General features: G+C 42.8%; 1 protein-coding gene across 1 annotated transcript; it reads right to left on the bottom strand.

The window, feature by feature from the left end:
* Positions 1-25,733: 25,733 nt before the first annotated feature.
* On the bottom strand, positions 25,734-41,899 carry LOC308108407 (receptor-type tyrosine-protein phosphatase T-like). The gene is made up of 8 exons (XM_080461293.1): positions 41,770-41,899; positions 38,717-38,866; positions 38,391-38,564; positions 38,147-38,278; positions 37,493-37,618; positions 33,904-34,067; positions 26,934-27,069; positions 25,734-25,993 (listed from the first exon to the last, which is right to left on the bottom strand). The coding sequence occupies exons 1-8, from the start codon at positions 41,860-41,862 to the stop codon at positions 25,940-25,942; spliced, it is 1,029 nt and encodes a 342-aa protein (XP_080317419.1). The 5' UTR covers positions 41,863-41,899; the 3' UTR covers positions 25,734-25,939.
* Positions 41,900-72,089: the final 30,190 nt, after the last annotated feature.

The raw sequence follows: 72,089 nt of genomic DNA, 5'->3' as shown, positions 1-72,089 counted from the left end.
CACCAAATGTGTGAAAATGAGACTAATCGAGTTTCATTCATCCGCCGGAGCTGAAAGTTCCTGAAAACAGTAACATGAAGTGCAGTGAGGTCAGTTTCTCCCTCTTTGTCTTTCTTCCACCTGAAACCCTTCAAACCTTTTTTCTTTATCCTCTCATATCTCCTTGTCTTTCCTCCTCTCCTGCCCCCCCCATCGTTTCATCTGGCTGCTCTCTTCCTCTTGTCTCCACACCTGGTTCCTTATCTTTTATCTCCTCATGTCTTCTTCTGCCCTCCACACTTTTATTATTTTTCTTATCTCCACTCCTGCCTTTGTCCTCTCTTCATACTGTTTTTTTCTTTCTTCCTGCGGTCCGTCCTCTCCTCCTCCACCTTTCCCGGCTGTTTTTTTTTAGCAGCATGAACAAGGAATAATCTCCTTGGCATTTTGGTGAACTGATGCTTTGTGATGACCCGGCTGTGGCACCGTGTTCCTCCCCAGGCGAAGAGCTAAATTACAGCAACCTTCACATCGAGCAAAGAGCATTGGAGAGAAAATTGGCTCTCTTTGGGGAAAAAAAAAATTGCATCTCTATTTAGTGCTGCAATAACACTGCAAAAAAAAAAAAAAAAAAAAAAGCCCGATGGCTCTGTCCCGCTACTCCACCTCAACATAGTTTGATAAAAAGGGACTTTCTGACAAGCCCTTGTACATCTTTCTTCTTTCCCTCTCTTTTGGTCTTGATTTTGTATGAATGTCCTGCTGCATGTCCCCTCTTCTCCACTTCATGACCGTCTTCTAACATCCATTACCGTCTCTATATATTAACCAGTTATTTATCTTCATTTTCTTTCTGTAAGTCTCCATTTTTCTCTTTACTTGAGGAAAAGTTTGTTTTTCCAATTTAAACAATCATAGAAGTCCAGATATAAGAAGACAACTTTCTTTATTTCCAAGGCTCCTTTTGGGAAAAGGTTTTTTTTTCTCCTGTTTTCATGAAGACTTTCAAAAGATTTTTGAAAAATGGAGAAATTATTGTTTTTCTTAAATGTAGTAATACAACAAAGATCCACTCATGCATTGTGAATGCTTCTGCGTAAATGGTGCGAACTACTCTAACTTCCTCATGGTAAATCGTAATTGGTGTCTCTACCACAGTAAACAGGACTGTACACAGGTATATCTTTGTATATTATTATATACAGTAGGTGTGTGGGTGTGAACATGTATATTATAGAGCGATGCACTGACTGAATGTAGGCGCAAAAATACACATGTATGTATGTATGTATGTATGTATGTATGTATGTATGTATGTATGTATGTATGTATGTATGTATGTATGTATGTATGTATGTATGTATGTATGTATGCATGTACATAAATACATATATGGATGTCTGTCATTTATATTAGATGATATTACTGTGTATATTTACATCTATAGAACTATATATTTACAGTACAGAAGGATAATCATGAAATGTGAATATTGAATATTGGAGAAGGGGTAACATTAAATAAGTTGAACTTCTTCCTTCCCTTTTTCAGGCCTGCAAAGCAAGAAATATGACTCACGTATACATATCAGTAAATATTTTCTTGGAAGTAGAATAGTTATTTTCTGCAAGTATATTTTATAAAACACAAATTCCATTTTTTTAAATAGATTATCAACAAGGGGTTTATATATGTATGTGTAAGTACTTGAAAACCTTAAAGAGACTTTTTACTTTATTTATGGACTTTATGAATTTGTAGTTTCAGACATTTGTGTTGCTTCATTTTTAATGTGCTTGTTGCACTTTGAGCTTTTCTTTAATGAAAGGTGTGTTAGAAATAAAATGTATTATTATAATCAATATTGCTATATCTGTGTGCATATGTACTTGCATTCATGATTTGACATGTCTGGAATGAATATATATATATATATATATATATATATTACAGGTTAATGTCATGTCAAACACGTGGTCTGTGGACCAAAGCTGTCAGGAGGTCGGATCTGGTCCATGAGAGAACAGTGACAAAGACGTTTTTCAATATGAATAACAGTTATTTTTACTTATTTACGGAGGATCGTAGTGTTTTAGGTACGGTAATGTACGTGACACAACGCAGAGCCAAGCTGGACATCAATGAAAGCAGCATTAAAACCATCAGCATTAGTAAGAGCATAAAGTCAGTCCCCTTACAGATTTCTTTTATTGTAACAAAATTCACAAATGGAAAACATATTTTTGGGGACACCAATCACACACCCCCCCCCCCCCCCCCTGCCCCACCTCTCCCCCCATCCACCCCCCTAGGACATTTTTGAAAAGATATTTAAATGTGGATACGGTCACAATATTTGTTTGAAGTGAAACAAACGGAAACATCTTCAGTTATTTTTTCTGTGTTCCTTCCTTATCCTTCATTTTGTGTTTCCTCCTGTGTGTTCATGTCTTCTTTCTCTCCCCTTCTTGTCTTTTGTTTCATAACCTCTCTGCTCCCTGTTTTGGTATTCTCTTCAAACCTTCTCTTCATACCTGATCGGCATCTGGTTCCTTCGTCCATGTCTGTGACAAGGTCACACTGGGCTGTACGAGCTCTTCAGCTAAATCAAATTTGACACCCCGGTCTCCGGTCTCCGGTCTCCAGTGTCTTCAGCCTGCTCCTCACACAGACCATCACCTCCCCGGTTTGAATCTCCTGCTCCTCCCAGAGCCCAGGAACTGCAATCCAAAGCATTTGAGATAGATTTACAGTAAATGCCATCGGACAGCCTGTTAGTATGTCCAGCATCTGCAGCAAGTTTCTCCATGACATCACCAAGTTCAGACCAACACAGCATAACGTCCAGACTCTCCCTTCAGGTCTCCAATAACATGTAGGAAGGACTCTGGTCACAGATCATTTCAGTTTCAACATGGCTGACTTCCTGTTGAGTTTTTGGTATGTATGTATGAAAGAGACTTTTTTGCTTGTTGTTCGTAGTTGCAGGTGAAATATAAATTGGAAGCTGAATTTTTCAAAATATTTCAGGGTTACCCTAACCCTAACCCTAACCCTGAGCCAAGACCAATATATTTCAATACAAAGGCCAAGTTGTTTTAAAGTGTTGGTCTCTGAATGTTCTTGACATAATCTTGACTTGGAGAAAAAACTGTAATCTCTGTAAATTGCCACTTCACCACAATTTGATATAAAAATAATATAAAAGATTATTTTTTATGATCACAAGCACATTAGAGCTTTATTTCTGCCCTATGGAGAGGTAAAGCAGAGGCAATTATCTTTCAACCAATCACGTGTTGGCGCATGCTGTTGGTTGTCATTATGGAGCAATCAGAACATCCAGCAGGAGAGACGACGGCAGAAAAGCCTCTGTGCACCTTCTGCATCAACAATGAAGGAGTTACACAGATACAAGATTGAAAAAGTAAAGCAAATGTGAAGGACTGCCTATAAATGCATATATTCCATGTATTGCAGATTACAAACAAACAAATACACACACACACACACACACACACACACACACACACACACACACACACACACACACACACACACACACACACACACACACACACACACACAGAGTGAGGGCAGGCTGATCTGACTGGAGAGGGAATGATTCCACCATATACTCATCTCAGTCTCCATGATTATGGCCATTGGTAGAAATGGCAAATAATGGTGGCAATGTGCTGTGAAATGAACCCCATTAGGTGTGTGTGTGTGTGTGTGTGTGTGTGTGTGTGTGTGTGTGTGTGTGTGTGTGTGTGTGTGTGTGTGTGTGTATATACGCTTGTATGAATGAGATAGGGAAAGAGGCGGGGAGACGGGTGTTGCAGTGGTCTGAGTGAAAGAGAGGATGACAGACCACAGAGGTTAGAGAGAGAAACAAGAGATGAGTGAAGATGATGAACCCACTGAGACAGAACTGTGTGTGTGTGTGTGTGTGTGTGTGTGTGGTGTGTGTGTGTGTGTGTGTGTGTGTGTGTGTGTGTGTGTGTGTGTGTGTGTGTGTGTGTGTGTGTGTGTGTGTGTGTGTGTGTGTGCCAGAGTGAAACACACTGAGAGACAGAGAGAGGCAGCAAGCAGAGATATGATTGCTGGCAATCATCCTCTACAATTTGATCAGGTCATCAAAGTGTCAAGCTAAAACATTACAGACAGAACCTCACAGCCTCAGACGCTCCCGCCGGATTGTCTCTGCGCTTCACTGAACTGACTTACAGAAACTTTCCCCAGGACCGTCTTCAAGTTTACTGGGCATCACGATTAATCACAAAAGACAATCCTTGTGGCGTGATTTATTTTAATACTGAAAAGAATCATTTGCATTGAGATGAGAAGGCAGGCGGCTCGCTGTTCACATAAATACTGGTATTTGGGAGCATCTTTTCACAGACCAAATTAGACGGACATCCCTTCCCCCTTGTGATTCAAATGTGGAACAAATTCTTTTTGTGCTTTACAACCCAAATCTCACTTCAGATTCAGAATTTTCTTTACAGAACTCAAAACACCTGACATCATGGCGTACTGTGAAATAATTATCTGCTTGGCTCCGCCTTCAACATTCATTTTTAACAAGGACTACAATCACACAACACAGACGCTAATTACAAGAATGAAATGGTTGAAAATGAATATATGGTTCACTGTTCAACATACAGTGGAGACTGGATTATGTGTTACAGTGGCCCAACCAACACATCTGAGATAGAAAAAGCTTTTCCAGGGCCCGTTTACGTCATTTCAAGTGAAGATATAAAGGTTTTGATGCATTTCAGTTCATCCGTTTGCATGTCAGCTGTGCTTGGATCCACTGAAAACTCTGGAAACGCTGGGACTGATGAAAAACGCTCTGCTTCCATGTAAACAGGCAAACACACGACTTCCTGCAAACGCTTGCCACTTGTCTCCTTCTTGCTGCTACTGCACCAAGTGACTGGTAGTTCTGCACATGCCCAGTAGAGCCAATCAGACTGCTGTCATGACTCCCAGTCCATATTCTCCTGACACTTTATTTTGACAGTCACTGTCATAACAATCCCATGTAACTGTTGCTTTGCATACCTTCTGAGGACATTGCAGATACTTGATTTTTTCTTACCCATTCTGCTCCGTGGGGCGGCCTGGCTTGCTTGTCTCCCAGTCGGACGTTTGCAGGTTCGGTTCCCATGTCCACATGCCGAAGTGTCCTTGAGCAAGACACTGGACCCCAAAATTGCTCCCATTTGAGTGACAGCGCCTTGCGTGGCCGCAGCCTCCATTGGGATGTGAATGTGATTAATGGTGTAAAGCGCTTTGGACCTGCTCACACAGTTGAACAACACTATATAAGTCCATTTACCATTTCTACTTACCTATGTAGTATTACAGGCCAGATCTCTGAGAGGAGTAGCTATTGGCTGCAAGATGCTAAATGATAGCATAAAAACAACTTGCATGATTGATTGTTTTCATGAATTATAGAAACTCTCATGGACCAAACAGTCAGGGAAAGATTACCTTAAATCTGTTTGGATATACAAATAAACCTTCTTTGATTGATTCTTGGTTTAGAAATAGGTTATTATGGGGCAGCATGGCTTGATTGGTAGAGTGGTCGTCTCCCAATAAGAAAGTTGCAGGTTTGATTCCCATCTCTGCCTGCTTACATGCCAAAGTGTCCTTGGGCAAGACACTGAACCCCAAACTGCCTGAATGTAGCGTGAGAATGAGTGGTTGGTGGTGGTCACTTCCATCAGTCTGCCCCAGAGCAGCTGTAGCTACGTGCATAGTTTAGCACCATCCGGTCTGGTTGTAAAGCATCTTTGAGTGTCCTGTAAGCAGTATATAAAACCCCTGCATTATTATTATTAGGAGTTTCTAAAACACCTTGATGACTTAATGCTTTGTCTTGTAATGGCGTGCTATGGACAGGCAGTGGTGTGGTGGAGGAAACTATCTGTGTGTGATGACATGGGTACGAGGAAGAGTCCCATCATCCCCCGCTGCCCTCTGATCACCACAAACTGCAGCACGATCCGTGCTTTCATGTCACATTCTCCAAAACGCCAGAAAAGTCTCACACTGAACCAGAAAAAGTTGCTCTTTTTTTAAAAAAAAAAAAAAACTGTTTCTTGAAGGATTTATAAAAGTTACCTATAAAAACCTTATAATTTCAAGACTCCCGTCAATTTGTCTTTGTCCCAGTGAGGGAAACGAGTCACCACGATGTGTCTTGATGGTTCTTGATGTCTTGAAGTGAGATAAACCATTAGAAATCCTTCAGGAAATTCAGCAATTAAGTATATAAATAAATGCATGAGAAAATCAGCCATGTGTTGCTTCTTTAAAGGAGACATATCATGCTTTTAAATCCTTCCTTTTTACATATAAATCATACAGTTGTGGTCTATATAAAGCGGAACTGCAATGCTTGGGTCTGAATTCCTCATTATTAGAGCTCCACAGGCCCCTTTTCTACCCCTTTTCTGATGTGCTTCTGAGAGCAACTCGTTTTGGGGCGGTCTCTTCAAATGCAAATGAGACACTTCATACCCCGCCTCCTCTCCAGGTTGCAGAGGTGACACTCGGTTCAACTCCACCCTGTTCGGCCATCTTTGTAGTTTGATAGAACAGATACAATTATCTAGCGGCGCAGAAACTTTATATTCACACATTATTTACAAAATGTCAACAAGGGAAGATTTGTCCATCCAGCCATACATGTTGGAGCCAGAGTCGGACCCGGCGGAGCGAGATGAAAATGACGATGATGCACCTTCAGAACAACGTCTTCATATGGATGTAACGCAATGGTGTGTTACTATATTTACACTAACTTCTCCATCCATGCCCACTACTACAATACTGCCTGTATTACAACGACTATTTAACACAGAAGTTACATTATAATCTAAAACGAGCACACAGCGCTAACATATGAAGACGGTGCAACTGCTAATGCTAACAAAACAATGACAGGGACGTCTTATCATCACACTTTTTAGCGTTATATACAGCTTACCGAAGTGCTCTGTTCGTCGTCTCCATAGATAGAAGGAACTGACCGCTCAATCAGACCAAGTCTTTCGGCAAATCCTTCTTTATACTGGCGGAGGTTGCTGAAGCAGTCGTCCTTAAAGTGCTTCGCGCACACAAAAATGACCTTACCCACAGATGTGGGTACATTTCTGTGAAAAATAAAACTCAACCAGGCACTTCGAAAAGGTTCTGATGCTGGGAGACGGTGTAACGAAGCTTGTGGGTTACTACATCCAACAACCGAACATTTCTACTTATCCTCTCGTAACTTCGGCATCCTTGAGGTTGGACTACAAAATCGCAGCGAGAAACAAAAATGGCAGATTGCTCGAAGTGTTGGGCCTGGAGTCGATGTCCTAATTTGGCAGTTCCGCTGCGAATACTGTGACGTAATAGTTCAAAAAACGTAATAGAGAATAGAAAAATCGAAACGGATCGCAAAATATGACCAAAACAGAATATAAAGATATCAACGGAGCACCTGAAGAGACTACTTTGAACTTTTCTGTACTTCTAAACACTCTAAATATACAACAACATGCATTTAAGGGCTAAAAAAGTGGATTTAGCATGATATGTCCCCTTTAAAACTTTAGACAGAGAGCTCTCTGAACGTTGTTTATTTCTGTCTCTGTGCAAAATAAAGACTTCGTCTCTGAGGACACCGATAAACACTCAGTGCCATTTTCCATGCAAGCAAATTAACCTTTAAGGCCCGTTACTACCATAATAGAGGTACAGAAATGTTATATATTACTGTACGTTATTAGACAAATAATTTTTTTAACTCTTTGTATTTTTTTTTTTATTATTTTGAGATTTGTCTCTACAGGTCAAATGAAATATACAAAAAGGTACTGGAATAGGGATTGTGGATTCTCTAAACTTTAAACTGTTATGAAAGCAGGACTGTTGGTTCTCAAGCATTGAGGCTGAAACTCTTGAAATTGAAATGAACACAAAACTCGCATCACATAATCATTTTTGGTTGAATGTCAGGTACCTGCTATTTTTGAAATTCAATTCAATTGTATTTGTATAGTTCTAAATACAACACAGTCATTTCAAGGTACCTTTACAGAGAAAAACTAACAAATCTACATGAGGAAGTAAAGGAGATGGTAGAAAGGAAAAAAAAAACCTTTGAACAGAAATAAAGCTGCAGAACCAGACTCAGCGGTTTTCTGCTCTTCTGGTTGGTGTTACAGGATAAAAGAGATAAAAGGACGGACTGATGAGATGGATTTAATTTAATTTAATGATGCAATACTTACTTCCTTGCTGTATAAAGTCTTACATTAAATTTTCATTAATGTGTTTTTTGGTGGGTTTTTTTTACTAAAACTTTGATTTGTACTGACATTAGTTTACCCTTTACTTATTTGAAACCGTTTTATTGGATTAAATTTTTTATATGACCCATCCCATATCCCTTCCATCCCATCCCCCATCTGTCGGTTGAATACATCCCCCGTGGGCAAATCGTGAATCTTAATCCTGCAAAGTGTCACGAAAACATGCTTAGACTGGAAAATAAGGAAAAGCATCCGCACACAAATGATCAAATTCTCAGTGTTTGTTAAACTTAAAACCACGTTGAAAAAGAAAAGAGCCGCAACAATATAAATGAACCACACAGTCACCGTCTCACACGCAGGCCCACATATGAAAACACAATGTTATTGCAAACTTTCTGCAGGGTGTTATATCGGCTGTAAAATAATCATCTCATTTAAAAACAGTATCAATATTGCATAATCCCTGACCCAGAAGGTATAACCTTTGGTGTAGGTGTGCAGCGGTGAAGATATGAGCCAATGTGTCGGTGGAAAAATGGGCTCTGCTTTACCATTCCTAGGAATTCGGAGGAATATGCAGGTGAAATGTGGGTAAAAGCATCTCCAGGAATACAATGAATGCAATAAAGTGTTTGGAAGGGTTCAGAAGATAGTCGAGGAATGAAGGAGACGAGGTAAAAATGGATCTTTCCAACAAACGGACGAATGCTGGGATTCATTTTTAGAAAAGTTGTACTCTGATATTTCTGCAGCACTGAAACAGAAGACATAAATGCATGGACCCATGTTCACATGAATACAGGTATTCACACACACACACACACACACACACACACACACACACACACACACACACACACACACACACACACACACACACACACACACACACACACACACACGCCCATATACATACTCACATGCCATTTCCTGGGCTGCTGCAGGCATGTATGGATGTTTAGTGGGGATTACTCATCTTGGTCCTGAGAGTGACTGATCTACACACGAGCAATCTGCATACATGTTTGTATGAACAAAAGCTTTTTCAGGATCTGAGACTGGACCTGTTTTTTTTTACATACGTCCCTGAAGGCATCACACTGTGAAATTCAGTCTGCGGCACGTACACATTTCAGCTGAGGTGGACCAACTAAAAAGAAAACAAGAAAAAGAAACAACAGCTTTTGATAAAAGCCAGAAGGTCATTACAGAGTGTTATGTGACTGGATGAATGCTTCCTCCAGTTCCTTTATAGGTTAATGTGTTTCCATCACTGGTCAAGTGTGGTGACGGAAACTGTATGGGAACATGTGCAGGGCTTGTTTGTTTGTTTGTTTGTTTGTTTTCAACCATTGAACAACTCAAAGGCAAAAGCTCTGAAAAACAACTTTACCTAACACATCAACAACTGTGACACTGAAATCACAGCATGAATAAGTCCTATAAAGGACTGTCACAGCTCCTGGTATATTAGTTTTGGTGCCGTTTAAGTTCTGCTGAGTGTAAAAGAAATAACATAACATATTCATTCATTCCATCTATTCATCCCTCCATCTTCTATTCTGCTTCATCCAGTTCAGGGTTGCAGGGCGCTGGAGCCGATCCAGCTCACCGACGGCAACCGTAGGGTTTCTTTTCATGTTTACTTCAACTAAGAAAAGCTTCTGTAAAATATTGGAGTTTCAATGTTTTCTCACAAATATTAGATCGAGAAATATGATTCAACGATAGATTAACAACAAATTAACTAAATAACCATCAGAACGGCGCTACGTGGATAAAAGTATTGGGCTGGTGGTGTGTTCGTGTTCATGATCTGATGAAAGTTCATTTAAAGTGTCAGATTTATCTCATCTGTGGCAGCATTCTGCTCATGCTGGTAAAAAGACCAAGTGAAAACTCAACTGCTCAATCCAGCAGAAAGAGATGCAGCTCAAACCTTTACAACTGTTGAACAGATTGACCGATAAAGTTTGCAGGAGTGATTGTTCTTCATCTTCAATGCTTCTGACTTAAAACTGGACGTGACATTAGGTGGACCATTCCAGACCCTGAGGTACTCCGTACTGGTTTTTTAATTAATCCAAAAGTTAAGACAAAGAGAGCGTTGATCTCTAGTTTCAACTTCTCTATGGCTCTTCATTTACTAAAGTCCAATGTTCTCTCAGTAGAAACCACTGCTGGCGTTTGGAGACTGCAGGCTCTGGATCAGCTCTTCCCTGGTGCGGTGGAGCGTCCAGACGTTGGTCTCTTCTTTTTCTTTCCTTCTTTTCTTATGTACGGATGACAGGATGTTTTTTGTTTTTTAACATGTTAAAACACCTTCCACAGAATTTTGTTGTCTGAAAAGTTCTAAATAAATTAAGATTGATTGATCGTCTCAGTGCAAAGCGTCAGATAATATTCTGTTGGAAGATAAAGCACCATATTAATCCTATTACTTAATTCAGTGTTCATGTGATTCAGTCCAATCCATCGATCGCAGGGGCGTCAAACACATTCCAGTTCAGGATCCACAAACAGTCCAGTTCCATCTTGAATGGGTTAGACCAATGAAATAGTAATATTTTGGAGTTTTTATTTGTTGCGGTGCAGAGTATAGTATATGTGATGGAAATGTAAATTTATATAAAACCAAACAATGACTACCATAAATGACCCTAAACTCAATATAGAGCCAATTATATTCAAACCTTCTGACGCAAAATACAGTGAAGTGTGAAAAAAACCTAAAGCTTATCCTTAGCTGTTGCATTCTGGGAGTTTTCACACCTTGCTAAGCTTTGAAGCTGGTTTGATATCAACCAGGTAACTAAGCTTTCATGGCAGCGTCACGATATCTCAGCTCGGGTCTCAGTGTCGTGTTGTGTCATTACTCTTAAAGAGATTTGTTCACATCAATACGAGGGTATTTCTTTGTGCCAAGCTCATGTGCATGTTGTTCTGTCACCCTGATTGGACATATAGTGTAGATTTCATTGTCTGTATCGCCGTGTTAGACAAGAGAAAGGTTGGTGACTGGTCTAGAGCCTTGAAGTTGTATTTTGTACTCAGTTTGCACTGTGCATTGGTTTCCATAGGGGATTCTGCTCACTTCCATAATCCAGACTTCTTCAGTTTAGATTAATTCCCAATGTCCGATTGTGGTATTATGCTTTATTTCCTTCCTGGTGGAAACCGTAGGCCCTTAGTGAAGACGATCACTATTTCCTCTACTTGAACACGAGTGATTTTTAGTGGCAGAGTCTGTTTACAAATGGAATTTTATCCTATTCGCTCACCCCTGGAACAGTTATTCCACTTCCCCCTGCTCTGCCAGTCAAAGCTTGCTTTCTTCACAGCTGTGCGTCGGGCCGGTTTGTGGGGTTACTGTGTAATTGCCTCTCCATGTCTGACAGTCATTTGAAGAGAGGAGCTTGTTACTCTGGAACTGCTCATTGTTCCCCCCCTTCTTGTTTTCCTTCTTTCTTCATGTCTTTGTCTCCGGCAGGCCTTTCTGCGAGGCAAACCGCTGTGATTTCTGATGTTGTCAAATAGTAAATTGGCCATACTGTTTGCTCTGTCATTGTTCTCTCTTTCTTTGCCTCACAGTGTCTATTTACATCCTAACAGTTTATCACCGTATTGTCTGAGGGAGATTAGTTTGCATGTCTCAACACGTCCCTTCATTTTACTTTATCTGTTGATCCTCCGACCAGCCTATCAATCTATTATCAATCATTAATCTAATTCCTAAATTACTTGTATTTGATTACCATTAAAATTTAACTGATTAAACAGACTTTTCTTGTTCAGATTTATGTGTAATATTAAAGGAGCAGGTGTGTGTGTGTGTGTGTGTGTGTGTGTGTGTGTGTGTGTGTGTGTGTGTGTGTGTGTGTGTGTGCGTGTGTGTGTGTAGGTGTGTGTGTTGCTTATCGTCCACAGTCCCAAAAAATGCATTGAAGTTGAGGTCTGAGTGTGTGTGGTTGTTTTCATGGGTTGTCTCCCACCGTGTCACTAACTGAGATCAGACACGGACCAACGTCACCTCAAGATCGACGACAAGCTAAATGGATCCGAACGCATCAGAGACATTTCCCCTGACGAGGCATTTCATTTTTTGTTTTGCAGTTGTAGGAATTAAAGGCTGTTTATCGTTATGGAGATTGTTGGCTGTTAGGCTTGTTATATGGACATAAACGTGAAATATGATTGCGCAGACAGCGATTATGTGAAGTCATTGGGGGTGGAGATTACCTCAGGACATCACAGTTAACATTAGCGTTACCTGTGTCAGGAGCCACCTGCCTGACTGGCGCTTTTTTATTATTGTTCAACTCGTAGATCTCCATTAAACATGCAGGCAATAACAGCAAAGTGTGTGAGAGATGCTCATTTTCTTTATTTTCTCCGTCTCTATCATCTCTGATTCATCCTCATCACATCGAGTTTGAAGATTTGGAAACAAAAGCCGAGCCTGAGTTTAACTTGTCTGATACAGAATTCCTTCTAAAGTGAAATCTGCGCCGAGCGTCACTCTTTCCCAGCTGCGTTTGAGACGAGTCAACGTCACATCGTGTGGTGTTCTCCGAACCGTTTGAGGAGACAAAACGTTAACAGGCCCTCTGATGTTTGCCTCCCTTTGCTGTGAGCTCACACTGTGTGTGTTTTTTTTACCCTTTTTGTGTGCATGTGTGCATTGTGGTGATCTGAAAATGATAAATGAAAGGCTGACATGGAGGAACTTCAGTTCTCCCAGAATCAAACTATTATTTCCATATTGACAAAAATCATAGTTTATATAATTAAATTGTAATCGCCCCTCAATTGACTTGAAAAGATAAATAAACTCAAACTGAGCAAGCAACTGTATTCACAACATGATTACACGTTTTCAAAAAGATGCTTTTAGAAAGTAGAAGGTACTTTTGCAAAAACGCATCACGTGGTAAGACAGTGTAGCTCAGTAACATGTAAACCCTCTTTACCCTCTTTGGGTCAATTGTGAGCCGAATACAGTCATTTATGATGAATTGTGTCAAAATAAATGACACAATTATACTGATTTCAAGCTATTGAAATGCCAACAACGCTTCATTGTGTGGGTTTATTTCATTTCTGTGAACGCCCTCTCACATCTTATTGTTTTTGACTGACACACTTTGGCTTCGATCCCTTAATTTAATGTGATTATCACCATCACATCTTGAATATTCACTTATCTGTGACTCATAAATAAATATGTTTTAATGGTTTATTAAAACATATTTAAACCCCTTGAACTGCTACCTTATCGTGGTGGGGGAGTTTGAGTACCCGAATGATCCTAGGAGCTACGTTGTCGGGGGGCTTGACCCCAGTAGGGTCTCCCAAGGCAAACTGGTCCTAGGTGACGAGTCAGACCAAAAGCAGTTCAACAAGTTCAACAAGCCCCCTATGAAAAAACTACAAAAGAGGAAAGTGACGTCGCTCGGCGAGGCACAGCCTGGGCCTCACCCTGGAGCCAGGCCTGGGGTTGGGGCCCGCATGCGAGCGCCTGGTGGCCGGGCCTTTGCCCGCGGGCCCATGCCGGGCCCAGCCCGAAGGGATGACGGGGGTCCCTCCTCTTCCTCCTGTGAGCCCACCACCCACAGAGGCAACCGTAGGGGTTGGGTGCTATGTGGATTGGGTGGCAGTCGACGGCAGGGGCCTCGATGACCCGATCCCCGGATACGGAACCTAGCTTTTGGGACATGGAATGTAACCTCGCTGGGGGGAAAGGAGCCTGAGCTTGTGCGGGAGGTAGAGAGATACCGTCTAGATATAGTCGGGCTCACCTCCACCCACAGCTTGGACTCTGGAACCCAGCTCCTTGACAGGGGCTGGACACTCCACTTCTCTGGAGTTGCCCGTGGTGAGAGGCGGCGGGCTGGCGTGGGCTTGCTTATTGCCCCACAGCTCAGCCGCCATGTGTTGGAGTTCACTCCGGTGAACGAGAGGGTCGCCTTCGGGTAGGGGACAGGTCTCTGACTGCAGTACAGAGTACCCGACCTTCTTGGAGTCCCTGGGAGGGGTGCTGGATAGTGCTCCAACTGGGGACTCCGTTGTTCTATTGGGGGACTTCAATGCCCACGTGGGCTACGACAGTGAGACTTGGAAAGGGGTGATTGGGAGGAACGGCTTCCCTCATCTGAACCCGAGCGGTGTTCTGTTATTGGACTTCTGTGCTAGTCACAGTTTGGCCATAACGAACACCATGTTTGAGAACAGGGGTGTCCATAAGTGCACTTGGTACCAGGACACTCTAGGCTGGAGGTCGATGATAGACTTTGTGGTCGTGTCATCTGATCTCCGGCCATGTGTCTTGGACACTCGGGTGAAGAGAGGGGCAGAGCTGTCAACTGATCACCACCTGGTGGTGAGTTGGATGCGCTGGACGGGGAGAAAGCCGGACAGACTCGGCAGGCCCAAATATGTCACGAGGGTCTGTTGGGAACGCCTGGCCGAGCCCTCTGTCCGCGCAGTCTTCAACTCCCGCCTCCGGGAGAGCTTCTCACGGATTCCGGGGGAGGTTGGAGACATTGAGTCCGAGTGGACCATGTTCTCCACCTCCATTGTTGAAGCTGCTACTCGGAGCTGTTGTCGCAGGGTCTCTGGTGCCTGTCGTGGCGGCAACCCCCGAACCCGGTGGTGGACACCGGAAGTAAGGGATGTCGTCAAGCTGAAGAAGGAGTCCTATCGGGCGCTGTTAGCTCATAGGACTCCTGAGGCATCTGACGGGTACTGGCAGGCCAGGCGGGCCGCAGCCCGAGCCGTGGTGGAGGCAAAAACTCGGGCCTAGGAGGAGTTCGGGGAGGCCATGGAGGAGGACTATCGGTCGGCCCCGAGGAAATTCTGGCAAACCGTCCGGCGCCTCAGGAGGGGGAAGCAGTTTTCCACCAACACCGTATACAGTGGAGGCGGGGAGCTGTTGACCTCAACTGGAGATGTCGTCGGGCGGTGGAAGGAATACTTCGAGGACCTCCTCAATCCCACCATCACGTCTTCCGCTGAGGAAGCAGAGGCTGGGTTCTCAGAGGTGGACTCGTCCGTTACCCAAGCTGAAGTCACCGAGGTAGTTGCTAAGCTCCTCGGTGGCAAGGCACCGGGAGTGGATGAGATTCGCCCTGAGTTCCTTAAGTCTCTGGATGTGCAGGGACTGTCGTGGCTGACACGTCTCTGCAACATTGCGTGGCGGTCGGGGACAGTGCCTCTGGAGTGGCAGACCGGGGTGGTGGTCCCTCTTTTTAAGAAGGGGGATCGGAGGGTGTGTTCCAACTACAGGGGGATCACACTCCTCAGCCTCCCTGGGAAAGTTTATTCCAGGGTACTGGAGAGGAGGATCCGGCCGTTAGTTGAACCTCGGATCCAAGAGGACCAATGCTGTTTTTGTCCAGGTCGCGGAACACTGGACCAGCTCTATACTCTCCACCGGGTGCTCGAGGGTTCATGGGAGGTCGCCCAATCAGTCCACATGTGTTTTGTGGACCTGGAGAAGGCGTTCGACCGTGTCCCTCGGGATGTCCTGTGGGGGGTGCTCCGGGAGTATTGAGTCCGGGACCCTTTGCTAACGGCTGTCCGTTCCCTGTACGCCCGGAGCAGGAGTTTGGTTCGCATTGCCGGCAGTAAGTCGGACCTGTTCCCAGTGCACGTTGGCCTCCGGCAGGGCTGTCCTTTGTCACCGGTTCTGTTCATAACTTTTATGGACAGAATTTCTAGGCACAGCCAGGGACCGGAGGGGGTCCGGTTTGGGGACCACAGGATCTCGTCTCTGCTTTTTGCAGACGATGTGGTCCTGGTGGCTTCATCAAACCTGGACCTTCAGCGTGCACTAACGCGGTTCGCAGCCGAGTGTGACGCAACTGGGATGAGGATCAGCACCTCTAAATCCGAGGCCATGGTTCTCGACCGGAAAAAGGTGGCTTGCCCCCTTCAGGTCGGTGGAGAGCCCTTGTCCCAAGCGGAGGAGTTCAAGTATCTCGGGGTCTTGTTCACGAGTGGGGGGAAGATGGAGCGTTAGATCGACAGGCGGATCGGTGCAGCATCTGCAGTTATGCGGTCGCTGTATCGGTCCGTCGTGGTGAAGAAGGAGCATGAGCTCCATTTCCAGACATTATTAAAATATGTTTTCTGCATCTCTTCTTCTTTTAACCGACTGGTCATTTTCAAAACCACTCCATGGTGATCGCTAGTACACAAATCTGAATTGGATCTGATTTCAGCAGATTGTTCTCATGTAAACAGACTTTAAACACGTGCAAAACCTAATTTTGTGCATGTTTGTGCTCAATATCACTCATGGTGTTGATCACCAAAATGCACACAAATGGAAAATGCAATCTATTTGCATCAGTGTGCAATTGAACAAGTAATTTAGCACAAACTATGTGATTGTATTGATGTTATATTTTGACCTCTGTTGCATTGGATTATTTCTTCTGCTTATTTATTACAGAAATTCACAATAGTATGTTTTATTTTGTATGCTATGTCTTTTACTATGTGCAGGATGATTCATTTAATATAGTTATCCATCAATAAGTACATCACTCAGTTTCTCAGTTTGTAATACAAATACTTCTTTTGTCTATAATGTAATTGTGTGAACTTTCATTCTCTTTTGTTTGATAATAACCTCTAAGTCCAACAACACCCCTACAACTTTCCCTAATGGAGTTTCTTAAAACGAAAGCTCCAAAGTAAAAATGTAAAAGTCAGAATTATTCATTATTGATTTGGTTGGAGTGAATTTTATAAAAATCCAGTCTTTAGTTTGCATACTGTAGCAGCTGAGGTCAAACTGACAGAGCATATTGCAGTTTATCATATCCAGACTGTATTTAAGTGTCAATATGGCATTGTTTTATTTGACCACTTTTGAACTCTAAAAAACTTTGAACTATGGGCACTTGATGTTTCTTCTTCTTCTTCTTATATTTCAGACTAGTCCTCATCAGATTCAAGTGTCCATGATGTGAGTAAATTTCATACACACTTTCTTGTTTTCATGTCTTATGGGGACCAATTATTTTCTACAGACTTACAATAGCCTTACCTGTCACTGATCTTTGCACTTATCCTAATTCTACCCACAACCTGATGGTAAAACACGTCTTCACATCAACATTTTTGGATTTCCTTGATGGTGACCTTTATTTTTGTTACCATATTTTAAACAAGTCCCCATAATGTCATTGAATAATCGTCTGTAGGTCTTTACAATGTAAGCAAAACACACTCACCCACACACGAAATCTTCCTAAGCCACAATTACCATAGCAGGATTCTCCCATCGGCTAATATGCTCCGTTAAGCTCGGCAAGTCTAAGTAAGCACTCTGAAATTAGTGTTGGAGTCAGTTGCACACATTTAAAGCACACAAAGGCTTCGCTTTCAGTTTTTCTGACACTGAACAAGTCTGGCTGCATGTGCCGTGTGATACTGAGCTCCTTAATGGGAGTCAATGAACTCTGCCCAGAGCCTGTCGAGGAGCTCCGTTCCTCCGACAGTTCGCCTGAATAATAATCATCACTGCTGTCAGCCTTTAACAATGCAGATAAGTACAGAGTGGAGACAATTTGGCTGATGTTGGTGAAACTAATGGTATAGCTCCCATTCAACACATCAGCACTTTCATTGCAGCTCAATTCGTACGTCAATGTGTTTACATTCTTTGACTAACTATTTCTCCACCTTCACATCAGTCAAGCTCCTTTTTGGATTGAAAGTCGCAAAGATCAGCGGAATAGTTTGTGGTTCTATACAAATGTAAGGAATGTAAATGTTGGCGCAGACACGATGCTTCTTGATAATATTCAATTCAATTCAATTCAATTCAAGTTTATTTGTAAAGCGCTAAATCACATCAACAAACATCTCAAAGCGCTCTTACAATGATAGAGTACAACAGAACCCAACTAAACCTTTCCAAAGCAAGCAGATGTTTGCTAATATTACTAATTACTAATATTAGTAATTACATGCTGCATACTGCACGCCACATTGACTTTCAACCGGTCATGATTAACACTGCTACATCTGGCATCAAGGCCTTAGTACCCCAGCATTCTGCCCCTCTCTAAAACATTAAATTAGATTTAAACATATATCATCACAGATCAACACCTCTAATCATTCTGGTTTAATCCCAAAAAGCAGATTTTGCTCTATATTCCTCATTAACGTCACATTTTTCTCTCTTCGACTTCCTCTCCTGCAGTCGGTTGTCTTTTGCTCTCCTCCTGACGCCCCTCTCCTCCTCCTCGGTTGCCCCTCTCTATCTGTCCTCACCTCGCCTCCCCCTCTTTTTTTACCGCCTTTGGTGATTTTTGACACTCGTCAGCAGAAAGTCTGGCTCTACTTTAACTTCATTACATCCAATTAGGAGCCTTGTCGTTCAGTGGAGTGCCATGCGGTGCTGAGCTGGAGGCCCCAGCAGCCTTTTTTCTTTTTTTTTTAAGCTTCAGTTCAACAAAAAAATCATTTTATTCATCACCTTTTTTTAATTGCCTAATTTTCCCTCAAATGAATGTCGTATTGTTCTGGTAAATAGGCTGATTTGCTTTGTGAATTTGATAGTGAATAGTTCTACGAAGGCTTGCCTGAATGATGAAATCATATATTTGCTCTTCATTTAGAGCCGATTCTGGTTTTAAAAGCTGGTATTATACATATCTTTCTGTTCATTTCATTTCATGTCATTTCATTTATTTTCCACAATTTCACACACACAACCAGGGATTTTAACTTGTACATGAATTATGCAAAATCATAAAAAAAATGAACACGTTTAAGGGCAATTTGTTAGAGTTGAACCACATTTAATTTTGTGTTCCATCTCTGCTGTAACTGCTTCCAAAAGCTACTTAAAATTTTCTCCAGAACAAAAAAAACCCAAATTCAATTATCTGTGAAAAAACTAAATTTCAGAAGTTTTTAAACTCCACACAGGTAATTTATTTACAGTATGAAAAAGTCTTGGTTCCAATATGGATCCCTGTGGGACTCCACAGGTAATGTCCAGAGAAACTTGTCGGTTCTGTATATAACCTTTTAGCCAGTCCAATGCCAAGTTTATCCATATTATTAAGTTGTACGTCATGATTTATGGTGTCAAATGCTTTTTTGAAAAATGTGTAAATACACCAAGTGCATATTTCCAATATCTTTGAGAAGTGTGGGAGTAGAGATCCGTAGTTGATGAATTGTTTGTACAGTGGAATAACTTTGGCTATTTACATTTTACATGAACATGAATCTGTTTGAAGAGACGTGCAGATAAACGTTACTCTTCTATCAATTACTTTGTCAGTCTATTGAATCAATCTCATCACAGTCTGTTGTTCATACAATATCCATGATTTAATTTTCATCAACTGATTTTAAAGATGATTTGATTCCAGTTCCTGTCTCTCCCACTCCTTAGAAAGTAAAACTGAGTAAATATCAAGTTTTGACTTCCTGGTTGCCCAGATTAACCTGCTTTCCTGTTTTCAGTATTTCTTTAGTATATTTTCTAACAGGTCAGGAATGAGCTTCAGGAATAACTGTTCAATTTAGCTCCTGAAAAGTAGCGTCTTTCAGCAGAAACAGCTTTTCTAATTATTGTATCGCAAAGCTGCAGTGGCAAATTTCCAAAGTGGTTCCTTCTTTGTTTGGCTGTATCGCTGCGATCCTCCATACGTCTTCATTTTGTCTTCCATCCCACAGAAAGCGGCGCTGATGGATTGCACCCGGGGTCACGCATGACTTAGCATCTTGTTAGCTTCCCCCGCTGGCGGAGAGTCGGGAACAGCGGCGGCGTTTTCACAGACACGGAGAAGGTAAATGAGTCGACTGTTTCTGCTGAGGTCACAGCCTCTTTTCAAGGTGACTATTTTTACACCTTCAGCAGGAACACAGTGAGCTTCAGGTGCATCGCCATGGGAGAGCGCAGTCGTACCGGGACCATTACTGACGTTCTCTCAGTATGATGTGGAGGAACATCAAGGGAAATCCTCCAACACAGGTTGAAAGAACATTCTGTCTGGGCATTCATTGAGGTCCATGCAATTTTAATTCTCAAACGTCTTAACGATTAAGCAACAAAAATGTATAAAGTCTTTGATCAGTTTTCAAAAAACATACACAGATTGTCCCTGCTTCCTCCCATTGACATAACTTCAGCTAACACCAAGTTTATAGAGCATCTTCCTCCTCTAACATCATATTATAGAGCATCTTCCTCGTCTAACATCCAGTTTATAGAACATCCATCCATCCATCCATCTTCTCCCTCTTATCCGTTTCCGGGTGGTGGGGGTGTCAGTCTGAGCGCCGTCACCCAGATCACATTGCACCGATTAAGAACCTTCCTGCAGGTGGTGAAAAGGTGGAATTATAGAGCATCTTCTTCCTCTAACATCCATATTATAGAGCATTTTCCTCCTCTAAAACCAGATTACAGAGCGTCTTCCTCCACCAACATCCAGATTGTAGAGCATTTTCTTCCCTGATCATCCAGATTATAGAGCATGTTCCCCCCCAACATCATATTATAGAGCATCTGTCTCCTCTAACATCAAATATAGAGCATCTTCCTCCAAGTCCTGACTTGAATGATTGAATCAGTCCCAACAGTCACTTTGTCATTTCTCAAATAGCATCTTTATTTTAGATAATTCACAAAGTTACTCCTCTACTTTTTAAAAAGAGGTAACTCTTAAGTGGTACATGTCCATTCACTTGTAAACTTCAATGGAAATTATGTCATTACTTTTCAGAACCTTTAAAGTTTCAAAAGCTTGTTGGTTTTTTATTTTTTATTTCTGACGTTAAAACCAGAAGAGTTAGATGTTAAAGTGCTCCTCAAGGCCCAAACACTCCTGAAACCATCCCAGAAGAAAATCTTTTGCAGAGCAGACTGTGAAATACATGTTTAATGGAATGTGTCATTGATCGCAGCGGCTGCAGGAAGAACCATTTAAGCATGTTAAATCCCTGAAGGGAAAATTCAGTGGCAGCGACACGGAGACGGACGGATAAAATCCAAAGAATCTGCAAATGCGACACATGAAAATGCATGGGATCTGATGGGGACACCAAATAACCTTGTTACAAGTTCTTAGGGAAAATAATATATTAATAACCTTGTTAGAGTGGGAGAAAATATATTACGGTCCCACCATGACCCCCCCGATAATGACATTTCAGTGAGAGCAAATGAAATGGGCCAATTTTCAAACTCATTACAAGTCGGCTCTGAAAAAGAAGAAGAAAAAAGAGGAATCGGGAAGCAGGAGAGTAAAGAACACGAGACAAATGAGACTCATTGACTCTGGCTGTGGATCTGTTTTGTGTGTGTGTGTGTGTGTGTGTGTGTGTGTGTGTGTGTGCGTGTGTGTGTGTTTGTGTGTGTGTGTGTTTTATCTGTGAACTCAGGTGTGTGCATGCACACTGGGTGTGCAGACTGACGTGTGATGTGTGTGTATGCTTTGAGCGTACCTTTTTCTGACTCTGTGTGTGTGTGTGTGTGTGTGTGTGTGTGTGTGTGTGTGTGTGTGTGTGTGTGTGTGTGTGTGTGTGTGTGTGTGTGTGTGTGTGTGTTAGCCTGCATCAACTCAGCCCAAAGCCGAGCTGACAGACAGCTTCCCTCCGAGGAGCCCCTTAGTGTTTCTGATTGATCGTCATAATGCCGAGGTACCGGCCCTGTCCTTGGTGCCTATGCTAATCGCAGCCTCATGCATATTTATGAGCTCCTTGGGAATCAACCGGCTAAATAAAGGATGAGGCCGCTGGCTCGGAGCGGCGTTCATCACCGACTGTGATTGATTAGAAAAAGAAAAGAAAAGCGAGCAGCTTTTAAAAACTTGTTTTTTCTTCTTGGGTTTGGGGATCATGGTGTCGCTGACTCACCGTGGAAGAAAAACACTGCATTTTAGTTAAATAATGATCTTAAATTGTTCACCATCTTGTTTTTCTTTAGTTTTTTGGTGTAGTGGTTTGCACTTGCACCTCGCAGTCAGATTATTCCCTGTTCGACTGCTGAGTTTGCACATTCTTCCTGTATATGTGTGAATTTTGTACAAATTTTAACTTTTTATTCTTTTTGTTTTTGCTGCAAATTTTACTGTAACAAATCCGTAATATAAAACGTGTAAGTATGTTGTTGTTTTTTAATAAAGGTAAATTAATATTCTATGCATAAAATGAATAAATACATGTAAAAGTCGGTACGTCAATTAATAGATGGTTCAAAATCAATAGATAATTAGTACATAAATAAGTTGGTTGATCGATAATTAGATGAATAGACAAGTAGTTTAATACATAAATTAGTTGATGAGTTGCTACACTAATAGATAGATAAGTCCATTCCTAAATTGATTAACAGAATCTGAAAATGATGGACTCTTTTAAAAAATGATGGCAAGGTTACTGTAAGGCCTCCTAATAACTTGTGTGTCGCATATCTTTTCATTGCCAATAATTACTATTTAATGCCACCAATTTATATTTCCTAGCCACAAACTTCTTTTTCATGGCCTCAAATTAATGTTTGATAGGGACAAATTACTACTTTATGCCATAAATTCCAACTTTGTAGGCACAAAGTAATACTTTGGCTTCAAATTAGTATTTCATAGCCACAAATCAATCTGTCATGGCCACAGTTTAAAGCTGTATTTCAGATGTCATGCACTAATCATGAATCACTGAGGAACAAAGAAAAGAAAACTGGCTCTGATTCAACATTTTGGTCCCTTTATTTTATGTTAACCACATTTCAAACAACTAAACAACCAATGGCAATGGCATCACCGGATCTAAACAGCACTTTGCTAGACAAATAATCATCAGAAGAATAATTATACAAATAAAAATGTACAAATTCAAGACAAAAAAATTTCTCAAAAAACAACAAAAACAACCAAAAATTATATCATGAAGGGTCATAAACAAAGCCAGTAAAATAAAGCTTTAGTAGAAATAAAAAAAAAAAAAAAACATAAAAAGATTTCTGGCATTCAAATTGTCTTCAATACAGCACTGTCACTGTCTTTGTGTTGATAGGTCCATTTAGGAGCCCGACGCGACTCCAGCAAAATAATCCAAAATCAAATGTAAGCACAGACTGCAACAACATTTCACCACAAGTATGTCGGTTCCCCCGTCAGCATGGCAACAGAACAAATACAGACAAACAAAAGCTCTCGAACCTGACATGAACTCAAAAACAAAACTCAAACTTGGCTTCAAGCAACAATACAGAACAATTTTAGTGTAAAAAAAAAACATAACAAAAAACCTAAATAATCATCCGTTAGCTACCCGATCAGTTGTAATACAACACTGTACCAGAAGGTGGTACAGTGAGTAACTTCCACTCTTGCAGCAGCCGGTAAAAAATAAAACAAATCAAAATCAAAATCTAAAAGGAAAATATGACGATATAAAAGGAACCTGCCTGAACTGAGGGACAGTGACTCACTGTTGCCATCAATAGGACACAAATGGTATTACACATATCGTACCTTAAAAAAGTTAACCACAGGAAGGCTAACAAGTTAGCTTTGCTTCTGATCTCAGTGAATCACCCCAATAAAGGAAATGTGTCAATACTGTGAAGACGTGGGGGCTGACGAAGAGTGGAAGGCAACGGCCACCTGAACATTTCTCGTCAAGTGAATTTAAAGGTGGAGTGTCAGCCATGTGGAGCGTCTTTCATCGCTGGCTGAAACCTTTTCCTGTTGGATCGGGAGGAAAGATTCAGGGATTCAATTTTAAACCAAAATAAGCTCAGAATAAAGCAAATTTAAAGGAAGATGAAGTCAATCTGTTGTCATTCTGAAGACAGAACTGAGAACACACGTCTGTCTCCTGGATTCTGAAGTTTTTGCTATTTCGTTAAATACTCTAGAGAAAACGGGTCTTCCAAAGTTTTTAATTGATATTTGCTTTGGGAAGGAAAGTTATTGTACAAAGTCCTGTTGTTTTTCACAGAAGTGATCAGAAAATGGCCATTTTTCCACACAGGGTCAAACTCAAATTTAGGAAAGTCCACATTTTCCCCTGGCTGCAGGTAAGGAAGAGTGTCCTGATTACAATTAATCACACTTTGTGCAGTTTGAAGACAAAATAAATCCACAAAAAACAAACTTGTTTTCTTGTCATTATTGTGAAGCTTTAACTCAAACTTGATCTGCTTTGTTCTGGACGGTGGAAAAACCCCGTAAATGTCCAAAAATAAACTGTCTTCACTCTCACACAGCTTCTCTTCTTTTTCTATGACAAAACCATTCCTGGTAATGCGTCTGGTGTGATGTTTGTTTGTTTGACTGTGGTTGTTTTATTTACATCGAGGGTGGATGCACATTGTAAGATTTTAACAACTGATCATTGAAATACAACAAAACTGTCTTTCATCACGCGGCCGGCAGAAGGAGAGAATAAGAACAAAAAGCTTTCGCTGTGTTCTCATTCTTCACTCGTAGTTTTGTTTACGACAACTGTTTTGAAAAAATTGCTCGTCAAAGGAGAAGAAAATATTTTTTTAGGAGCCAGTTCCAAATTTGAGGCCCCGTTGACACAACATTTCACGTGAAAAGACATCGTCTTTCTGTTTTCGTTTTAGGAAAAGTTTAAAAACGATGTAGTGAGCGCGTTGGGCCACTAGTTGGTGTTGTTGTTTGTTTTTGTAGTGAAACCACACACAGGCAGCAGAGAAATATCTGCTCTGGACAGACAACCAAGTTGGATTGTTATTATGGTGACTGTCAAAATAAAAGTACCAAGTCCCAGGAGAATATGGAGTCATGACATCCCGGAGGCCGCCATGTTTGTTATTGTCGCAGCAGAAGAACGACTTCGGTTCGGCCTTCGACACGGAGTCGGGAGCATTTTGAAAAAGCCGCGTGATTCCGAGCGGCGCCGTCGTGTAAACGGACAAACAAAACATAAACGTTTTTATGCATTTTCACTCAGAAGCGTTGCCGTGGAAACGGGTTCCCCGGGTATCATTAACCTTTACGAGAGGCACAAACTTCAAGACAATTGAAACGGAAAACAATCTTCCAGCGTGCATCCGACCTTCAGAGGGAGACGACATTCAAGGCGTAGAATATATCTAAAAAGGAAATACTGTACAATAGTCACATCACAGCCCGGCAGAGGACGGAGCGGGGGGGTGGGGGTGGCGGGTGGGTGTTGGGGGGGGGTTGGGGGCGCTTCTTTTAAACATCTGCTTTTTTTTTTTTTTCACATATCAGTTTTTTCTTTTTTCTTTGTACAAGCATGTAAAGTCCTCAGTCTTGCTGAAACACACACACACACACACACACACACACACACACACACACACACACACACACACACACACACACACACACACACACACACACACAAAACCAGTGTTGCTCTTATTTTTAGCCTTGTTTCTGTACAGGTTGTGTGTGTGTGTGTTGTCATACACACTCAGATATGCATGCCCGCTCTTACTCACACACACACAAACACACACAGACGTTCACAGGTAGGATCTAGGACCACACAGATCCAGTCCGAGCGGTGTGTGTGTGCGTGTGTGTGTGTGTGTGTCTCGGCGTTGAGAACGACAGGCAGCATCGTCGTCGTCGACGGAGGTTTCGATGCGATCAGAAGGAGCTGAGCGCCTCCAGAGCCACTTCGTAGCAGAATTTATATTGTTCCTGTGAGGGAGGGAAGCAAAACGCCGAGTCAGAGACAAAATCTTTCATTTTGAAGTGAATATCTGCTCATACACACAAATAAAACATGGAAACAGAAAGCTGTCTGTTTAAACAACAACGGCGCTCGAGCCACTGGAAACGCAAGTTTTTGCAAACGGCTCCCAAGGTGGAACTTTTCATAAACCCTCCGTCTCTGTTGTCGTGGAAACGGGCCACAATTTACTTTAATGCGCCACTGCCTCCGAGGGATATCAATAATTTCTACAAACTTCCAGCTCTTTTCACGGCCTCTTGTTTTATTCTGTGGCAAAGCACACAGGTACGTGCGCCAGGAGTTTTTAATTTCATCGCGTTTTCAGGAGCGACTGAGCTCCGTTCAGAGGAAACAAGTCGCGGTGCCAGGAACCGTTGGGCCACATCTGTATGTGAGGAAAACAACTCTTTACAATCACCACTGAATCATCACTCAAGCTGTAAATATGGAAAGTCGCTGATCACGTGTTTGTGTGTGTGTGTGTGTGTGTGTGTGTGTGTGTGTGTGTGTGTGTGTGTGTGAGAGAGCAGGTGCGACGCAGTCCGAGGGTGTGAGTGAGTAAATCGATATGTTCGTAACGCAGGAGATGAGAAACGCGTTGAGGCAGCTGCTACCTGAGGATCTGTGTGTGTCGCCACGAAGTGTGTGTCTGCTCAGTGTGTGTCTGCTCAGTGTGTGTCTGCTCAGTGTGTGTCTGCTCAGTGTGTGTCTGCTCAGTGTGTGTCTGCTCAGTGTTTCACAGTGATGTCGCTACCTGACCGACCTAGTTAGCATCGATATGAGCTAACGGCTATCATGCTAGCGATGCTAACTCGGTTTCGCAAACAAAAGTGGCGTTGGTGAAGGTCTGCGCTCTACCGAGTGTAGCTCTAGTTTTTAACGTGCGGTATGGCTGTAGATGCTCACCATGGTCTCCACCATGTTCGTCTTGTTGTTCCTCAGAGTTTTGACGGTGTGGAAAACGTCCACGATGTTCTGCTGCTGGATCATCTCGTTGATGCTGCAGATGGCGCAGAACGTTCCAGAACGTCCTCCACCAGTACTGTGGGGGTGGGGGTGGGGGTGGGGTGGGGGTGGGGGGGGATGGGGGGATTAGCAAACGTCATCATCATTAAGAGACAAAATGTTTAAACAGTCACACTCACTGAGCTCCACTAATGAATTCACGACGTTTGGCCACGTTCGCTCAACTTCCACCAAGACTTTCTACGATGAGTACTTTGTACACAGACAAAAGGCCAACAGGGCGGACATATTTGTGTGTATATCAGCTGTGTGTACTGGCTGCGTGCCCCGCTCAGCGGTCAGCGCTCTGGCAGGCAGCAGTCGGACCACCCAGCATGAAAACAGCTCCAGACTTTCCCACCTCGCCTGGTTCCAGCTCAGTTCCTTCGGCATTCACACTGAATAAAACATCCAGGTGCTGAGAGGTGGACTGGCAGCCGTCACAGGAATCTACCTGCTCTGCATCTACAATGCCAGGACTGCCTCGGCTACACAGGACGGCTCGGAGAACGGGAGACGGACTTTCTCATTTTTGAGAGCACGACTAATCAAATAAACAATGTTTACTAAATTAGTTTGGACTCAAACACGAGAGTAGCCATTATTCACTTAATGAGTTTGAGCTTTTATTTTTGTGGGTTTTTTCTTTAGACTTTCCAGGGTCAGAACCTAATTCCCAGGTAAGAAAGAGAAAATGAGAGCAGATACATTTTACATCAATGCTGTCAGATACATTTGAGGGCTAAAATGCATTAATACTGCGAACCTAATTACTGGAGAACAACCAGCAGCAAAACTGAGACGGGCCGAGACTGGAGTGGTGGTGAGGGTCAGAGCAGCTGAATAACTTTTTACACTTGATACAGGAATAATTTATTCATCAACTGTAACAAGAATGAAAGCTGCAGACATTTAATCAGCAGCGGTTTTCTTACATCTACAACCGACTTTAAAGTCGCAGCAGGGTTACGAGGTTCTGCTGTTATGGTAGATTTTAGGTACATCTAAATATGCATGGATACAAATGTTATTTAATTGCACAACTGTTTTATGTAATTCTTTAGCAGTAATGTGACCATGTTGGGTCGTTTCAGTGAATACTAAACAGAAGCTCAGTACGTTTCTCTCCGGCGTGGTTGAGCTTTCAGAGTTCTATGTCAGTAATTCACTGCCATAACACCAGGGGGCGCAATCACATGAAACGCATCAGTGGAGTGTTTACTTCCTGCTAGGAGATGGCGTGTTGTGGCACAGTTATTGAAGCATTTTGTGTGTATAGGAAACAAAACTGAAACGGTTGCATTGTATATGGAACTGGAAAGGTAGAATAGTGGAAATGATGTAGTAGATTGGACCAATCACAGCTTTTAGGTTTGATTGATTTCGATGTGACAAGTTACCAGAAACTGGCCTCAAGTCATGTTCTTGTCAGCTCATGACTCGTATCTGTTATTGCAGGACTGTGGCTCTCAGTTTTCTCGATGTTGTAAGCCGTTACATATTTAGAACTGTGTCACGTTCAGAACGCAGTTCATAAGTTTTTAGATCCTTAATTTCAATTTTCAATAACAACAAGGGGCGGATATTTTTTAATTGATATTTTTAATTTCTGAGTGGACCAACGAGTAGTGTGGAAGTCCAGAACACCTAACCCGAGACCAAGACCTAGACGAAACCAAATGACCAAGACCAAAGCATCCCGAGACACGATCCAGACTTTAAGAGGCTGAAAACGACCAGGAACCTGAAAATGTGGCTTAGAGACCAAGTCCACGTGAGACAAAACTCTCTTTATTCTCCCTGTCGTTCTTAAAAAGTTTCCCGTCCACACGACACCATGAAAATGACTTAAAATGATGTAGTACATATTCCAGGCCTATAGGTGGTGCTGTCATGCCGCCACAGAAACACATGAACATGTTTTTTTTTCATATTTCGAGAAATCCAGTATCTGGTCTTATTAAAGCGACTAGCAGCTTCTGCAGCTCCACCAGGAGCAGGCAGTCCGCCATGTTGGTCTTGTTCAGTGACATCACAGAGGGTCACGGGGTTCTGGGTCGAGAGGCGGGGCCATGACATCATTGTGTTCATCTAATGTCCACCCGTTAAAGCAGAGGCAGCGTTTTCTAATGTCTCCACTGTGGAACCCGTTTAAAAGAAAAAAAAAAGGTTTTCAGGCTCCTAAAACGCTGCGGCGCGTCGATGATGGAACAAAAACGATGGTTACATGAAACAGTGTTGTCCTGTGGGCGGGGCCTAAGACTACAACACGACCAACTAGTGTCCTATCAACATGACCTAAAACTCTAAGCACACGTGTGACATGGATTTTATAAACTTGATTGAGTTCACAAAATTTTACTGAATAAACGAAGGAAACCATGAATCGAGCAAAGAGAGAGAGAAATCTCGATGCGGGAGCAGACGGAGAATGTGAAAACTCTGATGGCGTGAGGATTATTGGAGGCTTTGGACCCGTTGTACTGTACAACCTAAGTGCTCCAGCTTCCATCAAAGATCGTCTCTTGTCTGAAAACTTCACGCTGACTTTAAGAAGTGAAGAAAGAGTGTTTCTTTACGGGTGTAGTAATTGCATCTGGAGGAAGGAGGCGCCGTTATGATCTCATGCAGCTTTTAATTAAATGTCCGGACGGGGCCGAGCGCGACTGTCTGAGGTCGTCTCCAATCAGCCACAAAATCAACGCCTGCACTTTATGCCTGACGCCTAATTTCAGCCCATCACGACTTTGCCCTCATTTCTGTCGGTTAACGTTTACATCAGTTTGAACTCAGTTACGTATAATGAAGAAAACTAGCAGCTAATGTTGCTTCATGAGGCAAGAAAACGGTTTCAGGAGTTTGCAAAACTTTTGCGACACACAGAGATCGACCACAGTTTGAAGGTCTTATTAAACTTTGACACGTTTGTGGATCATTATAAAATTGAAAAGCTGGTAAGGACAAATAATGTTCCACTTTTATCTGATGATTATCCATTTGCATGACATTCCACCCATATAGTGTAACGTGGAACTATGTAAAGTAAAGTTTCTTTGTTGATTTTGATTAAAATAGTTGCACATTCTTGAAATCTTGTTTAATTAGATAACTGTACGGGTTCGTGTGTTGGCTCTGTTGAGCTTCAGTTTTTGTTGCGCTCGATCAAAATCCTCCATCGCTGTATCTCCTGGTAAAACAGGTTGATGTGTTAACTGCTCCTCACTGCTTCCCAGAAGGTTTTTTTTTATTTTCCCCCTCTGTGATTCTGAAGAAAATGAGACGTGTGCTCAGCATTAAACACCCGTCAGCGTCCGAACCAGCAGAACAAGCGAGGAGCAGAAAAAGAATAATCCATTTTCAGCAGCTCCTGATTGAGCCATCATGTTTCTCCTTATCACTGCTATTACAGAGCGTGTGAAATCAATAGCTGGGCTTGATTAGCCGGTGCGGCTGTCTTTAGCCAGAAGCAGAACACGCTCACATCCCCGTCACTCACAGCGGAAAAGTTCAAGAATTCAGTCCTCAAAAAGATGTGCTGCATTTGTTCCCACACAAATTCATTTCACTGTTCAGCAGCATTTCTTTCTATAAAGAACTCAATTTAAAGTGGCAGATAGCATGTCGCTACGATAACCGACAGAATGAATCTCGAGGGGATCAGATGATGGGATATGTATCTCTCAGTATGTGTATTCCCATAAAGCACCGGCTTTAAAACATTGATTTTTATAGGTATCTTGAGATTGATTAATATGGCTATATTATTTTACAGACGACCTGATTCTGGGTCAGGGTTTCGTACGTAGCAGAGCTGCTCCCTTGCTGCAATCTACTGAAAGTCATCCCTCCATCCAACCTTTTGTCGGATGGTACAGGTTTGCAATAAGCGAAGCCCGACCTACGTTTTTTGAGACCCTGGTGGAGTACCAGGGGCCCGAGAATTGAGCAGCCATGTTATTTTATAGGTGAGTGTTTACAGTCAAACATATGGCCACTTGTTATGTTAGAAAAGTCCCAAAACAACAGCTGATTCAGGAAGTTGCATAATGTTAGTTTACAAATCCACATTCTCATCCACATATCCTGATTTAGCTGAAAAGCCAGTGAGATGGTGAAACTGCTGCAGAAATTGAAGAAGGTTCAGATTGCGTTTGTGCAAATAAGCATTAAAAGTGAGCGTTTACATGATTTTCTCTTTTTATTTGCACTAAAATCCAAGTGAAATCTTGGACATGTCATGTATAGGCTACAGTTTGGGCCGGGCAACTCAGGCCCCAACGTGTCACGTAAAAATGCCTCGTTTCAGAAATGTTTTGAAAACCAAGTTAAGTTACATGCTGAAAATGATGTAGTAACAAGTTGGATTGTTATTTTGTTGACTGTCAGAATAAAACTACCATGTTGGATTGTTATTACGGTACCTGTCTAAATAAAAGCACCAGGAGAATATGAACTGGGAGTCATGACACCACGGAGGAAACTTTGTTCTGATGGTCTCTACTGAGCATGTGCAGAAGAACTATGTATTACGGCTGCAGTGACCATACACAGTAGCAGCGTTTCAAAAAAGTTGCGATTCCCCCCGTTACCATGGAGACGGTGTCTGAACCAAAACACAATAAAAGTTTTGCGTTGTTACTTAAAAACGTTGTTATTGGAACGTGGCCCAAGTGAAACCTCGGCGTTGTCGTTATCTGTCGTTATCTGTCGTCTACAGCGTTTCCCCCCCTCTGAACTAAAACGACTCCGACACGCCTGGTTTGGGCTCAGTCGCTAAGTAAATTAAAAAAATAAAAAAGGCCTAATGAGACCAACCATGTTGTGATCGGGTGGTTGACAAAATATTGATTGACAGATGTGGTTCATGTTACTTCTATAAACATTAAATGACTCTTTCCACATGTAACCGACAATCAATCAAACACAGACACAGAAAACACTGAAAACGCTCCAGATAGAAAAGAAAAATCAATGGCTTTGTGATTGGTCCAATGAGCTGTGACCGAAGAAGCTGATTGGACGAGCGGCGGCGATGCGCTTCGGGCTGCATGTTCCACTGTGAGCCAACTCCCCTCTAATCTCTCCGCTATAGATTTTACAGCTTGTTTCCCTTCCTCATTATCGGCTTCATTTGTTCAGCTCAGATAAGAATGATACGGAACATCGTCGTATTTGTCTGCAAACACACACGACAGCATGAAAACGGCGTTAATTAGACGAAGGCTGTTTCCTCAACTTGATCTGGAGTCGCACGTGTTAGTGAATGAAAACACCATAACCTGGAAATTATGTTCCCATTGGTTTTGATGCAAGAAAAAACAACTCTCCATTAGATTTAATGTTTTTTCCCCAAGCTTGAAAAATAAGTGCAATTTCAACATGATCCCGTTTCGAATGACGTCTGAGTGGAATTTTGACTTTTTGATTCTGCTGCTTTCAGCGACTCGACCTTGAGCTTCAGGAGGTTCTCCACATCTGAAATCTTCACCGCCTCAGACTATTATGGGACAAAAAACAAACCCTGTTGCTTATCAATAAACAAGCTTTCTGCAGCCTTCAGCATGCACGTTTTCACAAGTCAGTGCGGATTCGAAGCTGACGCTCCTTCAGAAGCAGCCACTTTCCACTGATTGGGTCTCGGCGTTGTATTATCTTTGCTCTTATTAAAAACAGTGCGCTCCCCGGTGGACAAATTAGGAAGAGCAGTTACTTTTTTTTTTTTTTACATTTATTGTCACGGCAGTTTGGATCCTCCGGTACGCCGGTTTCATCCTGCGGGTCGTGTGTTTGAGACCAATGCTTTATATAAACATATATAAACAGTGGTGCCACTTAAGGCCAACATTGGGCCGTCATCGGCGGCTCTTTTTCTTTTTTTTACATGTTTTTTTAAGGAATATAATGTAGAGCAATGTAAAAGTGAAAGCAATTGAGGCAAATCTATATTAAGAAATAACTGGAAATACACACTGATGCAAAATCAGGGGTCTCAAACTCCTTTTAGTTCATTGGCCACAAACTGCCCAATTTCACCTTGAGGGGGCTGGACTGGAAAAGTAATGCCATAAGAACCTATAAATTTAAACTTTATAGTATTTCTTTGTTATGACGCAGAAAACATGTTTTGTAAAAGTCTATATTTTTCCAAATCGGTACAATTAGTACCAATAATTATGAACATGAGGCCAATTGTAATGATGAAAAACGTAATGAAATGCCAAGAAAATATCTATAACTGTTGCATTTTGCAGACTTGTGAATGCATGTTTTTGCGAACTCCCCCAGACTGTACGGCTTCCAGGCAAGTTTGATAGCAACAAGCCAGAGTGGAGCCTCTTGCGGGCCGGTTTTGACCTACGAGCCTTATGTTTGACAACGCCTGTGCCTGGTATTGTACCGTACCATTTAAAACAACAACAAAAACCATCACAATCGTAACTCTGAACCTGTTAATCCATCTACTGGGAGAAAACTGGAGTGATGCTGCACAGCCAGCATAAAAAAGATTAGACAATATACAGTAAGAAACAATATTTATACAATAATTAGGTTTGGATGTTAAGATAGTATTAAAGAGAAAAGTATTGTAAAGAATAAATCATCTAACTGATAAATTGTGGTTAGTTTTTCGGTTACATGCTTGATTTTTATTAATTGAACTTTTTTTTTAACAATCCTGTCAACATTTTGGAAAATGATTGAACTTTCCTACATGATGTTCATTTAGTTTTGACTGTCTGGTACATGATGAATGTTGGCAGTTACAGTTGATGAGTCAGAGAAGTGAAACAAGCCGATTAAACTGTGTGTTTGTTGAGAAAGTGTAAGTTTGCAGGTGTGCGATTCCAGTTGCTCAGGATTGAACACTTACAGGCAGTGTACCACAGTCCTCCCGTCGCCTCCGTCGTACTGCTCCTGCCACTTGGCCAGCCTCCGCACCAACTGCAGGATGGAGCGCTTGGAGAGAGGCGTGTCCCTGTAGGCCGGCCAGCCGATGAACTGGAAGTGCTGCACCAAACGGTAACCGTCCTGTGGCTGCGGGGAGACGGAGGGCGATTAGGACGATTCTCTCAAACATTAACATCATCAGTTGAAATTATATCTTGAGAAAAGATGCAAACGGAGCTGATCTATTGGAGAAAAAAGACATAAAATGGTAAATGATGTCATTAAAATGGTCTTCAGTTTAGGTCTGTTTACATTGGAATGAGTTAAAAGTGAAAATGCATCACGTTTGCTGCGTTTTGGGAATTATTTCGCAAAGAAAATGTACTTTTTCACCTGAAATGGATAAACAGGGATTAAATTTGTCTTTATGCTGTTCCACATTCACCAATCAGCCTCCACTGGCAGCACTGTGGGGTTTGGTGTCTTCCCTGAAGATGAACACACCGAGACGGACAGACGAACGTCAGGATTGAAAGACGACCCGCTCTCACCGAGCCTCGGTCGCCCCACAAACAGCTCTGCACTGAAAACGCCTGGAGCTGTGAAACGAGCTGGAAGAGGGACGATTCTGGACAAACCCCGATAATAAATAGCGAGTTGTTTTGGAAAGAAGCTGCCAGTCACTTCAGTGCCGTGCTGCTGTAGGGGATTCGTCTCATTCAGTGATAATATACTTGTGCGAAACTGATACATAAAGCATTTTTAATGTGTTAGCAGGGGCTTTTATGCTCCAATTAGTTCTTGTTTGGAACAAATGCCTTTAAAAGAAAATAGGATTGGACTCAACAAAGACGACGGCTCGCAATGTTTTAATTCAATTTCATGGCGCGCTTTCAGTCGTCTGGCCTGAGGGGGTTGGCATCCACCATATGAAATACCAGAAAGCCGCCATCAGTGTCAGACTGATTTACAGCCACACACAGTGACGCACCCTGACATCTGCACACACACACACACACACACACACACACACACACACACACACACACACACACACACACACACACACACACACCACACAATAAAGGCTTCTCCTCTAAGTACACCTGCACCTCTTCACTTCATTCTTATAAAATCAGCTCTCATTTAAAACTTTCTCCACGACTCGCTCTACCTCCCCTCATGGCTATTGTTTTGTGCTTCCCTTATTTATATATTTCCATTTCTCTCTCTAACACCCCCCCCCCCCCCCCCCCCCCCCCCGTTTCCCTCCTCATTTGATGGCTTAGTGGTTGGTGGTACAGACTCAGCGAGGTTGGAGCTGCTCTCACAGTGTGAGATGTGCTGCTATTGCGATGATATGAGCCATTTCACACTAGACCGGTGATGTGTTGGAGAGGAGGACACACACACACACACACACACACACACACACACACACACACACACACACACACACACACACACACACACACACACACACACACACACACACACAATGTAGAGAGTGGGGTAGTGAGGAGTTCACTAAGCGCTATAGGAGCATTCAGACGATGGGGCACCACGAGAGTCGTACCGTCATGGATGAGCAAGAAAATGAGATGAGGAGTGAGTAACTAGAGGAGGCAAGAGGGGAGGAGAGGAAGGGGAATCTAGAGGGGTGATGAGGGGATGAAGGAGGGGGCAGAAAGGGAAGGTAGAGAGGAGATGAGGGGATGAAGGAGGGGGCAGAAAGGGAAGGTAGAGAGGAGATGAGGGGATGAAGGAGGGAGACAGAAAGGGAAGGTAGAGAGGAGATGAGGGGATGAAGGAGGGAGACAGAAAGGGAAGGTAGAGAGGAGATGAGGGGATGAAGGAGGGGACAGAAAGGGAAGGTGAGGGACCTGTTTATACGGCAACGTTTTCAAGTGAAAAGGTAAAACTGCCTCTGCGGTTGTGGGTGTCCCGTTTACACGGCAATGGCGGTCGTTACCACTGAAAACACAACTTTACGAAAACGGCTCCTTAGATGGAACTTTTCGAAAACGTTCAGGCTCTGTCGTTAAACGGGACGCTGCTACTGTGTACTCCCACCATGGCCGGAAAATGCAGCTTCTTGAAAATGCTCCGACTCTGTCAAACAGACCAATTTTTGGAAAATGTGCTGAATCGGTCGCCATGGAAACGGGCGAAAACTCAACTTTTCTGAAACGCTGCTACTGCGCGTGCTCACCTCGGCCAAAGTAAACAAATGTTCTGCACATGCTCAGTGGCTGGCCAATCAGAACATTGTTTCCTCCGTCGTGTCATGACGACTTGAAACGTTGCGTAAACAAGAGAAAGAAACTTCTGCTTGTACTTCCTAAACGGTCCTCATGGGGTCGTCAGCAAACTATCAGAGCAGTATCTCAAGATGATTCTGTCATCTTTGAGTGAATCGCATCGTTTGTTGTGATAATTTGTTAGATAAAATTGAAAAACCTTCTTTATTTCTCTATAAAGAAGTCAATAAATTCAGCAGGTCACTGCGGCCACATGAATTTTTAAACAACCTCACAAACAGCACTCGTCACCTCGGCTGTAAATTTTACCTCATGACATTCTCATTATGAACAGATTACCAAGAAAACACACTTCTCTGAGCGCCGTCGCCTGTGGCTAAACGGGAGAGCATCGACACACAGTCTCCCGCTGATTTCTTCTGCTTGAGGTGAATGAAGTCTTAAGTAATGGTGGTAATTTCACAAAGTTTTCAGAAAAAGAGATTAAATACAGAGAAGTGAGGTCAAGATGAATTATATCAAAAACAAAGTGCAGGCTGTGTTATAGTTGCAGTCATGAGAAACTTCATGGAAATGTCAATTTGTCTGTCCACTGAGCACCCAGTGGGTAAAGGTAGAATAAATCACATGTTTGTACTGCAATAACAGCTATAAAACTGTAATATATACAATTTATTACAGCCAGAAATTTTTCTTATAAAAGTGAAAAGGAAATAAACAAATCGTGCACTAAACACAAACAGAACAAACTCTGGTAGTATATTTATCTTTATGATACTAAAATAATAGTCTAATAAATTCAAATGTCACTGGAGTCTCTGTGTAACAAAACATATCTTCACTTATCAACACATTTCTTAAACTAGAGCAGGAATCACACACTTTAAGATTTAAGTTGGTAAGTTTGTTGTTGAATTATGTGAAAGTTCACTTTAAACAAACGTCATCAGAACATAATGACCCATCGAGGAACAATGGTTCTGGTCCGATATCCTGTAAAGGACATTTTTAAAATTAATTTAATCTTACTTTTAAGACTGCTATCTATCTATCTATCTATCTATCTATCTATCTATCTATCTATCTATCTATCTATCTATCTATCTATCTATCTATCTATCTATCTATCTATCTATCTATCTATCCATCCATCCATCCATCCATCCATCCATCCATCCATCCATCCATCCATCCATCCATCCATCCATCCATCCATCCAGGCTGTAATTCCTCCAGAGCGGTTCAAGGTCCAGCAGGAGTCGCAGCAGATCTGCACACTGATCTAAAAGCCGAGGAGGAAAGGTTAAGTACCCGGGCCATGTTGCAGATCCTGAAGATTCGGTTGATGATGTCTTCATCGATGTCGGCGGATATGAACTCCACTTGGATGGGACCGTAGCAACACGAGCTCTTCTCTGGCCAGTACTGCATACATAACTGCTGGGAAACATGGAGGGACTCGGCATGAGACTCGACAACAATAATAACCAGCAGACACTTTCTGAACTGCGCCTGTCAGACCATCAAACAGAAAAGTCTTTATTCACCTCCTCTCATCCGGCTCTCACAGTCAAACTCTGATGATTCAGCAGAACAGATTTCATCAAGTTTACGTCCAGAGAGACTGAATTAGTCTCCGTTCACACTGCAGGTCTTCATGCTCAATTCAGATTTTTTGCTGGGATACGATATTTTTTGCCTGATCGTTCATGTTACATTTTAGAGACGACCTCTATCAGAGTGCCGTGTGAACCTGATCGGACCCGACCGTTTGTGAGTCCGGCCTCCGGAGTCACCTAACTCTCAGTCCATGCTTCTTGCTCTCTGCACCCGTGTGTGTGGTTTCCACTTAAAAACAACCAACAGCATCCCCTAGTGGCCCAACATCCTAACTACATGGTTTTCACCTGTTTGACACAGCAGCGTTAGAATGCGAATAAAGAAGAGGTGTCGACGCTGCCGTACCTGCGCTGCGTCCATCTCGTTGAGCATCACGATGGAGGAGCAGTTGTAGTCGAACACCAGCCTCCAGAAGTCGCCCATCGTGTTTGGCAAAGGATGCTGGGTAACGATGAAGGCCGCTGGCTGTTTGTGGCTCTGAAGTGTTTGAAACGGACCAAAATCAAACCAGAACCAGAAAAAAGAAACAACCAACAATAAATAGGAACTAATTTCTCCACATTTCTTCCGATCACGGATTCGAACTCACGTCCATTAACGCTGCGTTGATGTAGTTAGAGCTCTCTCCGTCCACAGATATGAGGAAAGGCAGGCATCGATCTGCCGATAGCACGTCCATACTGCGGTTCTTGTCGTGGTTCCTGGGTAGCAAACCCACGCTGCAGTCCTCTGGACGGACTCTAGGGGTCACTATGTTCAGAGTCTAAACCAAACAAAGAAATTATGAGGTCAAATCTTCTGACGGCTGATTGTGTGTGTGTGTGTGTGTGTGTGTGTGTGTGTGTGTGTGTGTGTGTGTGTGTGTGTGTGTGTGTGTGTGTGTGTGTGTGTGTGTGTGTGTGTGTGTGTGCTGACCTGAAACTCGTCTTTGATCTGGCTGGAGTTGGTCTGCGGGTCCAGTCTGCTGATGTTGTAGTAAATGGCTCTGAACTCACACACTGGTATGGCTGTGTTCCCACATAGACACGCTTCCAAGATGGCGTCGTGAACGAACACGTACTGCTCCTGGAACAACAATCACACCATTCCTGGAGTCAGTAGAGTGAGAATCCTCCGGCCTGGATGTAGAAACAGCTTTTCACCACATCGTTCCAGTTTTGTAAAGTAGCACAGAATGAAGACATTGGAGCTCAGACGTAACTCCAGGTTGTTCATGCCTGCTGCGGCGCACAAATCTGCTGCAGAATGATGCAAGAACTCATTTCTACACTTCTTATGGAATTCACCAGCCGACATGTCAAACATAATGATCGTCGGCCCAGAAAAGGCTCCAATCAGCCAAACCACCAAGCAAATGGTCAAAATGTCAAATTAAACATGCTTAAAAAAAACAAAACATGTTTTTAACAAAGAGTAAGAGCAGCAACCCGAGGTGAGATATCATGACGCTGCCATGAAAGAAGGAGCCATGAAAGACCTGGTTGCTACCAAACAAGCCTGGAGGCCGCGCTGTCAAGGTGTAAAAACACCCAGAATGCAACAGTGGCAGGGAATTATTAGACATTTCACTGTATTTTGCACCAGAAAGTATCATTAAAATGACCTTTATGTTGAAATTGTACTAATCTTTGGTAGAAATAGTTAGATTTTCCAAAAATATCTACATTTTCATCACCAGAAAAGACTTTTATTGAACTATTTTACTGGTCCACTCAGGAAGAAACTGGTCTGAATGCGGTCCTTAAACTAAAGTGAGTTTGACACCCCGTGATTTAAAGCAACAACTATAATAAAGCACTTCATATCTGAACCCTTTATAAAGAATGTGTGTCAAGTAAAAACAGAATCTCTGATGTGTTGTTAAGATTCAAGGCATTAAAATCAGTATGAAGATACATGACATGTCAATTATATAATCCTATCGCTTGCAAAATAACACAAATGACATATATTGAACTCACAATGAGCTTGAGTTCATACATTACTGACAAAAGACACTAGATATAACTTACTAGCCTCATTTTTATAAAATAGATATCAGTTCAAGCAGATTTTTATATTTTTAAGATAAACGCATCAGTCATGTGGACACTTCCTCTTCAAAACACTCAGTAATCATCACAGTGTTTCCACTAGGCTCCATGCTTTTCCTTTAAGTTATTCTAAAGCAGTGTTTGGTCACTCTCCCAGCATCACCTGGCTGCACCTTTAACCGTCGGTCCTGCCGTTGTTCCACTTTTAGCAGCAGTGAGTTCAGTTTGTATTTCTGTCTCTCTTGTTTCGGCTCACGCTGCTGTTTGTCTGCTGCCACTCGCTTTTTCAATTTGCTCCTCATTTTATCTCCTTGTCTCGTTCTGTTCTCCTCTCTCTCTCTCTCTCTCTCTCTCTCTCTCTCTCTCTCCACTGAATGTTAATTCTCGCCCTTGGAGCAGCGAGGAGTGTTTAAAAGCATCAGTGGAATGACCTCTTCTGGCCGATACCTACTCCTGTGTCACACACACACACACACACACACACACACACACACACACACACACACACACACACACACACACACACACACACACACACACACACACACACACACACACACACACACACACACACACACACACACACACACACACACACACACACACACACACACACACACACACACACACTTCTTTCCCCCGTGCCTTTTAAAAGATTAATTGCTTTGTGTTGTGCGGAGCAGGATTATAATAGCGTCAAGCGGCTCCAACACTGACACAAATTGCTCCCACACATTTTCCAACGGCAGGGCAGGATGCATTTAGCTTGGTTTCAAGTGTGTATTTGAGGACACACACACTCTCACACGCACACACTCACACACACTCTCACACGCACACACACACACACACACACACACACACACACACACACACAAAACGAGGCTTCACACCGCCGCTGTCTCATGAAAACAATCAATGTGACGCCCTGGGTAAGTTTTCCGAACCCCCGTTCAAAAAGTCAATCTCGGGCTCTGAGCCGGAGATGTCAGTGTGGAAATGAGGCTGTTTCTCTTTATTCCTGGAGAAGTTGACTTTTTGGATATTTCTTTTTCATCAGTAGCACAAATGGGATGCAGAGGCGGGATGGATTAGGTCGGCTTAAGGTGGCTTAGAGAAGAAATGAACACTCCTCTTCTGATACGAGACACACTGCGCCGGAAGACAGCGGCTCTTTAAAAGTGATTGATACGACAAAATTAGAACAAATCACGACACTGTGTGAAGGATACTGAGCAACTCTGGGCTCAGAATGTGACTTTTCAGGAAATAGATGTGTGTTTTGAAGCCGTGTGTATCTCTGGCAGTCGATCACGTCCAGACTGAGAACAGTAAATCTGTCTGCATTTCAATGTGTGTTTGTTTGATTTAGAGTTTGTGTGCATAGTCTATATGTGTGTTTTTTAGTACTGGTGTCATCTATTATTCAGGGAAAGTTAAATATTAATAGTCTGAATAGAATGGATGATGGATGACTGGAAGAAGCATCGTCTCACTTTTATAATATCCTCCTCTGGATTCACATTCGATTGCAAACAAAAAGTCTATTGACAGTCTGTTTATGCCTTCCCTGGCAAACAAATAGACTTATCGGAGTATTTGTGGCTGAATTAAAGATGTAGACAGTGTCGATATTGGTGAATTTATACTTGAAAACTTGAAGTTTAATCCAAGATCAAAACCAAAAACATGTCTTTTCCAAAGAATTACATTTTCCTAATGAATATTCATCGATGTGTTGAAGGTGGATGTTCTGATACCACATTTCCAAAGTACAAGTACTAACCTTCAGCTTCTTGCCGATATCGAGTACCGATACAAGTACTTGTGAAATGCCATTCGGTCTACTCCGTGGCCTTTTCCGTGTACGAGCACTCGGACCAGACACTGGATACTGCTGTGAGTATGGGTACATCCTGAGATTAAAACGCTCACCTCAGTCTGAACCATGTTGACCCTTTGTGACCTCAGCTCCCGGATGCAGTTGAAAATGTCCACCACTCCTTCGTTCTCCGCCATGTCCAACATGATGTCCACTGCGATGAAGCAGCCTGTCCTGCCGGCACCGGCGCTGCAGGAAACAAAAACCATAAAATCAGAACTGTGAGGATCTACTGTATTTATTAGGAATGCCGGGCATGAGTACTCGTACTCATAAAGCTGCCACCGATACCACGACACCAATACCACGACACCAATACCACTTTATGGCAGGGCGCGGTTTACGGCACTTCACTGCAAGGCGTGGGCGGCCATTGAGGAGCGCCCAGTCGTCTTTTTCAAAAATTGATCGTCCAAATGACAGTTGGAGACTCGCTGCCTAAAGGCCTCTTCATCCTCCATAAGAACAAGACGAAAGTTCGGCAGTGCGGGGTCCTGTCGAACAAAATGACGTCATTTCCTTCTTCCAGCTCCTTCTGGCCGAACAAATTAGTTTGGGCTGTGCCAACCGCCCTGGCCGAACTATGTAGGAGCCACACTGCCGAAACTTCTGCACTGCCGTGTGCTGCGCATGCGTGTTCTAGTTCGCTCATGACTATCGATAATATTTTAATCATATTTAGTTTGTAACAGCGCTACTGTACGAGCGCCGCAGCTCGTTAAAATGTCGGAGTGCAGGCTGACGTGATGCACCTGAACGCATCACGAACAGCTGTCAGCTCCTGGAGTTAAAACTGGACTAACATCGCGCTCGGACAAAAACTTTTTTATAACTGAAAAAGTTCAGAGAAATGTATTTCTGAAAGCACTGGAGGCCAGAAGAAAACTGTGCAGTTGAAAAGTTTAAACGCCGCTTCACAGACTTGTGCCTGCTGCGAGGGGGCGTGGCCTGCTGCGAGGGGGCGTGGCCTGCGAATTCGGCAGCTTCTTATCGGAGTATGACCAGTCCTGCCGAAAAAGCATTTTTTTTCTGCTGCTGGCTGACTTCATTGCCGAATTTTCTTCTTGTTCTTATGGGTTCAAAAGGGAGGATGCAGGGGCCTTTAGACTGCAGTGAAATTGCGCTGCTGCTACTTTAACTGGCTTTAGCAGCCAAAACACTGCCTGAGTTTGTTCTGGTCCACCGAGCGCAAAAGAACTACTTTGGAATGTCAGCACATCACAATGTAGGAATGTTGTTCAAATAACATCTGTGGAAAAAAATAAACATGTGTATTGGTCTAAGGAATCAGTATCCATGAGTACTCCAATATCAGTGAGTACTCAAATGCAAGTACTCATAAGCCATCATGTAGCACCGCCTAGCGACGCGACGTGACGCGACGAGCGGACTCGGTAGCGCATCGGTTGCGGCCGTAGTGTCAGCTCTCTCGTTCTGTCCTGACTACCCCAATGGAAGGGTGACGGAAAAGCCTCCACCTTTGGGGCGGTTATTTCCGGAAAATCCACTCCATTCCTGCACTGTGCGGTGGAAACGTGGCTATATACGACTCCTTTTGGAAAAACAGTGGTAGTGGTGCATCCCTCGTATTTATATCACTAAAAACTCTAGGAATTATATGACTTTTGTCATTCATTTAACCTGAAGCTATGAGGAAATGATGATTCAATATCGACGCATGGAGCAGGTAGAGAATATACATGGAGTTGGTATATAATGAAAACATGAGGATAACCAATCAATGTAGTTAAATATAATGTCTTGACTTATTGACTTCTTGAACTAAAAATGACGCTCTTAAAATCTAAATCTTCTCTAATTTTGCATTCTTATCTCCAGCCCTGCCGGCTTTCACACCAAATTAGGGATGAGAAATAAAAAGGGTGTGTATATAAAGCGATTTAAAAAAAGAGAGAGAACAGATCCGCAAAATGTGAAGCAGCAACTTCCATCACTGCACGACAGAGTGAGTCATATTTGCGTGACCGATAATGATTACTCAGGAATCAAATGAGCCGCCGAAGCTATTTTGTGATCAGGATAATCAGCAAATAGTGACTAATGACTGTTAATGAGGACGTAAAGTCAGTGTGTGTTCAGAGATTCACTCTGAATCCAGCAGGTTTGGTGATTATGTGACAGAAAAACCTGGAGGACTTTAGTGAGGCTGGAAATACACCAGGAGTCGAGTTTGTCTCCGTCACTTTCTGTCTCTCACACACACACACACACACACACACACACACACACACACACACACACACACACACACACACACACACACACACACACACACACAGAGACTTTAATACCCCGTGTCAGGTGTTAAGGCGACACATCCTGAACAGCGAAGCCTGGAGGGAAGACGAGATGGATGGGGAGGCAAACAACAGATGGATGGATGGACCGAATAACCGAGGGAGAGAGGGAGGGGGAGGAGGAAGAGGAGGGGGGAATGGCGGGAAGAGGTTAGCGACTGGCGCTGATGGAAGCAGTCGACACAAGGGAGAGATCAAGGGAGGGAGAGGAGGCATGGATGGTGGGATGGAGGGATGGAGAGAGGGAATGGAGAGGATGAGGCATGGAGGGATGACAGGAAGGGAGGGGGGAGGTCTATCTTTCACTTTGCAATCCCTCTGACAGTTTGCAGAGACAGTTTGCAGACGAGTGTGTGAGAGAGAGAGAGAGAGAGAGAGAGAGAGAGAGAGAGCGAGAGAGAGGTGGAAAAGAGGAAGGTAAGAGGAGAAAAGAGGGAAGATAAAAAAGAGAAAGAGTAGGAAAAAAGAAGGGAGCGCCTCAGCAGATTACCTGTCAACCCCTGTGATTAATGTTGAGACCAGAATACCGCTGTGTGTGTGTGTGTGTGTGTGTGTGTGTGTGTGTGTGTGTGTGTGTGTGTGTGTGTGTGTGTGTGTGTGTGTGTGTGTAGCGTCAGAGTGGCCCCCGGAAATTGGAAGTGACTGCCATAACTTCCTGTCCGTCCACACACTTTTACCGTCTGTTTATTTGCCTGGTTTCTGTTTTCTCATCCTCTGTTCGTCATTAAATCTCTTTTGAGGGACAAATTAAGTGTCGTGTTTTGTGAAATTTCCATGTTTACTGAACTCATTCAGTCGAACGCCTTTGGCCTTTCCTGTGGTGCCGGAGGAGAAGGAGAGCCGCCACGCAACCACAATATTTGGTAAAATAATTCAATGAAATTTGTTGTGATAAAAGGCTGTTTTTTGGTCATTTTACAAATTTTTAAATCAACGTGAGGTGGTCTTCTGTACAAATGTGACAAGTTTCCACATCAAGTGTCCTTCTGTATTTCCTTATTTCCTAACTTAAAGCTCATCTTTATAACACTTTTATTGGTTTATCAGAGAACATTTTAATTTATCTTCTGTTTAACTCTAATAAATGCTACATATAAACAGGTTTACAGTGTTTGGATTGTAAAACGCACTGAGGTGAGTCCTTCAGTCATGGATCATTACCGCAGTCACTGGGAAACATTTTACAAAATCGGTTTCACTGTTTGCTTGATGATCCCAAACTCCTGTTTGCTGAATCGATGAACTGAAGACCCTGTTGACACGACACAACGAAACTGTCGTACCGTTTCAGGTTTCCATTCACACCACAACGGTGCTCAAAACTCTCAAAACTGCAAATTTCAAAAACACTTGAGTGGGAAAACGCAACTTTTCTGAAAAGATGCCACTGCTCATGCTCACCACGGCCATAGTAACGAGTAGTTCTGCACATGCTCAGTAGAGACAATCAGAACAATGTTTTCTCTGTAGTGTCATGACTCCCAGTCCACATTCTCCTGGACTTGGTAGTTTTATTTTGACAGTCACCATAATAACAATCCAACTTGGTGGTCTAATGTTTAGAGCTCATTGTTCTCTGCTGCATGAGTGTGTGTGTGTGTGTGTGTGTGTGTGTGGCTTCAGTACTAAAACTAACAACAGCACCCACTAGTGGCCCAACATGCACACTACATTGTTTTTAGGGTTTCTGCTCTTTCTGTGTAAAGGGACATTGTTTTCAAAATGTTACTCTGTAAAAGCCATTTTTTCTATCGTTGCTCACTTGGCGAGATTATCTTTGCGTCATAATGCAGACAGAATGTTCCTGCTCAACAAGCCCATATCTTCACCATTCTTTAATTCTAATTCTTTTCTATTATGCAAAATGATCTTTCTTTTTTTTTCTTTTCTTTTTGTCGGAGTGATTTTCACCCAAAATTCTCTTTCTACTGGTTCTCCAGCAGTACTAGTCGTCCCCATACCTGGAATGACGTCCCAGAAGTGAAGACAGTCTGTCCTCTCTGTCCCTGGCTTGTTTCAGGTTTTAAAAAGTGTGTTGCTCCAAGCAGCCAATCAGAAATCAAACCCTATATAGTGTCATCGGGGGTTTAGCCAATCCCAATCAAGGTAGGCCCTCCCTTTGACTCCTCCCACAATTAGGCAGCTCTGCTCTGGCACATGGCACCACGAGAGGAAGTACCATCCCCAAGATGGGCATGTGTGGGCGGAGCCAGTCCAGCTCACACAGACACAGCAGATTCTGAATGCAGCTCCTATGATCCAATATTCAAATGGAGGAAGATCAAGGAGGAGCTGGATTTGGGGCAATAATTTTAAGAAAAGTTCATTCACCAGACCACTGCAGACTCTGACTCTCCACTCAGTAAATCTTAAATTAGTTATTTGGATAGAAAACGGCAGAATCTTTTTGGATGTTTTTTCACGGAGCTCTGATGACGATTGCAGGATTTCCATTCCCTCTGTGGTTGAACCATTGTAAGGCGTTGTCTTAAGGTGGACCACCAAATGGAATACATTAATTCTAAATGCTGGTGCCAGCATGAGGAACCTCAACTGAACCCTTTTTTTTTTTTTTTTCGTAGCTTGTGAAAACGTCGACCTTTCAAAGATCATGCCTGCTGACAACTTGGCCCCAGAGTTGAACTGTAACATCCCATCAAGACGAGAACACGGAGGTTAAAGATATCGTCGCCGGGGGGGATTCTCACACTGTTTCTTCATACCTTTCATTTTTTGTAGTGGTGAAGGTGGGCTGGGATTTGAGTGTGAGGTTCGTTTTCTTCCCACTCTTTAAAGGTTAACGCCATCAATCTCATTTATGGATAAAATGGAGTGGCGTTTCTGTATGTGTGCGTGATCATACGTCCACTGGGAGCTGCGCTATTGTCTCATCTCGCAATGAAAAATGGAACAAAAGGAGGCAGAGAGAATTGTGGGAAAGTCTGATGGTGAGGCAAAAGGTGTTTGTAGGTCAAAGATAAAATGTTCTTCTTCGCCGAGGACGTGATGGAAGTTCAATAAACCACATAGAATTAAATAACTGTAGACGGACCTGTTAGGATATAGTTAAGGTTCTACTACAAGGCGAGCTTTAGCTTTAGCAGTGTGTGTCATGAGTTATTTCTGAAAATGTTTTAAAACAAATGGTAAAGACCAAAAATGAATTATGATCATTATCCGACACAAAAAATACGTTCGAAAAGGGTTTTTTTCTGCTAAGGTTTAGTCCATAGTATTTGCTTATTGTCACATCATTTCTGTATTACTTAAGGGTTTCCAATATTTTCCTCGTGATGACCCGCCCTCCTCTGCCTCTGATTGGCTCGTCAGTCCTCATGCTGCACGGTCAACAAGGACATCAACCAATCAAATCAGTGAATGAAGGAACTACTAGTGTATTAGCGTGGGGCGGGGCATAGCTTCATCAATCTCTGGAAAAAACTAGACCCTGTCCAGACGACAACGTCGTTCCTTTGGTGTGTGAATGTGTGTGTGAATGTGACTCACAATGTAAAGCGCTTTGGGACTGCTCACGCAGCTGAAACATCCTCTATCAGTGAAGTTCTTTTACCATCCATTAAGTCCTTTCATGCAATTGCATTGTTTTTGTCTGATCATCAACACGGCGTTATAAGAGTCTGAAAATATATATATCTTTTAAACGGGTTCCAGAGTGGAGAAATTTGACGTGTGGACGGACAAGATGCACATTTGCTGAAAACGACCCGATAACCCCGCCTCCGTCTCCGTGACATCACTGAACACCAACAACATGGTGGACTACCTGCTCCAGGTGGCGCTGCAGAAGCTGCTGATGCTCGTGGCTTTAATAAAGACACATGCTGGATTTGACACTTTTTCCCTTTTTGGTGTATTTCTGTGGCAACGTTTCAGCGCCACCATTGGGCTTGATGTAAGAACCTCATCTTTTTGAGTCAATATCATGGTGTGTGGATGGTTAAGTTGTTAAGAACGACTGGGAGATTAAATGTCGTTTTGGCCCTCGTCAATTTGGTTTGAAGATATTGCTGAGTGGTGCATCATGGGGGATTTGTATACGCCATGTAGCCACATATACCCTGAACTACACCACTGGTGCTGCCCACTACCCAGCATGCCATTGTCTTCCCGTCGTATAGAAGCAAAATGATTGTTTGTCCACTTCTTTCATGCTTAACAGCCTATTGAGGGTCTTTATCTAAAGCTCTTTCAAGCGACATCAAGAGGCTTCACATCTGGCTGCATCATCAGTGTAAAAGCCTTTTCGAGGTTCTTCCTACCTGCAGTGCGCCACGATAGGCCCGGCGTCGGGAGCGTTGAGGAACTTGACCTGTCGTATGAAGCCCAGCAGCCCCGTGGCATAGCAGGGGACGCCGTGGTCAGGCCAGCTGGTGAAGTGAAACTGGCGCAGTTCACGGATCTCATGATGGCCCTTCTGAAAAACATGCAGAGTGAGAAGCCATTATGTGCAGTTCAATATTTTACAATGGCAATCTTGAGAAAAAGATTCCGTCTCTTGATGAAAAGTGGGGGCAATTCAGTGTCCCGGCGGCGACAAATGCATGAATCTTACGAAGCCTTTCATGGTCCTTTCGGGGGAAGACTCACAAAAAGACATATCGTGGTTCGAGACTTTAATTTACAGCAGGGAATCTCAGGAACGTACAGGACTTGATGCCTCTTTGGCCTCAGATAGAAAATAAATCAATCTTGTGGATGTCAAGATGGCACTCTGGGCCACTTCTGGGAATGAGAGGCAAGAAGACTTATTGTGGCTCATTTGCCTAATTTACAGGAGAGATTTGAGGAAACTGAAGGCCCTTTTGGCTCCACGAAAAAAAAAAAATAGATTAATTCATTTCACAAATCTCATGATGGCCCTTCAGGGAAAGACTTACATGGAGGAAAAGCTAAGGTTCAGTTCGGCTGTCCAATTTACAATGAAATTTTCGATATTTAACAGGGAGACAACTGTGTCTCCCTGTAAGAGGTACTTAAAGGTGACATCAGCAAATGGCTCTTTTCGACTCAAGTAGGAGAAAATGAAAAATGCATTTTAAACAAACAATTCACTTAACAGAGGAAATTGAATTTTTAGGACGAGAGAGGACAGAGGTAGTGAATAAATAAAGCAGGTCAGCACACCACTTTGTCTTCGTTCAAAGAAATGCAGCCGGGAGCATGACAATGGAGATGACAGGAAACTCAAATGGATATACACACACACACATATATATATATATATATATATATATATATATATATTGGTGAATACTTTCCTAACACAACACACTGCCTCTCTGAGACTAATGCAGCTAAATGTGCAGTGATTCAAGTGAGTCGACCAAGAAATGAGGCACTCAGAATCTTGGTAGATGGTTGATTTGATAGGTCACAGCTTTTAAGTAATTTTAGTTTTTTTAGACGAGATGCACAGATACCACTACTGAAAGGACAAGTACTAACCTTTAGCTACTTGCAGGTACCAAGTACCAATACTATTTTAATGCCATTAAGCTTAATTCATACCCCAAACGCAAAGGATATGCTAAGACTATGGGTTGCGGTGAACCGGCTCTGCGTCGACGCGACGTCACCAACAGTCCTGAAGGCTTCAGTATACCACTACATCTACAGTACGCATAGTGTGATGCTTGGAGAGGTTTGTGCTTATATTGTAGTTATAATGGCGACACCATGGACTTCTACAGTTCAACCTTCAAACACAGACTAGATTGTGTATCACCTTTGAATCTATCAACATTGGACAGCTGAAAATTGAAGATATCTTTAAAAAAAGGAGCAGAATTACTCACTTGTTTCCCATTTTTGACAATTCTGCAGCCAGAAAGTCAAAATAAATCTATTCGATATTAACATAAAACAGTTCAATTCCACCAGCTGGACAACCCTGACGTGTTAGGGTAGTATTTAAATAACTTCACCAGTGTATATTCCTCATTAAAGTACAATAAGTGCACATGGCAGATCAACGGATCTCCTGCCTCCAGTTTTTCTTCTTTGAATTGCGACCTGCATCTCTTGACATCCCCTCGTGGGAGATTGAAATTGAACAACTTTCTGAGCTTTTTTTTCTTCAGCTTGCAAAGTTTTCTCCACAGCTAAACGCTCCTCTTTAAATAATTCAAACCAATCACCTCCATCATCGCGTTCCGACCAAATGAGGCTAAAACGTTGAGGTTGGGCTCGGAATGAGAAGAAGGAAAGTTTTGTTGTGTCAGACGCTCGGCCTCCGGACACACAAGGTTGTCGGGCATTGTGTTTTATTTGACTCAGTGCTTGATGATAACCTGAGAGGCAGGGATAACATGGTGGTGGGGGGTCATCCTCCGAGACCGAGAGGGACGGAGCAGAGGTCAAGGAAAAAGAACGAGAGAGGCATGGAGAGGGAAAGTGATGGTGGAGGCAAGGACAGACGTGACAAAGGGAAAAGGAGGAAGGAGAAAGCTGAGATATGTACAGAGAGTGAAGAGAGGAATGAAGCCCAGAAAGAAAAAAACACAAGGTGATTTGATAACTCGACTTCCCATTGATTTGCTCTCCTGTGATGTTGAAATTACTTCTCCAAATCGATACGGTGGCAGTCCAACACTGCTACAGCCTCAAATCCACAGAAGGTGGGTTAAAAAGAAAAACAAGGACATTAAGATTTTGGGAATGGCTGACGAGGATGTAGTATTCCCCCCATGGGAAATAAAGAAAATAATACCCGACGGACTTCTGTTACTAAGGCAACGTTTACATGGAAACGCTTCGTTTTTAGCATTTCGGTTTCAGAAAAATGTTGCGTTTACGTTCTGAAAACAATGTCCGTTTCCACGGCAATGTCAGGACGGTGTAGTGAGCATGCCAGGCCACAAGATGGCACTGTAGGTAGTTTTAGTTATGAATCACACACACACATGCAGCAGAGAACAATGAGCTCTAAACATGAACACTGGGAGACGACAGACTTTCTCGTGGACGGACCACCAAGTTGGATTGTTATTACAGTGACTGTCAAAATAAAACTACCAAGTTGGATTATTATTACGTGACCGTCAAAATAAAACTACCAAGTCCAGGAGAATCTGGACTGGGAGTCATGACATCACGATTGTCTCTACTGAGCATGTGCTGAAAAAAACTATTAGCAACTGTACTACGGTGGTTCTGTTTCCTCCGTCTTCACACACAGATGAAGCAAGAGCGTTTTTAAAAAGTTCTATTTTCAGTGGTTCCGAGCACCGTTGTCATGTCAGCAGACACCGAGAATGCCACAAAAGTTCTGCGTTTTGAAATCATTGCCGTGTAAATGGACACTCAAACTGCTGATCTTTCAACTGTTTCCTACTTGGATCTTTGACATGTGACCAGAAAACACAGTTTACATTCCGTGTATCGAACAGTCAGTCTCCTTCAGTAGCTTGTAGAGATGTGCCTTTGCCTGTCAGAGTCAATTCGATCTGCTTCGTGGTGATCATCCTCTGGGGACTCTGGAGGCCGTGACCATTACAAGAGGGAGGATCTTCCTTCAGGTCACACCGACACAGACGCACAGCTTGTCTTTCAGTTACAAGCTAAAAATATTCACACCTACTGGTACTGTTTGGATTTTTTGGACCACAAGTTCACCCTGACATTGTTCGGGAGGATTTTTTATTTGTTTATTTTTACTCAGGTGGCGGTATCGTGAGTCCTAATGCTGCACTGGTGGTGTGACGGACACGTATCCAGGAAGCATCCAACTGTTTTGACTGAACTTGATGGCTCAAAAAGTTCAATATCACGAAGAGAGCATCAATACAGCAATACGAGACTATTTTTCATATTTCTGGGCAATTTTCATTGGAAGTGCAGTCTTATATTGACCGCGGTGGTTTGAATTCCCACTTGTCCTCCCTTTTGAACACACTGCTGTTTTCAGCCTAAGCACCTGCTACCCAGCCAACCATTCATCTGTGAATGTGTGTATGTATTAATCTAACCAGTACAAACCTTGATTAAATCCTCATTACAAAAGTCCAGCTCTGATTGAACATTTGTTCTCTTTCACAGGCTACAAAAGCCACACAATGGTGATAAAGATCGCCGTATGAAGAAAGGTTCAATGGAACTGAAATAAAGCACATTAGGGTCAAGAACATTGTGGTCTTTGGCAAAATATCAACTTTCTACCATTGGTTAGAGCCTGTCTCTACAGTTTAACATTGAGTGAGCAGTCTGCTCTGCACTGATGTGCCATCGACTCGACATTCGTTGAGATCTGTCATGGACTATTTAGCCTCAAGAATTGTTTGAAACCTTCTTTTCTTAAGATACCCGACCAAAAGTTATTGTCCTGGTGTTTCAGATGTGATTCCCAAAGTCGGGGTGGGGGGAGTCAGCAGTTCATCATCCAGCTTTTCAAAACTTTCACATGGTTTCATTGATCCAGAAACCTTCAGTATTCTAAGTTTCTAGCTCCTCCTTGATTTTCCTCATTTGAATATTGTGTCATAGGAGCTGCATTCAGAATCTGCTGTGTCTGTGTGAGCTGGAATGGCTCCGCCCACACATGCCCATCTTGGGAAGAGGAGGAAGTACTTCCTCTGGTGGTGCCATGTGCCAGAGCAGAGCTGTCTAATTGTGGGAGGAGTCAGAGGGAGGGCCTACCTGGATTGGGATTGGCTAAACCCCCGATGACACTATATAGGGTTTGATTTCTGATTGGCTGGTTGGAGCAACACACTTTTTAAGAACTGAAACAAGCCAGGGAGAGAGAGGACCGACTTTGATTGGTGCTGCTGGAAAACCTTTAGGGAGAGAATTTTGGGTGAAAATCACTTCGACAAAAAGAAAAGAAAAAAAAGAAAGATCATTTTGGATAATCGGACCCCTTTAAAGTATGGTGAAGATATAGGTTGAGATATTGTTGAGCAGGAACATTCTGTCTGCATAGATAATCTCGGCAAGTGAGCAACGATAGAAAAAATGCCGGCACGTCTGGCTAAGGAGAAACATGAATATTCTCCAGGGTGCGGTGGGGGAGGGGTAGCCTTGGTTTACAATGGTGAAATTTGAATCCCTCAAGAAACAGTTTGTGAATCACGATCCAGGGCGACTGAGCCTCGTTGGAGCTTGTTGAACTGCAAACACACAAAATCCTACTCTACCTCTGAGGGATGTTTACGGTTGTGGGGATAGTTCTGCTGCACACGATACACTTACATTACAGATTTAAAGATAAAAGACACTTTTTTAATAGATACTTCATACTAATACTCTCAGCTTCTCAGACGCGCCGCTATGAATGTTACCGAAACTCGACTGTAAAGTACTTTTTGTGATCTTCCTTCCATGCTACGTCTCTTTCCCACACACGGTCACACACACACACGGTCACACACACACACACGAGGTCACACACACAGATTTAGTCTTCCTTTGAGCCTCGCTGTCGCCTCAGTTAATCACCTCAGATGCAGCGTTAACGACCCTTTTCAATAAAACCATGTTCTCATTACCAACCGAAGATTTCTAATTGTTGTGCTGAACCTGAAGCTCTTCTACCCCTCACTTTGTTTTCACACACACACACACACACACACACACACACACACACACACACACACACACACACACACACACACACACACACACACACACACACACACACACAGACGCACACACAGAGTTATAGAAGCTACTGTAGATTAAATACAGAGTACTTGGTATACATGAGTGTGTATGTGTGTATTAGAGCAGCTTGGAAAGTGACAGGTATTTTGAAATCAGCTTTCCGTAAATGTTAAAGTACTTTTGCACATGCATGTCCATGCACACACACCAGCACACACACACAGTGAGGTGCTATGGATTAATGGCTTGCTAAATGAGCTGACAGCGGGGACTTGAAGTCTTCATAAGCTGATTTTCTTCAAGTGAAGGGGGAAGGAAACGGGAGGATTGAGGAAAAGAAATAGAGCGAGGTAAGGAAAGATCAAAAGACTCCGAAAACTGGATTTTGGGACTTTTTAAATTCCTATAAATCACTATAAACTCTGACCGTGTGTTTTACCAATTTAATGGGTGCAGAAATCTGTTAAAATAATTTGATGGACCGTCTGAAGTCATGACAGCATCATGAATATCTCAGCTCAGTGCTGCTTCTCTTAAAGTTCTCCTATCATCCATCATTTCTCCTCCTCCTCCTGTTCTCCTCCTCCTCCTGTTCTCCTCCTCCTCCTGGTCTGGTCGCTCCAGAAACCTTCAGTATTCTAAGTTTCTAGCTCCTCCTTGATTTTCCTCATTTGAATATTGGATCATAGGAGCTACATTCAGAATCTGCTGTGTCTGTGTGAGCTGGACTGGCTCCGCTCACACATGCCCATCTTGGGAAGAGGAGGAAGTACTTCCTCTCGTGGTGCCATGTGCCAGAGCAGAGCTGTCTAATTGTGGGAGGAGTCAAAGCGAGGGCCTACCTTGATTGGGATTGGCTAAACCCCCGATGACACTATATAGGGTTTGATTTCTGATTGGCTGGTTGGAGCAACACACTTTTTAAAAACTGAAACAAGCCAGGGAGAGAGAGGACAGACTGTCTTCACTTCTGGGACGTCAGTCCAGGTATGGGGACGATTAGTACTGCTGGAGAACCTTTAGAAAGAGAATTCTGCAGAATATTAGCTCTTTCAGAAATTTCCTAAAATTCTATGTTTTCATTAAATTGTTCACCAGTTGCTTGGTGGTTTGGAGGCCGGGATGCAGCCTCCAGTTTTGGTCCACGGGCCTGATGTTTGACATCTCTGCAATAAAATTTCTCAATTTTGCATGTGTCCATGTTTGTGTGTGTGCTTAAATGAATAAGATTTCTTATTCCAAACAGGAATATAACGGTATATGTATGGAAAAACCAAAATGACAAAACAATTCAAAGATACATGAATATACTTGATTTAATCACTGAGAATTTAACCTGTGTCCTCTGGCTGTCCAGTAAAGTGGACACAAGTGGATTACTTGTTACATGACTGGATTAGATTACTGGTCACCTTCATTCCCTCCACTTTCCTCTCCGTCCCTTTTTTGCCCTTGACTCTCAAGTTATTATATTTAGGCAAGACTTTGTATGCTGCCCGACCAACACACTGACAAAAAAACAAAACAAAAAGCAAGGCAAGACGGAGAGAAAAACAATAGATGTACCAAAGAAGAGCGAGGAAGAATGATGTGAAGCAAGACAAGACGGAGGGTAGTTTGGAAAATGAAGGATTTGGATCACAGCCGTTTTGTTATGCAGCGACGTGTTTGTCTGCTGTTTCCCCATTCAGAGTGCAGAGCCTTCAGAGAATAGCATCACAATGACAGTAAATTCTTCCACTTTGCCCCCCCCCCAAATCCCTCCTGCCTGATTACAAGAGCCAAGATTATGCTTTCAAGTCTCCTCTTAAACAGCGAGAAACAAACAAGTAACACTGCTCGCTCGCCTCAAATCCCCAATCACACATTGGCTGTAATGGTAATCCAGGTTTGGGCTTTGCAGAATATGAAAGTGGTAAGTAACCGACAACAATGAGGGTGAATGCGCTGCTCAAGAGCAGAAGAGCGTTCTGCAACCATCTGAAGCCTTCGGGGACAAACTGTGTCGAGCAGATCCATTGAATACTTAGCGCTGTGTTATCATGTTAGACAGGCTGCATTGTTTTCTGTCAGGGAATAACATTTGTTATTCTCCATAAAACTGCTGGGAAGAATTGAAACATTTTAAAGTCACTGATTTGGGGGGTTCTAGGAACTTTAAAGCACGGCGGTGTACCTTCTGGACGGTGAACGTCCGTATGACGTACTCGGCCAACGGCTCGGTTTCTATCAGGGTCACCTTGATGTCGCCGTACACCTCGGTCTCGTCCGGCCAGTAACGCACACACTTCACCTGGAAGAGACCATTTCATTTCACTTAGAAACCCATTGAATGATCAACATATGAGCTTTAACAGACCGGAATGAAGCTCCGGTCAAGATGAGGACTGGGAATATGAGTTATATCAAGGTTTGTGTTGCTTCTCTGGTATAAATGACCAAATAAAACCTTGAAATCACAACATGATACCTTAAGGTAATACTGCAGTTTGACTTGTTGGTATTTCTAGATGATTCTTAATTAGATCACTTCTCCTACATGGTCCTTCAATCAGCTGTTATGACGGCTCAAGCTGTGTCTGTTGAGTTGACACTCATCTGGTCACCTACAACCTTCGACCAGTATATTAAATGATGTATTTTACTTTTGTTTTTTCAGGCAAGTCGGTTCTTAACACATTTTGACCGTCTTCATCAGTAACGTCCTCAACGTTCTATATTCAAGAATACACACACATGCACACATACACACTTAGATACAGTCCACTCTATGAAAGGTTAATGCAAAGTGTAGATTTCTGCTAAAACGATCTTTTTAATCCATTATATTGAGATATTTGGTCTTTACATAAACATGAATGTGAAATAAGTGTTTCTGCGACAGGAAGTGGAACAAGCAGCGGGGGGGGGGTTAACTACATTAAGAGGCATTCGTCCATTTCATTAGAAAACTCACACACACACACACACACACACACACACACACACACACACACACACACACACACACACACACACACACACACACACACACACACACACACACACACACACACACACACACACACACACACACTTCATTGATAAACTCACCCTTCCCACCTCCACCAGGTTTGTAACCATCACGATGGAGGCCGAGTTCTCCTGCCAGACCATCCTCCAGAAGTCCCTCACCGTCTCCTGCATGGGGCCTGACGCACGGACACACCATGCATCAGCATGTCGCTATACAGACGCAGCGCATGCAGGCAGGTGCTTATATAAACTCATTCCAACGCCGTGTAAAAATGCCAGCGATCGCTCGCACGGACTTACATAAACACCCCGACATATAGTGCGCACACATTACACAGGGACACACACATTACGCAGGGACACACACATGCACTCGCACACTATCAATCCCAGATAGTAGTTTGGGGGTTTGAGGTAATGGGGTCTTAAATTTGTCAGAGGGATTTTATACGGCAGTTTAGATTTAGGACGTTGTGGTAATAGCCTCCCCGTCCGACAGGACGGCATTTACCAGGTGGCAGCCACACACATGCACACACACACACACACACACACACACGCACAGACACACACACACACACACACACACACACACACACACACACACACACACACACACACACACACACACACACACACACACACACACACACACACACACACACACACACACACATGCACGCACACACACATGCACACGCGCGCACATGCACACACGCACACACAGTTTAATTACCTTGCGTGGCGATGTAATGTCTGGGTCTGTGATAGCCCTGTGAGACCGAGGAGAGAGAAAAGCATAAAAAAAAAATTAAAAAAAATACTTTTACACCTTCTTTTCTCACCGCAGTCTTTGTTTTCTTTATTTCGCCCATTTCCCCTTTCATTTAAACCAAATTTCATCATTTTTTAGGTGAAATCTTGTCGATCGAGTCATGAACGAACATCACAAACAAACCCAACTCACTTAAATTAGTAAAACATTTAATTCTCTCCACTCATATTCTCCATTTACTAACTGCTCTATATTTGTGTTTATTAAATTTGCTTGAACTTGTCCCTGGACTTATTTGAAAAGCTGCTAAAGACCACTTCAGTCCGGTGTTTGAGTGACCTGTCTCCAATGGTGCAGTAATCCCAGGAGGAGTGTGAAAGGCCACTCTTAATAGTGAAAATCGGTCTATTGTATTTAGTCATTGTCACATAAATTCTGTATGATTAATCATCCGCCCCACTCTGCCTCTGATTGGCTCATCAGCCATCAACGCTGCACAGTGAACACAGACATGAACCAATCAAATCAGTACTGAGCAATTAGAGGCAGAGTACGATGAGAACCATGGCTTCTTTCTTCTCGGGAAAAAGAACTTGTTGCTCTGGCTCATAGATAATGCTGAGTGATGCATCATGGGAGATTTGGAAGTAGGTGTATACAACGCTGACTCAAAAATAAGAGGGTATACCAAATGTATCCACCAGGTTTGCATCTTTTGTATTTCATAAAAATAACAATAACAAATCATAAAAAATAAATATTATCAATATTAATAATAATATTAATATTAATGTTAATATTTAACATGTTGAAATCCAGTTAAAACACAAGTGGAGCGGTAGAGCTAAGTGTCATCTGCATAGCAGTGGAAATGAACATTGTATTTATGGAAAATATGGCCAAGGGGGAGCAGATAAATAATGAAGAGGATGGGGCCGAAGACAGAGCCCTGAGGGACACTGAAGAAGAGGAGAGGTGGCTGGGACCTGAAAGATTTTAGCTCATTGAGTCGAATGCGACCCGAGATGTATATAAATGCCTATAAATGAATTTTCTCATTCGATCTGAATTTTGATACTTGTTTTTTAATTTGTTTTATTCCCATCACATCTTCTTTGCCACTGCATTTCTTTTCAGTTTGTCTTATAATCTTTTACGATCATTCTCTTGAATCAGTTTTACGGCATTTCTTCCGACATCCTCCTGTTTTCTCTTCTATTCTCGCATCCATCCATCATTTTGTCTTCTTCCCATTCTCTCCCATTCTGCCCTACCATCCCTTTAATCTATCAGGTCTTCCTCTGAAAGCCCTCATCTCCTCCCACCGCCGTAATTCAAGGTCGTTTTCTCAATAAACGCGAAATAAAATAAAGAAAATAAATGTTAATTTCATCTCCGTGGGACGGATGAAAAGTCACCAGCCAATGATTCTCCTCTTGTCCTCTCATGATTCCACGGGACAGATAACCTTGTTGAGATAAAAGCATCTATCATGTTCGCGTTGCCACTGCGCTCGCTCTATAAGTACGATGTTATCTCCACCGGGGGGATTCGTTACTCAGATTTTAATTTTCCAATTCCCTCCTTCCTCATCTGCGCAGACTGATTGAAAGTAAGCGCTTTGTTTCAAATTCATTAGGAAACTGAAAGCTGTGAGCGAGAGATTAAATCAGTAAGTGAAGCACGATGCCCCGAGGGGGAGAAGAAAACAGATGCGAGAGTTGATGGATAAGTGAGGAAAAGAGGGAAAAAAGAGGGACAAACAATGGGAAGGTGATCCAGTGATTTGTCTGATTAAAGAGGGGACGAGAATGAAGAGGTGCTTCTCATGTTATATGTGTGTGTGTGTGTGTGTGTGTGTGTGTTCATTCATTCGTGTGTGCCTTGACAGGAAATACTGTGTGCTTGTTTTCAGGTGAACAAGAAACCTGATTGATCCTGTTTCAGAGAAGCCTGAATAAACCCTCTGTGTTTTTATGTATGTTTTTCTGTGGTGATTCTATCAAAGACGTATTCAAATCAGCTGTCGGGGAGAATTTAGCGCCTTTGCCAGGAAAACTATTCGCTGTTGACTCATTGTGTTTTTCTCTTGACACTGGCAGACGTATTATTTACTGCGTTTGAATTTCTTTATATGTGCGGCTGTGCTTTCTGCCTTTACAAATAACGATGTCAGCTTTAAATTTTGAAAGGACATTTTGTCAAATGTGCACAAAGTGGGAGCACACCCACTGGGCGGTATCTGAATGGGACTTTAAAGGGTAATATTTATTTTTCATGTTAAGATTTCATTAGGGAATGACTTTCATCTGGATTCCTCAGACAAAAATCTGTTTCTAAAGTCACATTGTGGGATTTTAAGCATGTCCACTATGGCTCGGGTGTCCAACGTGAGGCCCGTGGGCCAAAACCGGCTTGCAAGAAGCTCCAATCCAGCCAAACCACCAAGCAAATTGTAAAATTTCCAAAGGAAACATTGACTTGTTAACTCTGAACATTAGTGGATAACAAACAACACTGAGACTCAAGCTGAGATATTGGTAGTGCTGCCAAATGCAACGGTTTTAGTAGAAATTCTTTCGGCATTTCACTGTATTGCACCAAAAAAAACAATAAAATTTGGCCGACAAGGTTATGTTTTCGTCGGCGTGTATTTATTTATTTATTGGTTTGTTTGTATGTATTTGACCAACTTTTCACAAAAACTATTAAACAGAATTGCATGAAATCTTCATGGATGATTTATGATCATCCAAGGACCAATCCATTAGATTTTGGGACGTTAGCGGCTAACCGTCTCTGAATAATTCCCCCAAAATGGGAAAAAATAAATAAATCTTAGAGATCAAAGGAGATCAGCGTCTGTTGCCATGGAGACGCTCCCCGCTCAGTGTTTCACAGTGATGTAGCTACCTACTTAGCATCGATATGAGCTAACAGCTATCATTCTAGTGATGCTAACTCACTTCCATAAACAAATGTGGCGGTGGTGAAGGTTGCGCTCTACCGAAGCTCTAGTCTTAAGAATGTACTAATGTCCAGTGCTAATTGTTTGGATTTGTGAAAACATACCATTTTCAACTTATACTCTGCGCCACAACAAAGAAAAACCTCAACTTTAAATCTAAAGGTTACTAGTGCACTGTTCCTCCGGTCTGGTTCACCGAAGATGAAACTGGGCTGGTTAATGATGTGGTGAAGGTTTGTGCTGAATGAAAGTCTCTGGAAGGAACCAAACACCGTGGTCACTTTGGAGGATCTACAAGCCTGGAACACGATGTCTTGTTGGATTTAAGCCACTTTGAGATATTCACTGCCCTTTAAAAGCATTTCATACATTCCTGTTAGCGTTGGGGTTAAGGGTCAAGCACTATGTTGTGATGGTGAAGGTTAGGGGAACAGACAATAGGAATGCATCGTGTCAACGAGCCACGTGTCTCTAGGTGTGTTTGTGTGTCCGCACTCACGTCGATGTAGTTGGCGTTGATGTAGTCGGAGTGGGGGTCTCCATCCAGCAGCTGCAGTCGGACCCTGGTGTGATCGTCTGTGGGGTCAGATAGCACAAAAATACAACAGGCCTAAAGTTACATTTACCCACAGATCGGAGAAGCTAACTGACGGGAAGGGGATCTAACCGGCCAGGGCCAACGTCACGGGGCCGTCCAAAGGAAAAACTGAAGGGCTTCTCAAAGGCACCATGCTGATTAACTAGGTCTGATTCCTCGAGTCGGAGAAACCAAGAAAGCTCAACTCCTTTCAATCACAGTGAATCAAATACATCTCTTCTCACAGTAGAAAGCTGAGAGCAAGCCAACTCTCCTTCCAACACTTAGTAGCTTCAATCTCCCGGAGCGACGGAAAGACGTCTGGTTTGGTTCAGTATGGCGGATATTTTCATTTGGTCTCAGTTCTATCAAGACGAGTCAAAAAACAAACAAACTAGAGGAAGTATTTCTATTCTATTCTACTCTATTCTATTCTACTCTATTCTATTCTATTCTATTCTATTCTATTCTATTCTAATCTATTCCTGCTTCCAGCCTCTGGCCCATACAGTGTCAAGACGACAAAAGTAGAAATCAATGTTTATTTGTCCCAGAAGTGACTGATGTTGCAATAACCTACCAGAAGTGTGAGCGATGTGCCAATGCTGTTATCAACACAATGTAAATGATCAGGAACTGATTACCTCTCACAGCACAAATGTAATCAATATATTCTGATGCGTGTTGAGCGTATACACGGGGTAACATTGAAGCCATTGGCCCCAGAAAAACCTGCGACTTTGGTCTGCGAACGTTGTCTTTGTCAAAGTACAAGTCACCTAAACAAAATCCTCTACTTTCCATTTCCACCCTTGAATCCCAATCATTTTGTTCTGGACTCTATAATAGCCATCCATACTATTAGGGCACATAAGGGAGTGATTACAGCTAATGTGAGCCAGTGATTTTGTTTCCTTGTAGCGTAGCAACAGCAGGTAATTGCAGACGAAGCAGGCATGATTTAGGCCGATTATCTCTATTTTTTCCACCTCGCACTCCAGTCTTTACTCTCTTTTGAGTTAATATACTCCACTTTCCTTGTTGTTGAAATTTACTCTTATTCTGTGAGATAACCCACATAAGTCTCAAGCTTGCTCATACTAATATGTGTGCATGAACTGATTTTCTTTTTCCAATAGTTTTATGATAATAAATATGTAGAGGACTAACTGCATGGAAAATCAAAAGGGGGACAAGATAAAGGTAAAAGTGAGGAGCAGGCAGTGGCAGAATAAGGCAAAAGGATCAAGTCCTCTTTAATTTCTAGCTCACATTTGTGTATCTCACAGAGTTCAGCCTCAGATATAGAGCTTTTTCTCAAACAGGCCTATTGTGTGTGTGATGACTCACAGCTTGAATCGAAACCATTGCCTCTGTGTTTATAGAGGGGGCATGGCAGCAATCATTCTGTCAAGTAGGCGTTATCAGCTTTTTTGTTTTTGGTGAATATCTTAGAATAGATGTGTGCATTTGCTGTTCCCGGTGGCCAGCAGTGGAGTAAAAATAATACTAAATGGCAGAAAATTGCAGAGCTTAACTCTGAACTTCCTTTTAGGTTATATTTGGATAAACTGTAGGAGAATGGATTCCATTTAAATAGTGCTTCTCTAAAGCACTTTACATTGTTGATCACATTCACACACCAATGGAGGCGGCTGCCATGCAACATGTGGACAGGGGAAGATGGGGAATCCAACCTGCAACCTGCCGTTTGAAAGACGACCAGCTAAACTTAATGTGTTGAAAAACAAAATTCAGACCTGGCTTTCCAAGAATAAAATACTTGTTACATTCGAATTAGTATTCAAAGGCAATGAAAGACTTTAGCTGTGTAGCAGGTGAGTAAAGCGATGACGGTCATAAAATGCGGTCGGAAGCTTTGGGGAAAGCCTCGAAGACCTCGGAGAACACTTGGCAGTCTGCCATTTGCTAAGAAGCTTAAAATTTTAAGAGGCAAGCAAACATTGATATAGCAAAATGTTTGTGGTACCTTTATTTGTGACTCATTGAAGAAAATGTAGTTTGAGAACGACGACTCCTGCCAAGGTTGCATTGTGTGACTGTGTAAAACGATCAATTTGGCTCTTAAGGCAACCCATTTGGAACTCAAAGTGTTTTCCTCTTCTCGCCTGGCCTGAAACTGTGTACAGAAAGTTGCTACGGATTAGCAATTTGTTGACACTCCTCCAGTCAAAAGTCAATGTCTGGCCAATCTTTTCTTCCTCCTTCATGACAAGCTTTATTTAAGCTGGAGCTGAACCAGATCGCAGCCCGCTGCACTGCGGACGGGATCACAAGTAAAGCTCAGCGTCGACAGAGAGAAACCGACTTCAGCGCAGCCTGAGAAGACAAACGTCTCCAAGGTTTTACCATGGAACTGTGTAGGACGAGCAATTCTGCTTATAAGACCCCATATGGGCCAGGAAGACAGGAGGGTGATGGTGTTTCTGATCTCTCGGTTGGGTTTAGGAGCACCGACAGGTAAAGGTCAAGTTTGTAATCCTCAAACGCTGAAAAGAGAGGAAGTCGGCGGTCCGTCGTGCTGAACTGAGCTTTTTCCGTAGTGAGTCGTGTGCAGATTTACAGCCTTTGACTTCACTCCCCAGCCTGGTTTTGTTTCTGACTGTGATTGACCCGTACCAATGGACAAAGGGAAAATAAGAAGAAAGTCCATATAACAATGAGAAAGAAATTCTTAATACAGTTTGATCAAATTCCTGAAAAAAAAAAAGTGTTGGTTGGTGTTTGTTTTTTACACATTGCCAGTCAATCAGCTGATATGCCAGATCAGAGTGTACCTCACTTCCTGTCTGTTACTGGTTCCCTGGGATGTTTGCATATTGCTGTTAACTTGACGAGAGGAGTAAAGCTGCGAGCTCATGCACCGACCGTGTGGTCAGTGTCCAACGTGAAATACGATTGTAATTGTCGGCGAGGGTTCAAAACAGACTGTGAGGTTAAATCTGCAAAAAGAAGGGCGAGAGAAAGAGAGAAGACGATGGCGAGGCTCTCTGGTTTACCGATGGTGGCTCTTTGACGTGTGTTGGTGTGCGCTGGCAGACGTGATTAACACGACCGCGCCGTTTCATGCAACCATGGTTTTTGTGCGATCATCCACACGGTGTGGCGTTTTAGGAGCCAGAAGAGTGGAAAAATTTGAAAATGCCGCCTTGGCTTTGATGGACGAGACACAATTTATCTGAAAACGGTGACGTCATGGCCCCGCCCCTCGACCGATAACCCCGCCTCCCTCACCGTGACGACGCTTAACAACAAAATGGCGACTACCTGCTGAGCTGCTGATGCTCATCGCTTTAATAAGGACAGATGTTGGATTTGTCGTCAAAAACATTGACTTTAATTTTATTTATTGAGACTTTAATGTCTGAGAATTGTTAGAAAATATGTGCTGAGTCAACGCTTCATGTTTTTGTCTTGAAGCGAAAAGCCAAAGGGCTGAAATAGACCAAGGAGTGAAGGCAGGATCCCTTTATACAAGACCGTGACGGTCTTAAAAGGAAAACATACCTTCTTCAAATCCTTCTCTTGCAATTATTCCACTCCTCAGTACAAGTACGAGAGGGAAACCTTCTGACCACCGTCTGAACCCACAGCTACCAGCGTTCTCAACCTCCCACCCTGGATGCTTCAACTCCTTCTTTGTTCCAGCAGCTCGATTCAAACAAATAATTTGTGGTGATTCTTCTGCAGAGTTCTGCTACGTCCTCTTCTTTTGAAGGAGGTGTGCTCGAGCGCGAGGCGGCTGAAATATGCAACGTGGCGTCATCACCGATTGTAGGACAACCTTCCACAAACTGCAACCCCGGACAACTCGTCCATGGATGAGAGTTTTTGGGAGAAAATATATCCTGTACAATGTACTTTTACATATTATTTCTAATTTATATTTTATAAATGTTTCATAGATCTAGTATATGTCAATATATATCTAGTATAGTATCATACGGCTTTGTTTCTCATGACGAATGCTTCATCCAGAAACTTTGGCGCATTCCAGTTTGCTCATGACTATCAGTCATATTTTAATCATGTTTATCAAGTATGTCACGACTGTACGAGCCCCGCAGCTCATTAACATGTCGGAGAGCGGCGTTACGTGATGCCCCTGAACGCATCACTCAAAGCTCTCAGCTAAGAAGATCAGTCCGTTGTCCGTGTTCGGCAGGTTGTCCGCTCATTAAGGTAATGAGTATTACCTCTGCGTGCACAGTGACTGTACTTTGAAATCCAATCCTTCAAATCAATAATGCTGAAAAAGGATGTAACGTCACGACTGTATGAGCCCTGCGGCTCGTTAACAATACATTTCTGAAATCCGCATCTGAGCCGCTGCACGGTGCGCCTGTTGAGTTTGGCTCTGAGCAGCTGCTAATGTTTATGTTCTGAGTCAGATACACCTAATATCTTACGTTTTTGTGTCAAATACACTTAAAAATCCTTCACAATGTGTCAAATACACTAAAATCAAAATCCTTCAAATCAACAATGCAGAAAAAAATAGTCGTGGACGAGTTGTCCGTTCACCGTCATCGCCACAGAGCCAAGGTTGGAAAACATTGCAGGACGAATGATATCACGGAGCATGGATTGCTTGAATGCCGGCGTGCAGTGCATGTCTGGCGATGAGTCGCCTCCTAGATTATCATCTGGAGAATCACCTTGAGGTGAATTACTCGTACAGCTTCTATCAGAGTGATTCTGCAGCTCTGGCTGAGCGGCGACAATGATGGCAGCATGACTCCACTCTGCCGGTACAAGATACTGTCATCAGCTATCAGCTCACACACACACACACACACACACACACACACACACACACACACACACACACACACACACACACACACACACACACACACACACACACACACACACACCCTGCATGTAAAAACAAACACAACAGGGGGTCGTCTGCCAGCCTGTGTGCTCCTCTTCGCGTTCCTCTCTGTCTTTTCTCTACTTCCTCCTCTTCCCCCCCTCCTCTATCTATTCACTCTCCTTTCTTCATTCCGTTCAGCTTTGTCCCGTCGTCGTCTGCCTTCGTTTACCTCTCTCTGCTGCCCCACACTGTCTCGCCCCTTCAGACGGCGGTAATTACACGGGGCGAGTGTCAGAGGCTGTCATAACACGAGAGCCACCGACACGAGGCTGAAGGGAGGGAGGGGCTCTCTCCACCAGACTCTGCCCAGGGAGGGCAGCTTCTAATTGGGCTGAGATGGCAGGAGGCACTGGCTCGCAAACACTGCAGATCTGGACACAGGCCACAGGTTTGAAGAGGCTGACAGTGTGTGTGTGTGTGTGTGTGTGTGTGTGTGTGTGTGTGTGTGTGTGTGTGTGTGTGTGTGTGTGTGTGTGAGAGAGAGCACAAGAGTAACGGGAATGAAAATGTTATTTTAATTAGTCTAACGTGTGTGGCAATAAAGAAATACCACATCGAGTTTGAGAAAGATGAACTCTCGACAGTCAAACAGTCCAGTTTCCTCCTGAGTGGGCCGGATCGGTAAAATAGTCTCAGCATAACTTTTCTTTGTTGTGGTGGCGACCAAACGTGAAGAAAAGCACATTTTGATTCATGACTAAAACCCTTGATTTTTTTGGTGTGTGTGACTTTAACGGGTCAATTTTAAAGAATTGAAGTTTATTCCAGAGTATCAACAATAAACCCAAGTAGATTAAAGGATCTCTTGTTTCCAGAAGTCAAATTAAGCACAAATTAATTTTCATGAGTCCAGAAGTTTTAGCTTTAAGAGTCTGGCCGTTGTTTAAAGAATGTGAGGCTACTATTTAAAGAACCCGCTTCTGTTTGAAAGAGTCCTGACCAGGTGGAAATGGTCCAGGTCGGCCTTAATGTCTCTATTTCAGAGTCTGAGGGAGCTTTGAAAAGTCCTAGTCATTTCTAGTGTCCAGGTTCGACTGTAGGATCCATTTAAATCACGGCTGTCAAACGCATTTCAGTGGACCGGACTGGTAAAATAGTGCCACGATAACATTTAAATTTAAACTTTTTTACTGTTTGGTTGATGTTGTGGGGTCATAGAAACGCCTATATTTTCACAAAACCAAACATTTACTTCAAAAAAACGACAACAATCTTAACATAAAGCCCATTTCCAGTGAAATGTTCCTGAAACTTCTCCTGTCGCTGTTGCATTCTGAATGTTTTTACAAACTCCGCCTGACAGCCAGGTTTGATAGCAACCAGGTTGCTATTAAACTTTCATGGCAGCATCACTGACATCTCAGCTCGGGTCTCAGTGTCATGTTGTGTCCCTACTCTTAAGAAATATATAAAAAAAATAAATAAAAAATCAAGGTTTTCTTTGAATTTGTACAATTTGCCTGGTAGTTTGGCCGGATTCAAACCTGTTGTGGGCTGGTTTTGGCTCTCAGGCCTTGTGTTTAGTTTAGTTTATTTTTCTGGGACGATGTACAGCAATCTTAAAGAAACGATGCTCGGTACCAGATTTAGCCATGGCTCGTTTCCATCTGCAGGCCCCGCAACATTATAATACATATCACGAATATATCCTACAGTAGCATTAGTACCATCGGCCATGTTTGACACTCCTGGTTTAAACCAGCCTCTTCACTTCAAGTTCATCCTGTGGCCGAATGTAAATGTACTCCTTCAACTACACCCAGTAATTGACACAGACACAGATCAGTGTACTGGAAGTTGCTCAATCTTTGTCACCTCGATCTGGACTTTGATGCCGGTCCAGAATTAGAGAGCAGCCTCAGAATTCAGAGTTGGCGTCTGCAGCACTGGAGTAACAACAAAGCCATCAGAAGCTGTGGTGTCCAAGGGCAAAATGTCACAAACCCATTACTCATTAATGAGCTCCGCTTCTCTGCCGAGTCTTCCTCTCTTCACAACCTCTCCTCTCTCTCTCTCTCTCTCTCTCTCTCGCTCTCTCTCTCTCTCTCTCGCTCTGCTCCCAGCTCTACTTTCTCTCTGATCATCTCTTCTTTCCATTCTCTTCTTACCGTCACACCAGCAGATACTGTAAAAGTTTGGATGGGGAGAACTTGTTAACAGGAGGGGTCCACAAAAGGCCACGAGGATCAGACTTCTCGTTTTTTTTTATCTTGGATATTCGCACAGGCAGCAGAAATGCAGCCGAGAGCTGCGATTTGGATCCATCGGATCAGACTGCGACACACTGAGGGCATGAACGCAGCCGACATGAATGAAAAGTCTCCGCTGCCTGATGACGCAACACAACAAACAGGAAGAGCTGGATTTGGGAAAACAATCAACAGTCACGTCACGACCAGCGAAAGCCAGACCCAAACAATGAAGTGCAAATATCAGCAGAAGATAATCTATGGAGTCATTATGTTCCACTTTCATGAACATATCGCTCTTTTATTACTCTATAAGGCCAATGACTACCACTGATTGTTCTGACTTGATGAGGCAAAAAGACATTCAAGAATTGCTCAGGTTATGAAATGAAATAAGAAAAATCCAACTTTGAAAACAGAACAAGGAAAACTCTTCTCTCCAGCACAACCTGACTGGGATCATTAGGAAATTTGAAAAGGTTTAGCAGGGTTTTTTATTCTAAAACCCATTTCTACCTTGGCTTCCTCCACTTTTCTTCTAACAAGCGAAAAGATTGAATGATGTTATGTTCCTATGAAAGACATTTTATTTCTTTGGTCTTTGCCACTGGTAGAAGTTTGATCTTTGATCTTTTCATCAGTTTATTTCTCACTGCAAATTATGACGATAAAACTCTATTTGAGAACATTTGGGTTAAAAGCCATGAAGAAATTGGGGTGAAGTTTAACTCTCAGTTTGGGAGAATTCTATTGCAGCTAAAGCTGAATGTGCTCCTTTTAATAAAAGACATGTGGACAAAGTAATTACTGGGTTATTGAAATAAAACAAACGTTATCAACCTCCTGCTAAGATAATGTGGTCTTAGCTATGAGGCATTTAAAACTAGGACTCTTTTCTAATCCATTTTCTTTCAAGAGCGAGAAAATATGACCTGGAGCCTTCGCTTGTTAAAAGGCAGAAAATTTGTGCCTTGAAATTCCACGAGGCTGGAGAACAGAAATCACACGGAAAACTGAAATCTGTGAGATAGTTTGCTGTCTATGGATCAGTGGAAGTGTGTCAAACTAAATGATCTTCAATAAATAACTCACTTCAAACACGTCCGTGTACTTCTTTTATTCGCCCCCGAATGACTCAAACACGAGAAGACTTGTAACCACGCTGCATTTGGTTCCGTTCATTATGAGGCTGGTTTCTGAGTGTGAAGAGCAAACGAACAGCCGAGCAGCTGAAAAACAACATTCGCCCAATTTCACACCGATTCCACTGCAGTTTGGCTCGTTAAGATCGGCAGCTTTTGCCAAAACAACGTTTCTAACCTCCGAACGAGACCAAGATGATTAAACATGGACCCGAGCCACTCCATTTAGGTCAAGGTACATATTTGCTTTTTATGGTTTGGGATTATTTTCTTCATGATCTGCTAAATAAAGGAAGTTTAAACTGATTTAAAAAGAAGACACTCATTAAAAAGAGCTATGAAACTATTAGGATCAAGTCTCTGGTTGGCTTTAGAGAAAACAATTTGAGGCCCAGTGTTGTCGTCTCAAGGCCACATTTCCAAGAGTTCTTGTCTTGCGATGCTCTGGTCTTGGCCACTGAAAGTCTCGGGCTCCTGTGGTGCTTTTCTACCAGTACCTACTCAGCTCTACTTGACTCACTTTTGTTCGTTTTCCATTCCAATGTAGTACGACCACGGCGTGGGCGGATTCATCGGAGCTTTTCCCCGCCGTGCACAAGTAACCCCCCCCCCCCCGATATGATGCGGATCGAACACATATTGGATATCAGCTCAAATAATACATCAATAAGTCTATTTTGTTATACATTTATTAATAATATTACAAAATGTGGATGGTTAAGATTCCCTGTCCGGTGTTTCGGTTTCACTGGTGCCCCTGTTAACTGGTGACGTCTGCCAGCAGCCATTAGCAGCGGCTGATGTTAAAATAAGACAAACAAACGCTACGATACTTTAAACTTCAATAGAAATGTGGTTAAACAGCGTTCTCCAGGAGAGATACGGGTTCTGGTCGGGTTTTAAACATCTGCTGTGAGAAGGAGACGCTGGAGGAAAAACGTCAGCAGTTAACAGGGAAACCAGTTAATCTGAAACACCGGTGGTATCATGGCTCTGCACGTCTGCAGCTCCTCGCTGCTCCTCTGGTTGAGTTCTGAGTCTCTCTGGTTCTGGTCGGGTTTAAAAATGGCGGCTGAACGAGACGCTCTCTGACTCATCTGTGTCGTGACGCATGGACATGAATGTAATCATTTACCAAAAGAGATGTAACTTGTATGTTTAGTGTATGAAGAAAAGATCACCTGATTCAAGCATTATAATTCGTATTGCCACACGGGACTTCAAACTGGGGATATTGAAGTCGTGACCTTACCCGGAGGAATAACCACGTTAATATTATGCTACCAATCCTGTTGACATCCTACAATGACCAGGATCGACCTGAAGCGCCTCGTCTTCGTTTGGTATACATGTCACTCAGCGGTAATTAATCAGAGTGCCAATTTTAAAAAAAAAGAAGTTCCCCAGACATATGGAGGACAGCTTTTAAAACACACTCTACAAGTTACACGTTAATTACGCGGCTGAAAACAAGTCTAACTCGGCTAAATGTCCCCATAAACAGATGGAGCCGGTGTTTAACAAAGGAGGGGAGGAAGACAAGTTGAAACTGCTGAACAAGATGTTTCACTCTTCTATCCTCCGCCGCTCTCTCATCTCTTCCCTTCCTCTCGCTCTGCTTTTCAGTCGCCACTAAGAAGGGATTGTGTCTGTCACAGATATACTTAATCAGTTCGCTCCCGCCGGAGCTCGGCTCACTCACGGCACACACTCCGCTGTCAGCCCGGCTCAAGGCATTAGGGAATTTAATAGCATGTGTGATTGAGTGTGTGTGTGTGTGTGTGTGTGTGTGTGTGTGTGTGTGTGTGTGTGTGTGTGTGTGTGTGTGTGTGTGAGTGAGTAGCGTGTAAGGGTGTTTCTCCACTTCCTTGTATGTTCTGGATCATCTTCTGGTTCTGTCTTGACAGGATTGCGTGTGTGTGTGTGTGTGTGTGTGTGTGTGTGTGTGTGTGTGTGTGTGTGTGTGTGTGTGTGTGTGTGTGTGTGTGTGTGTGTGTGTGTGTGTGTGTGTGTGTGAGTGTGTGTGTGTGTGTGTGTGTGTGTATTTCTAGAGGTTTCACACAAGTTTTTTACTGTGGGTGTTTGAATGATTTATGCGTCGAGTATCTCTGCACGTATGTGTGTGTGTGTGTGTGTGTGTGTGTGTGTGTGTGTGTGTGTGTGTGTGTGTGTGTGTGTGTGTGTGTGTGTGTGTGTGTGTGTGTGTGTGTGAGGTGTTTCAGTGTGGACTCCTGTTAGAGTGTGTGTGTGTGTGTGTGTGTTGGAGGGTATTACAGTGTGTAATAGCCTATTAAGACCAGGGCTCATGCAGCTGACGTGTCAAACTACACACACACACACACACACACACACACACACACACACACACACACACACACACACACACACACACACACACACACACACACACTGAACTCCAGTTGACTTTACTAAAAAAGAAAACACACACACACACACACACACACACACACACACACACACACACACACACACACACACACACACACACACACACACACACACACACACACACACACACACACACACACACACACACACACACACACACACACACACACACATATATAAGGTTTCCTGGTTTAGATATCAGAGATTCTAAACAGCCTGACCATAATAAACTCCACTGAGTTTTATAGATGAAAGTTAAAACCAGACTTTAGTAGGCTTCTAATAATTGTCTCGACATTTAATCAAGTCAGATTTTTTTCATCAACAATCAATTATCACACGGCGTCAATGATCACAGCTTGTCATTACCAGCTATCAACCAATATCAAGCCGTCAACCCCCCGATGTTTTACTATGATGAGATATAATCACTCGTAATCCTCCACCTCCTAATTAAAA

Source organism: Lipophrys pholis (genome assembly GCF_963383615.2).
Source record: "Lipophrys pholis genome assembly, chromosome: 4".
Lineage (NCBI taxonomy): Eukaryota > Metazoa > Chordata > Actinopteri > Blenniiformes > Blenniidae > Lipophrys > Lipophrys pholis.
The sequence above is the reverse complement of the archived record's forward strand: the minus strand, read 5'-3'. Positions and strand labels throughout refer to the sequence as shown.

Bases quoted from the DNA above. Each gene is read 5' to 3' on its own strand.
- LOC308108407 (XM_080461293.1), bottom strand. From the start codon at position 41,862: ATGTTGGACATGGCGGAGAACGAAGGAGTGGTGGACATTTTCAACTGC. The intron at 38,867-41,769 runs GTGAGCGTTTTA...TTGTTGTTCCAG, and splicing joins TCAACATGGTTCAGACTGAG to GAGCAGTACGTGTTCGTTCA. The intron at 38,279-38,390 runs GTGAGTTCGAAT...CAAACACTTCAG, and splicing joins TCAACGCAGCGTTAATGGAC to AGCCACAAACAGCCAGCGGC.